Genomic DNA, 72,089 nt, shown 5'->3' on the forward strand with positions numbered 1-72,089 from the left:
AGGCAGTCAGTTTAGGTTTAAGGATTAGTGAGTGGGTGGTGTCCTGTAGCACCTGATGAAGGCACATTATTGAATACCTGTTTACACGAGCCTAGCATTCCTTTAAGACCACTCCACATCACCTCTGTGTCACAATGGTCATAGATGCTGCACAAGATCAAAGGAGGGCAGTCCGAGGGCCGGGGTGATGCCGTTTTCCCTGACCAACTGATTAGGGGACTTTCGATGGAAAGGTGGAGGTGTACAACACGTACTCCCTGCCCCGAGGATATGTTTCTTTGAGCAGATAAGGCCCCTATCTGAGAACCGAAGCTGAGGAATGCGCGGCCGAAGGCCAGGACGCTTTTCAGATGACGCAGGTCTTTCAAAAATGGCGGCACAAAGGACCCGTGCCCGGCAGGCAGAGAGTCGGCAGCGGAACACTCGCGGGACAAACATTTGTATTTGGAAGGGCAGGGCCTTCGGTATGGCAGCAGCTGTGTGTTTGTACAGGCCTCTGGCTGCATTTCAATTGCAAATACATGCCCCTGCAGGGAAGAGATAAAATACTGGCGCCTTCAATTTAAAGATTTGACATGCTTGCTCCCTAACCCTGGCCTTTATCACGGCTACGTTTAATCGATGTGACCCGCGAAACTACAAGGGTTAACTCAAATAGCCACTTACGGTCATAAACATTCATAGGGTCACTAGAAAATATCCTCTCGAGAGGGGGAGAAGAAACGCAGAGAGTAGAAACATTTAAGCGCACAGGCTGCATTTTGGAGAAACTGATTTTAGAGAGAATTACTGAACTTTCCCAGCAAAAGATTAATATTGAACAACACTAGAAATGTTTGTCTTTGAGATCTACGTTTTCACCAATAGTGAAAGTTTATAGTGAGCGCTCTGTGAAATGTATGCAGGAGGTAGGTAAAAAGTAATATAGAAACCTGAAAACCCCTGGCCAGTGACAGTTTAATGATTTGTGGGGCCCCAGGGAATATATGTTTTGATCATGATGCCCCTTGTTTTGAACAACTTTCGATTTACCCCTTTTCCACTCATTTAAGCACATTGACGCTGCACAATATTGATTTATATATTAAATCTTCAGAATAGGAGCATGCATAAACAGCCAAACGTTCAAGCTCCCTGGAGTCCACCAGATAAGTAGTACCAAAAGAGCAAGCATTTAAACGTCGATTTCATTTTGCAATGGGATCTGGATTTTTTTTACTTGCAACAACATTTTATTTGGAAGTCGGTGTCTAACCAGCTTGTTACTCCCATTTTAGGAAAACATGCTAAGGGTAATTTGCTAAATGTGTCGTGGAATTGTGCATGATATTATCATGAGACACATGCACATGGAACTTTTAATTGTGGCTCTAGTTGCCAAATATTTCTAATCACAAATGCACAGCCTTCACTATTGGCAATCTTACTACAACTGTGAAAATCAAAGCTCTGGGAGGTAGGTTGAAATTCAAGCGGTGGTTCATGTAGGCGGGTCCTTGGTCGTGGAGGGCTCTGTAGGCATGGGTCAGAAGCTTGAATTTGCATCTTTTCTGGGTGGAGAGCCAGTGGAGGTCTTTCAGGTGCTGGGTGATGTGGGTCCTCTTAGGTAGGTTGAGGATCAGTCTGACTGCTGCGTTCTGGATCGTCTGTAGTATTTTGAGGAGTTCAGTGATGGTGCCTGGATAGCTAGTGTTGCCGTAGTCCAGCTGGTGATGAGGGCCTGCATCACCCTTTCCTGGTGTTGATGGGGAGCCACCTGAAGACTTTTCAGAGCATGCGGGGAGTGTGGAAGCATGCTGATGAAACAGTGTTGTCTTGATGTATCATGGAGAGTTCACTTTCCAGGATGATGTCGCGGTTACACGCGTGGTATTGTGGCTTGGGGGTGGGTTTGACCTCCGATGGCCACCAGGAGTTGTTCCAGAGGGACGTGTGTTTGCCAAAGGTCAGTACTTTAGCATTGTCCATACAGAGCTTCAGACAGTTGTTCTTCATCCAGGCTGAGACATTCTTTATACAATTATGGAAGTTGGTTTTTATCATGGTGGGGTTTGCTGAGAGCGAGAGGACGAGATGGGTGTCATCGGTATATGAGATAATCTTGATGCTGTGGTTTCTGACGATGTCTGTGAGAGGTGTCATGTAGATGTTGAAGAGGGTTGGACTGATGGATGAGCCTTGTGGGATACCGCAGCTGGTGCGCTTGAGTTGAGAGGTAAAGTGAGAGAGACGGAATCTCTGGGTGCACCCTGTGAGAATGGATACCATTCATCTGAGCACATTGTCTGTGATTTGATATGGTGCAGTAGATCGATGAGAGTGTGGTGGGAGACGGTGTCAAAGGCTGCGGAGAGGTCAAGCAGGATCAGGGCGGCTGAGTCTCGTCTGTCGGGTAGGTTGTGGATATCGTCTGTTGCAGCAATCAGGGCTGTCTCTGTGCTGTGATTGGCTCTGAATCCTGATTGTGAAGGGTCCAGCAGGTTGTTTCTCTCCAGGTGTTGGGTGAGTTGGAGGTTGATGGCTTTTTCCAGGACTCTGGCGGGGAACGGGAGCAGTGAGATGGGAAGGTACTTCTGGAGCTTGCTGGCATCTGTAGAGGGTATCTTGAGGAGGGGTCCAACCTCTGCGTATTTCCAAGCATCAGGAAAGGTGGCTGTGGTGATGGAGGCATTGAGGATGGTGGTGAGCTGGTGGCTGATCTCGTCACTTCTGAGGTTGAAAAGTTGGTGGGAGCATAGGTCAGTGGGTGCACAAGAGTGGATGGAGATCATTTGGGTAGTTGTGATTGGTGTACAGATTTGTTCCCATGTGGTGAGCTGGTGGTCGGTGGCAGTGGTTTATGGGATGCTGAGGAGGACGGTGTGTTGGGGATCGAAGTTTCTGTAGATGGTTAGTATCTTGTTATGGTAGTGGTCAGCGAGGGTGTCGCAAAGTTCCAGTGAGGAGGGGGTCAAGTTTTTGGTGGCTGGTGGGCAGGTGTACTCTCAGATGATGGTGATTAGTTCCTTGGTTTAGTTAGTGTTGGTCTTGATCCTGTGTGTCAGGGCCTCCTTTTTCATGACTTTGAGCTGGTGGTGGTAGTTGGTGAGGGCCGATTTGAAGATGGCTTGGTCAGTGTTGTTCCTGCTGGTTCACCATCTTCTTTCCAGTTGTTTACATCTGCGTTTAGATGCGCTAAGTTCAGGGGTATAGCAGCTTCCTCGTTTGGTGGATCTGTGCATTTTGGCTGCTTTGGTGGGGCGACTAGGTTGGCAGCGCTAGTGATCCAGGCGTTAAAATTCCCTACTGCCAGGTTCAGGTTGGTGGTGAAGTTGGGCTGGCTGATGTTGAGGGCATCAGTCATTTGGTGCTGAGTGACCTTGGTCCAGCTGCAGAAGGGGGAGATGTGGCAGTTAGGGGTGGCCCAGGGAGGTCTGGTGATGGTGAAGTGTACAATAGAGTGGTCCGACCAGGTGAGTTCTGTGGTGTGACTGTATCTGCTTCTGTTACTGGATGTGAAATTAGGGTCCAGCATGTGTCCTGCTTTGTGCGTGGGGTCTGCGACTAGCTGCTTGAGGCCAATGTTGTCCAATTGTTTCAGGAGGTCAGTGGAGTTGGTGTCAGTGGGGTCGTCCAGGTGGAAATTGAGGTCTCCCAGGAAGACATAGTGTTCAAATTCGATAGCAAGCCGACTGATGACTTTGGCAATAGCATCACTGAGGCCGGTTTGTTGTCCTTGGGTTCTGTTAATGAGGGTACCTTTGATGGTGGTTTTGTTGTCTGTGCAAAGCTGTAAGTTCATGTGTTCCATGATGTGCATGGTCTTGTCATTGGTGATGGTGGTGCAGATGATCAATTCTTTGTGTGCAATGGTGATTGCACCTCCATGTCTGTTGGCGCGGTTGCTTAGTTTCGTCTTGTAGTCAATGAGTGTTGTGATAGCGATGTCCGGGACGGAAGCAGGGTTGAACCAGAACTCTGTAATGAAGGTTACTTCGGGGTTGAGGGTAGAGATGGTACCCCTCTTTGCGTACACCAAAGGCAGTAATCTCCGCACACTCTTGGCCAACCCCAAACAACAAATGGCAGAACAGGTTCACGTAGGCACCAAGAGATGTAATAGTTGCATTCACTGCAACAACATTACGGTTGGAGATACATTGACACACACATTATCTGGCAAAAAGATCAAATTAAGACACTCTTGTGACTGTAATTCTGCCAATATAATTTATTGTATAAAATGCCCATGTGGGAAGGCTTATATTGGCAAAACGTCACGCAAATTGAGAGTGAGAATCACGGAACACAAGAGTAGGATTCGGACTAGGAACACAACATCTAGTCTAGAGATTCATTGGGAGGAAGCTACACATTCCATTTCTCAACTCAGGGTACAAGTAGTTGAGCAAATTCAAAGTAAACCAGGAATGGATGTCAATAAATTGTTATTGCAACGTGAACTGTATTGGATTCAAACCTTATGCACCATGCAACCAACTGGGCTGAATGATCGGTTTGATATGAGCTGCTTTTTATAAATTGGACTTACATTGTTAATTATGTTGATGTGACAGTTTTCTATTTGCCCCAACAGTCATATAGCATCTTGGATTCTCACTTGGACAAGTCACATGTTATGTATTTGCATTGCTATATTATGTTCATGTGTATAGTCAAGCACATTGATGTGATACCATGTTGCTCTGTAACATGTACTTTCGGGGTTCTTGGGTTCCTGACATTCATATCTTGACTTATCCTGTGTTCACTTTTTTCACTTTACTCATGCAGTAATGGACACACATTACATGTTTTTCGCCATTTCCATCATCATTAGATATTTGTGCCAGTGCGCTCTATAACTCTTTTAAGGCCACATGTGTTTCATTGATAGATTGTTATGCATCACCCACATCGTTTTATAACACACGTGTTTTTCATTTTTGTTTTGGCTATTTGTCATCTCTTAGGAAGTAGTACCATCAATCACCTATTCACCGCTATTTAAATCATCAGTTAGGGATTCATTAGGCTACGTTTAAACAATCAATGCCTTTTTCACATTAGTCGGTAGTATTCTATTATATTCGTTGTTACTTCATTGAACCTACTCTAAGATGGCGCTCCTTGCACATTGCCACAGTCCCTCATTGATGTTCATGCCACACAATATCTAACGCGAGGCTAAAACGGGATCGCGTATACTTGTTTGCACCATGACCCCGACAGAGAGAGACGTCTTCGCGTAACGGGCACTTCTGGGCTCACACGAGTAAGTTCACATTTTCTGGTGCACAGAACTATTAATCCATTTGTTAGATTACACCCCAGCAGCCAGGTTAGTAACGCAACATTTATTTTCACAGACTTGGATAATTGGATAACGGAACACCACAGTTTACATTTAATCAGTAGGAGTAAAGAGGTGACCGACGATATATTCCCCGTGGGTGAGTGTTGACAATGGTATGGGTTTGATGCAACTCTGCATAGCACCACAACCGCATAATTATCTGACTAAGGGGATGGTGTAATTATTTTTGCAGATTTTCACTACAATCCATAGTATTGAAGCAGCAGGCAATTATTGGATAGTGTCCATCATCACACACATTCAGGTAGGTGGTGTTTTGACTTGTGGGAATTGGTGTAGTACATGCTTGTTTAGTATTATTGGCCACAGGTCGTTTAAGTGAGTTTTTATTGGTTTTTTCGCAGTTGGCAGAACGTGGTCCGCACCAGATAGTTCAGTTTCAAACTAGTGTGCTAGCACACATTCACATTTTTACACATTATTGAGCACCATGGGAAGTGGGCCCTGGGGAAACTTTTTATTAGTTGTATGCTCTTCTATAATCACCTGGTTACTATTGTATAGCTTTATGGATTTCACTCTTTTTTAGTACATTATGAGGTTGATCCACTGCACCTACACTCGTGACATGTTGCTTGTTTTTAACATTAGTAACACCGTACTTGCACTTTTGTGTATCCAAGACCCATGCATGGTGTGCCTTCATGTATAGTCATTCTGATTGATAGCATTGACATTTAAGTATACATTTTGAGAAATTGTTTTGCTTCCACAGATTGCCCCTGAAGAAGGGACATCACTGTCCCAAAATGCATCGGGCATTTCCAAGATGGTTACTGTTAAGAAAATATTGATTTATGTATAGATTGTTACGCTTTGTGTATTATTATATGGATTCATGTATTAATGGACCTACAGTTGATTCTTGTTCATGTGATTTAAAGTGTTTATGATAAATCATTTGTGTAAAATTAACTGTATAACTGAAACAGGAATTAATGTGATGATTTATAATATCATTTCTTTGAAAAACATAGTATGTATATGATTCATTTGTTTACGCATTAAGTGGACTAATAGAGCCCGTGAGGACTACTCATGCACAGTGCGCAGCGTTTACTACCAGTATTGGCAGTATCATAATGTTCCTGCTGGTTCACCATCTTCTTTCCAGTTGTTTACATCTGCGTTTAGATGCGCTAAGTTCAGGAGTATAGCAGCTTCCTCGTTTGGTGGATCGGTGCATTTTGGCTGCTTTGGTGGGGCGACTAGGTTGGCAGCGCTAGTGATCCAGGCGTTAAAATTCCCTACTGCCAGGTTCAGGTTGGTGGTGAAGTTGGGCTGGCTGATGTTGAGGGCATCAGTCATTTGGTGCTGAGTGACCTTGGTCCAGCTGCAGAAGGGGGAGATGTGGCAGTTAGGGGTGGCCCAGAGAGGTCTGGTGATGGTGAAGTGTACAATGGAGTGGTCCGACCAGGTGAGTTCTGTGGTGTGACTGTATCTGCTTCTGTTACTGGATGTGAAATTAGGGTCCAGCATGTGTCCTGCTTTGTGCGTGGGGTCTGCGACTAGCTGCTTGAGGCCAATGTTCTCCAATTGTTTCAGGAGGTCAGTGGAGTTGGTGTCAGTGGGGTCGTCCAGGTGGAAATTGAGGTCTCCCAGGAAGACATAGGGGTCCATTAGGATGTCGGGCGGTGGCACCACCGTGGCGGTGGCGGGGCGGAAAAACAGCTTTTTCCGCCCGCGAGCAGCGGAACTCACGTCCGCCACATTAGGATAGGTAAACACAGGTCATTTCCCGTCCGCCGCGGAGCGCCGCGCTCTGCCATCAAGGGGCGCCCGCCACCGCGGCGGCTGCAGCCAATCGAGACCCTCCGCCGCGCCCGATGACGTCCGCACCGCTCGACAAATTAGGATGGCCCAAACAAGCAGACGCACGGCAGCGGAGACACCGCACAGCTGAAGCAGGCGGAAAGTCGACAGCGGAGAACGAACGCCGAGACCCGACATGAACCCCATGGACCCAGCCCTCCACATGCATCCGGTCATGTACCTGCTGCAACACTATCGCCAGATGGCCCGCCGCGGACGCCGCCGCAGGTACGCCACTACACATATGCACCACACAACACACATGCCGACACAGGGCCCAAGCACAACACTGGCATCCTGCTGGGGGGCACAACACATCCACATGGGCACCCACACATCACCCACCTCACAACAAGGCACCCCACGGCATCCGGAACACACAACGTCCGCCAACCTGCAGCAACGTCACGGTCATGGACACGTCACCGCCGCGGTCAACACATGCGCACTATGCAGAAGGCAGGGCCACACCAAGGCATGGGCAGGTCCCAAACATCACAGTGACACACTACCCCGAACAACACTGCACCCCACCCGAGCTAGTCACAGGCCAGGTGCCTATCCCGTGCACCCCCATGCACACCAACAAGCACTGTAACAACAAGCACACCACACACACACTGCAACACACAACCAGGGACACAGGCACTGCAGGATTGGCTGACAACGAACACACAACACCAGTGCACTCCCCACAGCCCACACAATTGCATACAATCATCCACACAGGGCAAGACAAAACAAACAACAGGCATACAACTCCAGGCTGACACATGTGTGTCGCACCCCATACAGGGGCACACATACATACACTACAAACTGACGCCCTCCACACTGCACACCTCTGCCACACCCAACACCACACATGCCATGTAAGCCATGCCACCAGGACTAAGGGCCAACACAAGACGACCATACACATACACGCCTGGGCACACAGAAAGGAAAACACACACACCTCATGACATCATAGACATCTACAAAACCACTGCACAGCTGCACACCCTGTGCTGCCAGTGTCCCCCAAGGTGACCTGTGAACAGTGTATGCAGCAATAGCAATTCACCAACTCGAAAACTGCATGGCCTGTAAAATATCCATCACAGAGTACAACATCAGCAGGGCCAGAATGGACTGAAGACCCAGTCCCCCCTGTCTAAAAATCATATGGCCACAAAGAGCCTTGCAATGGTGAATTACAAAATAGAGCATGATACTCAGTCAAGCAAATGCAAACAAGAAAAGGACTTTAATCAGCAAGGAGACTGAGAAAACACACCAGAAGTAACTGTATTTATTCACATATTGCACAGATGTAGCTACACAACATTAGCAGACAACAGCAAGTCACAAAATCATGTACAAATGGCACAGACTATGCACTGGTCAAACACAATCAGGAGGTGCAGAGTCCCTGGCAGGGGAGAGTACAGCACATCAGAGCAACAGGCCCAGAGTCCTTGGCAGGGGAGTACAGCACATCAGAGCAACAGGCCCAGAGTCCTTGGCAGGGCAGGGGAGTACAGCACATCAGAGCAACAGGCCCAGAGTCCTTGGCAGGGGAGTACAGCACATCAGAGCAACAGGCCCAGAGTCCTTGGCAGGGCAGGGGAGAGTACAGCACATCAGAGCAACAGGCCCAGAGTCCTTGGCAGGGCAGGGGAGTACAGCACATCAGAGCAACAGGCCCAGAGTCCTTGGCAGGGCAGGGGAGAGTACAGCACATCAGAGCAACAGGCCCAGAGTCCTTGGCAGGGCAGGGGAGTACAGCACATCAGAGCAACAGGCCCAGAGTCCCTGGCAGGGCAGGGGAGAGTACAGCACATCAGAGCAACAGGCCCAGAGTCCTTGGCAGGGGAGTACAGCACATCAGAGCAACAGGCCCAGAGTCCCTGGCAGGGCAGGGGAGAGTACAGCACACCAGAGCAACAGGCCCAGAGTCCTTGGCAGGGCAGGGGAGTACAGCACATCAGAGCAACAGGCCCAGAGTCCCTGGCAGGGCAGGGGAGAGTACAGCACATCAGAGCAACAGGCCCAGAGTCCTTGGCAGGGCAGGGGAGAGTACAGCACATCAGAGCAACAGGCCCAGAGTCCTTGGCAGGGGAGTACAGCACATCAGAGCAACAGGCCCAGAGTCCCTGGCAGGGCAGGGGAGAGTACAGAACATCAGAGCAACAGGCCCAGAGTCCTTGGCAGGGCAGGGGAGTACAGCACATCAGAGCAACAGGCCCAGAGTCCCTGGCAGGGCAGGGGAGAGTACAGCACATCAGAGCAACAGGCCCAGAGTCCTTGGCAGGGCAGGGGAGAGTACTGCACATCAGAGCAACAGGCCCAGAGTCCTTGGCAGGGGAGTACAGCACATCAGAGCAACAGGCTCAGAGTCCCGGGCAGGGGAGAGTACAGCACATCAGAGCAACAGGCCCAGAGTCCTTGGCAGGGCAGGGGAGAGTACAGCACATCAGAGCAACAGGCCCAGAGTCCTTGGCAGGGGAGTACAGCACATCAGAGCAACAGGCCCAGAGTCCCTGGCAGGGCAGGGGAGAGTACAGCACATCAGAGCAACAGGCCCAGAGTCCTTGGCAGGGCAGGGGAGAGTACAGCACATCAGAGCAACAGGCCCAGAGTCCTTGGCAGGGCAGGGGAGTACAGCACATCAGAGCAACAGGCCCAGAGTCCCTGGCAGGGCAGGGGAGAGTACAGCACATCAGAGCAACAGGGCCAGCAACACACCCAGATCGCTAACAATGGTCTAGACTAGCACACCTCTGTGTGGCACAGGCGTATGAGGGTGTTGACAACTCACTCCTGGCTGCCATGTGGAGTGGGACCTGGCTGTGTGTCAGGGACTGCAGGTCCTCTTGACTGGTGTGACAGAGGGACATGTGATGTGGCTATAACAGAGGGCCTGCAAGGTGGAGGGCTGTGCGGACCAGGTGGCACCGTGGCACGTGGAGGTGGAGTCATGCACGCCCTTGACACAGTGTGGGTGGGAGAGGTTGGAGGGGTGCCCTTCCACTTCTTCGGAATATGAAATTGCTTCCCTGTCATGGGGTTGATGGGAAGTGGCGTTGACACCACCGGCACAAACCCCAACTGTCCCACATCAGGGGCAGACACTGGCACTCCCTCAGGAGAAGTGCTTGATCCTTCAGTACGCTTGGGCTGGCTACGCCTCCGGACCACCTTACCCTCTCTGGAAGGTGTACCCTCCACAGTGACCACCTTCCCACTTACCCCAGGGGTGGTGTCTACAGTGCCCTCCTGTCCCTTCTTGCCAGGGATGGCCACAACACTGCCCTCCTCTACCTGAGTCACTGGCCTGGACACAACACTGCCCTCCTTTGCCACAATGACTGGGCTGGTCACAACAGGGGTCTCCTCTGCCACAATGACTGGGCTGGTCACAACAGGGCTTCCCTCCACCTGCCTCGATGTACTTTGTTCAGGGGTTGATGTGGTGGGTGGTTGTGTCCCTGTGGTCTCCCCAGGTGTAGCCATGACATCCCACACATCCTCTGTGGGCATAGCTGAGTCAATTTCTGGTGATGGCTCTGCAGCATGTGAGTCTGATGTCTGACACAATGCTCTTCTGGCCTTGCTCTTCTGTGACTTCACCTTGTCTGTGCATATTGGGGGGGCCTGCTCTTCTTTGGGGATGGAGTCTGTGGACGGGATTGTTTGCCTTGGGTCTGACCTGTGCTCCTAGTGTTGTACCGTTTAGTTGATGTATGTCCCAAGTGGTCACTGTCATCTGATGTGGCAACTGACTGGGTGGACGTCACAGGCACCTGAGCTGCAAAGGGAGCATGTGCTTGTTGGAGGGCTGACATGACTGTACCTGACAATGACAGCAGTGTACGATGTAGGCCACCCACGTCAGAGTGTATGCCCTCCATGAATGCCAGAACCTGGCCTAATTTGTTATCGTGTGCACTGAAGGCATTGAGCAGGGCAGTCTGGCCCACGCAAAGTTGCCGCAGGAGCTCTACGCACTCTGCACTGAGGGCAGCAGGGGGGACAGGTGCAGGTGCAGCGGTGCCATGTGTGAATGTCACACGTCCCCTCTTAGTGACACGGATACGGCCAGCCCCAGAGGAAGTGGATGGGAGGGTGGGCAGTGGTCGCTGGTTGTCAGATGCTGCAGCAGACTCCCCATCTCCTGTGGCTGCTAACAGGGACGCATCCCCCCTGCCCTCAGATGAAGTGGTACTCTGTGTCTCAGCCACAGATTCCTCATGCATACTCCTGTCACCCTCAGTAGCGCTGGTGTGGTCAGTGTCACTTGGCTCCGTCTCACTTTGCTCTGCTGCCCCTGTCGTGCTGGTCTCGCCACCACTTTCAGGATCATGTTCCGCCGTGGTGTCTTGCGAATCTGCATTTGTGACAGAAACATGGTTGTATAAGTGTCATCATCTGGTCACACGATATCAGATCAATGCAGCACATGAGAGGCCTAGAGCTACATGGTAACCACCACACCCTCCAATCAGTGTGCAGCTACACACCATATAGACCACAACAGTGCCTGTCATGCGGACAAACAGGCAGGAGTGGAGCAATGTCGATGACACACAGCACTACACCCTGCCCATGGATGGTGTTCCCCCAGCCAACATTGACCTGCCCCATGGACATGATGTAGCCACAACACACATCACCACTTACAGCCCAAAAGGGATCCAGAGGGGAATACACACACCTGTATTGTCTACACATGCCACATTGTCAAATAGGCCATTACAATCACCATGTGCCAATCTGGGTTCACATTGTCGTCAGATGTGTGGGCCACTACCATGAAGGTGCATGCAAAGTAGACAGACATGGTGTCACACTCATTAAGTGGACACAGCTGTACGGCAGAATATGGACTCTACCCACCATCACAAAGAAGAGTGACCATGTGGACACCAAAAATCTGTCAAGGACTGAAAACTGCATGCAGGAGCAGCACAGTAAGGCCATGGTGGCCCAATGCCTCATACAGACACACATCACAGTTGCCACTCACATCACATATCACTGCATGGCAGCACACGCACATCACATGTGTCACCGCTGCCACAGGCACTGTACACATGCATCCACTCCGAGACAAACTCTCCCTCCCCGGATACTCACCATCTCTGTCTTGCTGCTGAAGCCCCTTCAGACGTGCATCCAGGTCTGGATTGGTCACTGCCAGTATGCGTCCCATCAGCGGAGTCATGGTGCGCCGTGCCACACGCCCTGGGCGTGGTACCATCCCCAAGGTCATCTCTGCCACTTGCTTAGCCAGCCGGCTGATGTTGTCCCGCCTCTTGTGACAGTGTGCGTGTCGTCTGTTTGATACCCCCAGGGCTCGCACCTTTGCTGCTATGGCCCTCCAGACAGCCTTACGTTGGTGTACCTTGAGCTTCAGGTATGAGAGTAAAGAAGGCCAAATGAACAATTACACAATGTCATATGTCTGCATCTATCAGTACAGCAGCCAGACACTGAATCGGGACTCACAGTGACCTCCCTCCCTCCAGAACTGGGGGTACCCTCACAAGGCCACTCTGCATGGCAGAAACATTAGTGAATGCATGCACACATTGAGGTTCGTAGTCTCCAAGATAATCACACTAAAGAATGATGCTTCAACACAAATGCATCGACAGCACTGTGTAAATCAGAAATTGTACAGGGCATTGATGGGGCATATCCACTAATCAGTGTGAAGCAACTGTAGCATGTAAGTTGGCTGATGGTCAACGTTTGGCTGTGCAGCCACTGAACCTACTCTGTGGGTCACACTGACTATGACTACAGGGGCACCCTGAAATTTCATCACAAGCGTACACTGTCCTGGCATCTACAGGGCAAACAACCGTTGGTTATGTCTGCCCGAAAAAGTAGCAAATCCCACTCACACATACAAGTATAGGCCTAGGACAGAGTCACAATGCAAAACACACACTCCCACCACCTGGAAACATCTTGTCTGTCAGTGTTTGTCAGCACCCCACATCCAAAAGCACATACCGCAGCATCATGACTACACGTCTGACATCACCCTGCCCTTCTGCTCCCTTCATGTTGACTTACCACGACATTGGGGCCGCCAAACAGGCGTGGGTACTGTGCCAGCACCTCGTTCACAAGGACATCCAGCTCCTCACTGGTGAATGGACTGGCACGGATCTTATCTGTTCTTGACATCCCTGTGGATATGGCAGACCTGTGGCGGAAGTGAGTTGTGAGGTGTACCAGGCAGCAGGCTCTGTGAGCAGCAGGAGAGGGTCCCAGGCAGCAGCAGGTGAGGGTCCCAGGCAGCAGCAGGTGAGGGTCCCAGGCAGCAGCAGGAGAGGGTCCCAGGCAGCAGCAGGAGAGGGTCCCAGGCAGCAGCAGGTGAGGGTCCCAGGCAGCAGCAGGTGAGGGTCCCAGGCAGCAGCAGGAGAGGGTCCCAGGCAGCAGCAGGTGAGGGTCCCAGGCAGCAGCAGGAGAGGGTCCCAGGCAGCAGCAGGTGAGGGTCCCAGGCAGCAGCAGGAGAGGGTCCCAGGCAGCAGCAGGTGAGGGTCCCAGGCAGCAGCAGGTGAGGGTCCCAGGCAGCAGCAGGTGAGGGTCCCAGGCAGCAGGCTCTGCGAGCAGTGGGAATGTGTGGCTCACTCCCACAGATTTATAGACCCCTGGGGTCGGTAGGAAGCTAATAGGCTGCTACAATTGGTTGTCTGGGTCTGCCTTATTCAAAAGCATCCAATGACCGCCTCCGCGGCGGCGGAGCACAGCTTCCGCAATTTTCAAATCTGCATCATGTCACCGCGACCACCCATGCCATTGGCTGTATGCAATGCTCCACGGCGGTGATGCACCGTGGGTGCCCGGGGTGCGCTACCGCGATGGTGCATCATTCAAAAGCATCCAATGACCGCCTCCGCGGCGGCGGAGCACAGCTTCCGCAATTTTCAAACCCGCATCATGCCACCGCGACCACCCATGCCATTGGCTGTATGCAATGCTCCACGGCGGTGACGCACCGCGGGTGCCCGGGGTGCGCTACCGCGATGGTGCATCATTCAAAAGCATCCAATGACCGCCTCCGCGGCGGCGGAGCACAGCTTCCGCAATTTTCAAATCTGCATCATGCCACCGCGACCACCCATGCCATTGGCTGTATGCAATGCTCCACGGCGGTGACGCACCGCGGGTGCCCAGGGTGCGCTACCGCGATGGTGCATCATTCAAAAGCATCCAATGACCGCCTCCGCGGCGGCGGAGCACAGCTTCCGCAATTTTCAAATCTGCATCATGCCACCGCGACCACCCATGCCATTAGCTGTATGCAATGCTCCACGGCGGTGATGCACCGCCGGGGACCGGCGGTAGGTACCGCGACTCATGCGGCGGAGCATAGCCACCGGCATGTACACAAGTCCATGTGCCAATGGCTACCTTGGCTGGGTAGATGGTGGTGCTGGGGTCACACCGCCGGGGACCGGCGGTAGGTACCGCAACTCATGCGGCGGAGCATAGCCACCGGCATGTACACAAGTCCATGTGCCAATGGCTACCTTGGCTGGGTAGATGGTGGTGCTGGGGTCACACCGCCGGGGACCGGCGGTAGGTACCGCCATTTTCGTACACATTGCTGTGTATGTCAATCCTGGACAATGTATAAGCACCCTGCAGCTACATGGTGTAGGGCACATCATTGTACACACGATGCCACACAGCCATGTCATCCACAGGAGGACGCACGTTCAGTGTGAGCCACTTTGGCCTGTGTTTCTGCCATTTTAGTAAGGGTTTGGATGGGTGATGATGATTGACAGACGTCAGGTGCTCTACATAGATGTCGTGACGTTTAATGTGTTGTTGGTCAGTGCAGACTTTGACAGGGCTGGTGCCACTGCATTGTATCGTACCTGACTTGTGCATTCACAACTGATCATGCACACAACCAGAAGTGTCCCTGCTACTGTGATCATTGTGTTAATGACTGTTTGCAGAATGTACATGATGCATTGAGGTGTGGCAGGTACAGCAGATGGGTATGACAGACATGTTAAGTCACATTACATTTGCGGCTCTTGTTGCACCATGTCTGCGCATGTCAAATGTTCAACCATTATATCCGCATTCACATTCCCCGATGTGTTACTGTCACTTGGGTATTGTCACTGGAGAGGCCTGCCCTCTGTGTGTAGCTATTGGCCAGCCATGTAACCAGATGTACCATGCATCTCTCTGGCCCTTGTTGTTTTTCCATTACATCATTGATGCTTTGTGCTATGGCCATCTCATGATGCTTGCATTGACCTATTCATTTTAATCCTAAACTAGGAGGAGGCCGAATCTCCTACGTCAGTTGATTGTGCTTGAGGACCTGGAGAATGAGGCAATCATCAGGAAATTCAGGCTGGACAGACCGACATTGAAGATCGTGTGTGATCTATTGGAGCCCCACCTGCAGCCTGGCCGTCACTATCCTACGGCATTCACACCCACCTACAAGGTAATGGCAGCACTACACTTCTTTGCGACTGGTTCCTTCCAAGAGACCGTGGCTAACGCTGAGGGGATGTCGCAGCCCATGTTCAGCATGGTGCTGAGGGATGTACTTGAGGCCATGATGATATATCGCAATCGCTACATACATTTCCCCAGGGGACGTGAATTGGCTCCTGTTAAGGGGGACTTCTATCCACTTGGGCGCATCCCACATGTAGTCGGTGCCATAGATTGCACCCATGTGGCTCTGGTGGCACCGCAGGCGACGGAGCACATTTATCGGAACCGCAAACACTACCACTCCATGAATGTGCAGGTGGTGTGCCTTGCGGACATGACAATATCACATGTGTGTGCAAAGTATCCCGGTTCGGCCCATGACCCCTACATTATGAGGAACAGCATGGTGCCACGGATGATGGAGAATCTGCATCCCGAACGTGCCTGGATTGTGGGTGAGTTACACTACTGCTATCACGTGCTGTGTGTCACTGGCTTTACTGTGGCCGTACAACATTGCAATGGGTGTTTATCATTCACAGGTGACTCTGCGTAACCCAGTAGGCCATGGCTGTTGAGCCCACTCCGGAATCCCCAGACACCAGCAGACATCCGCTACAATGAGGCCCATGGCAGGACATGACGGGTAATTGAACGGACTTTCGGCCTGCTGAAGTCAAGGTTCCGGTGCCTTGACAGGACTGGAGGCGCACTCGCATACTCGCCTGGGAAGGTGTGCAAGATCGTTGTGGCGTGCTGTATGCTGCACAACCTGGCCATCCACAAGGGGGTCCCCCTGCTCCTGGACGATGGTGAGGAACCAAGGCCACAACCTGCTCAGGGACCTGAATCCAGTGATGAGGACAGTGGAGAGGAGGAAGGAGTCGACCAACGCCAGCAGCTAATCCAAAGCTACTTCACTTGAAGGTGTGTGAGGAGTTACAACGTCTACATAGTCTGGTGTGATAGCTTTTGTTGTGAATGGATATGCGCAGATGTTCCCAATAGCCACATGTTCTGTCACCTATGTATGGTATTGTTGGCATGGACGTTACGTACGGAGATGTATTCTGGACCGTATTTGTGCGTATCAGCTAGACAATGTGTAGTGTACCTGTGATAATTTGGATATTTGTGGAGCAGTGATCTGTGTGTGTTGGCACAATGAGACCAGTGACTGTAGTTCTGTTGTGTCTCCCTAGGTGCTCCAGAGTGTTCCTGCCCTGCATACTGTACATCATGTTTACACATCATGGACATTATCATCAATGTTAATACTGCACTAAAGAATTCAATACACAAAATCTGGAGTGTCAGGTATTTTATTTTCGGGGTGAACATGTGAATTGTGCGGGAATATTTACAGGAAGGTGGGGAATGAGCAGTGAGTTTACAGTCATGGTCGCAGAGATGCAAGAGTAGACACCACATGGATGTGGTGACCCAGTCCAACAGACATGTGCCATTGCCAAGGCAATGTGGGGAAAGACAGTCCAAACAGTGAATGCAGTTGGGGAGAGGGTTGTCTTCACGGCTGGCTCCGTGACTGGCGTGTGGCAGGTGCTTTGCCTCCAGAGACTCCCAGGCTCTTCTTCGGATGCCCCCTAGATCTTTTTGGCGGGGGGGGGGTCTGCTGAATGGCCAGCGGCGTCAGAGGACTTGCCCCTCTCGCTTGGCGCAGGGGAGGATGGTGGACTGTCATCATGCTGCACAACAGGAGGGGACGGAGGTGGTGGTTGGGACACAGGCCTGTCCCTCTGCAACGCCACTTGCTGGCCCATGAGGTCCACCATCTGTCCCAGGCGGTTATCGATGGACCTCATCAGCAGGATGAGCTCCCTCAATAGTTCATCCGACCGGCCACTTTGTCCCTGGACCTCTTGGTAGGCATCCACAACTCTGGTGAAGTGGTCCAGGGATGGTGTCCACTCCTCTCGAGGTCTGGTGTTTACCCTGGCCTTCCCATCTGCTCTGCTGCCATGGACCTCTTCCCTCGCCACTGGTGCGCCACGCACTGGCTCCCTGCCCTCCACAGGTGTTGATGTGGGCTGTTCATCCCTAGGGACAGGGAGGGTGCTGCAGGTGGAACTGGTGGTAGTGGTGGTGTTGGTGGCAGTGGCTGCGGTGGTGGTTGCGGTGGAGGCAGAGGCCCTGACAGCAGGGGTCTGCTGCCTTGTTGTTGCAGAAGAGGTGGTGGTGGGGTGGATGGGGGCCTGGGACCTCTGGGTCTGTGGCACACCAGATTGGCCGGCCTGGAGCTCATCATCCGAAGTGTCCTGGGAGTCCGCATCTGTGAGTCCATGTGCCGGAGGTGGAGACTGGCTCTGCTGGTCGTAGGTGTTGTCCCCAGCAGTGAGTTCTTCTTCACCTGTGGAGTAGATGGGGAGTGGTCAGTGTTTGTGTCATCTGCGTATCATCATCTGTCTGTACACTAGTGCAATATGCTGTCATCAGTTGTACAAATCATGGCAACACCGTGTTACATTACATAGTGCAGAGTTACATCATGGAGTCATAAAGGTTGAATGTCTATGCATTGCGTCCAATAGTTATTTGATTGCTACACACACACTTCATGAAGAATTACGGTAGTTACATACCTGTAAGGTGAGTGTGCAGGGTGCATTGGCTGACACTTGCTCCTGGGTGGGGGAGGCCTCCATGCTGCTGGGCTGTGGGACAGGGGGGCATGCTGGGAGTAGTGAGACAGGCCTCCCTCCCTGCCTCCCACAAACACCCTCCAAGTGAAGATGGCTACCAACCTGTAGGTTTGTTTGTTAAACAGTGCAATGACTGACACTTGCTCCTGGGTGGGGGAGGCCTCCATGCTGCTGGGCTGTGGGACAGGGGGGCATGCTGGGAGTAGTGAGACAGGCCTCCCTCCCTGCCTCCCACAAACACCCTCCAAGTGAAGATGGCTACCAACCTGTAGGTTTGTTTATTAAACAGTGCAATGGCTGACACTTGCTCCTGGGTAGGGGAGGCCTCCATGCTGCTGGGCTGTGGGACAGGGGGGCATGCTGGGAGTAGTGAGACAGGCCTCCCTCCCTGCCTCCCACAAACACCCTCCAAGTGAAGATGGCTACCAACCTGTAGGTTTGTTTGTTAAACAGTGCAATGGCTGACACTTGCTCCTGGGTGGGGGAGGCCTCCATGCTGCTGGGCTGTGGGACAGGGGGCATGCTGGGAGTAGTGAGACAGGCCTCCCTCCCTGCCTCCCACAAACACCCTCCAAGTGAAGATGGCTACCAACCTGTAGGTTTGTTTGTTAAACAGTGCAATGGCTGACACTTGCTCCTGGGTGGGGGAGGCCTCCATGCTGCTGGGCTGTGGGACAGGGGGGCATGCTGGGAGTAGTGAGACAGGCCTCCCTCCCTGCCTCCCACAAACACCCTCCAAGTGAAGATGGCTACCAACCTGTAGGTTTGTTTGTTAAACAGTGCAATGGCTGACACTTGCTCCTGGGTGGGGGAGGCCTCCATGCTGCTGGGCTGTGGGACAGGGGGGCATGCTGGGAGTAGTGAGACAGGCCTCCCTCCCTGCCTCCCACAAACACCCTCCAAGTGAAGATGGCTACCAACCTGTAGGTTTGTTTGTTAAACAGTGCAATGGCTGACACTTGCTCCTGGGTGGGGGAGGCCTTCATGCTGCTGGGCTGTGGGACAGGGGGGCACGCTGGGAGTAGTGAGACAGGCCTCCCTCCCTGCCTCCCACAAACACCCTCCAAGTGAAGATGGCTACCAACCTGTAGGTTTGTTTGTTAAACAGTGCAATGGCTGACACTTGCTCCTGGGTGGGGGAGGCCTCCATGCTGCTGGGCTGTGGGACAGGGGGGCATGCTGGGAGTAGTGAGACAGGCCTCCCTCCCTGCCTCCCACAAACACCCTCCAAGTGAAGATGGCTACCAACATGTAGGTTTGTTTGTTAAACAGTGCAATGGCTGACACTTGCCCCTGGGTGGGGGAGGCCTCCATGCTGCTGGGCTGTGGGACAGGGGCTATGGTGGGAGTTGTTGTACTGGCATTCCGGCCCCATACAGGCCTCCTCAGCAGAATGGCTGGCTACATGTTGGTTAGGGATGGACAGTGTATTGGTGGTTGGGTATTGCAAGGAGGTAAAACTCGATGTGGTGTTAAAGATTTGTCTGTACTTACCAGCCTCCGCTCCCCCGGCTACTCCTGTGAGACTCTCAGGTAGCAGGATGGTAAGCACCTTCTCCTCCCATGGTGTGAATGTCTTCTGTGGGATGGGAGGGCCACTGCCAGTCACGTTTGCCAGAGTCCAGTTCTTGCTCTTCTTCTCCTTGACAACCCTCTTGAGATCATGCCACCGCTTCATGATCTCCTTCTGGGATCTTGGGGTGGCCCCAACTGCATTCACCCTTTGGACAATCCTTTCCCACATTTGTGTCCTGGTGGCTAATGGTGTCTGTTGGACTAGGTTACCAAATAGTTGTGGCTCTACTCTCACAATCTCGTTGACCATGACTGTCAACTCACTCTCGGTGAATTTTGGCATTTTTTGTGATGTCATGGTGTGTGGGGGTTCAGGTGTTTTTGGGTGCAGGGGTGTGTGGGTGCAGGGGTGTGGTGATGAGGTGTGTTCTGTGCTGGGGGTTTGTTTGTGATGGTGTGATGGTGGTGTTGATGGTGGTGGTGGGTGGGTGGGTGTGGTGTGCTATTTTGCCTCTCCTCTCAGATGTGGTGTGTGGCCTTCTGTTCTGGAAAGATGCAAAGGATTGTGGTGAGTGGAGGGGGTGGCTTTGTACTCAGCTGTGTGGGTGTGTCCAATTGGATTGTGGTTATCAGGTGTGTTGTGGGTGTGGTTATGTTGTTTTGTATATTTGTTTGTCATTTCTGTATCTGTGTGTGTGTGTTGTATCTATTGGGGGCAGGGCTACATTGTTTATGCAGTATTTTGCATCACTGCGGTGCTTTCACATCGACCGCCATGTATTTCATGTTCGTCCGCTGCGGTGACTTTGCTGCAGCTTGTCCGCCATTTCTCCCATTCAATCCTGGCTGCGACCGCGGCGGTCGGTGCCTGCGGTTCCGGCCGCGCCACCCTCGGGGATATCGTAATTTCCCATGCGGTGTCTCCGCATTCCCAGTGGGCGGTTTTGTCTTTTCCGCTGCGGTCGGTCTGTAGTGGCGGTCTATCCTAATTTGACCGCCGGTTTATCCACCTCCATGGCGGACGGTTGTTTTCCGCCTCCATGGCGGGCGGGGTGGTTTTCCGCCCGCTATCCTAATGGACCCCATAGTGTTCAAATTCGATAGCAAGCCGACTGATGACTTTGGCAATAGCATCACTGAGGCCGGTTTGTTGTCCTTGGGTTCTGTTAATGAGGGTACCTTTGATGGTGGTTTTGTTGTCTGTGCAAAGCTGTAAGTTCATGTGTTCCATGATCTGCATGGTCTTGTCATTGGTGATGGTGGTGCAGATGATCGATTCTTTGTGTGCAATGGTGATTGCACCTCCATGTCTGTTGGCGCGGTTGCTTAGTTTCGACTTGTAGCCAATGAGTGTTGTGATAGCGATGTCCGGGACGGAAGCAGGGTTGAACCAGAACTCTGTAATGAAGGTTACTTCGGGGTTGAGGGTAGAGATGGTACACCAGACTTCAGTTGCATGTTTGCAGAGCAACCTGGTCAAGTGCTATTCACTTGGGGCTGTGCAGCAACCTCAATAAGTAGTCCTGGGAGGTGGGATGGGCTGGCTGGGAGGCAGTAGGGCGATGAGCAGGAACCTGCTGGGGCTGGAGACCTGAAGGGAAAATGGCGAGTAGGGGCAGGGCTACTGGCCGAAATAGGACAGCGAGGAAGCTACACTATGTCAACCCACAAAACAGTGAAAACAGCAAACAGTAACCCAATCCCAGGCACTAAAAGAATGGAATACCTGAAACACCGAAGCAAGTTGAAACAAAGTCCTTGGCAGCAGAACGGAACTTGTGACTACGAGTAATGGGACACAGTCACTCTGTCAGGGACAGCCAGGCAGCTGAAGCAGCGGTGGAGCCGCTAACATGACCCAGGGGTCAAGGGCTGTATCATTTTGAGGGCAACCTTCTTAATTAGGTGATATTTATTGCACCCAATAAATTCATATCCTGTAGTGTCGGAATATATCAAATGTGATTAATATTGCTTTCTTTTCCAGTCTGACCATAATCACGGCATTTGTGTGGTGATTTTGCTTCTTTTTTAGTATTTGATAAAGCAGGTATATAGTTCCAGGAAGGAAAGGAGAGCCAGTTCTACAAAGCCTTTTCGCTATTGCAAACCCTATGATTTGCAAAATCACAGGGTTTGTGACTACAAAAGAGCTTTTCTTAATGTTCAAAAGACGTTTTATGAGTCAGAAAATTAGAAAAGGGCTTTTACGATCCTTTCCCAATAGCAATTAGGAGCAAGCATGAAAGGGACAGCTCTCTAATTTTGATTTAGAGAAAAATATTTCACATGTTTATGACTGCAATTGTAGTGTTAGATTGATGAATTACTGCACCCCCTTATCGCCCTGCCCCATCGAGGCGAATTGGTAACTGATTGGCAAAGGGGACGGTGTCCTTTCCCTCTGTGAATCATGTTGGCATTCGGAGGGAGGTGCGGGTAGTGCTCTAGATGACCACTGCATATTCCCTCTAATATTTTCCCAAATGGTCAACTTATTTTTAAGCAGCTCTGACTGGTTCCTTAAAGCAACACAGGCTGCTTAGAAAAAAAGATTCGTGTTTTGGAACGCAAACACAGGGATGATGATCTGATGTTCCTTGTAGGATACCATACCTGTGTGTGTAGCCAAAAACAGAAGGTTCCACATGTCGATCTGCCCAAATAATATTCGTTAGGCAGTGCATTCATCTATCCCCTGTGACTAGAGAAATCATAACACAACTGATTAGTGAATGAATCGCATCACAAAATGAAAGACAGACTAGACTGCATATGGTCAGTGTGTAATTTGCGACCACTATTTGTGACCTGTCTTCTAGTACAGCTAGCTTTCAGTGCTTTAACAGGATCATCTCACATTGGAACTGGCAAGTTGAGTGATTCAAACTCTTGTTGCTGTTTTCCCCTGTGATATGTAGGTCAGGAGTCTGACTCTTAGAGACTCTGGCTTTCATCTTTCTGAGGCTGGTAAACTAAGTGCCAGTTATGCAGTTGGGTATTAGTTATGCATGTTTAGCATAGTGCTAACAAATGGCAAAAGTGTGCTTTAAGTGCAATTTAAAAAAAAAACATTTTTATTAGCTGGATTATGCAGCATTGCACCATTGCAGTGCTGTAAATTTGCACTAAAAGACCAGTACAGATACTATATTTGCTTTCATCAACTCTGCCACATATCTTAAGGGCATCTTGACATGAGACAGTAGTGATCAAACCAACACCCTCAAGCCTATAAAGCTGGCATTACCAGAGCCTTGGGAGTGGTACCTTGGGTTGGGAAAACTGATTCATAATGTATTCAAAATGGATCTAAAAAAACCCTGACAATTAATGAGATCTAAGCCTAGAGTGCCTTTTCCCAAACCCAATCCCTGGTATTTCTCTTGTCCGAGCTAAAGTTACATTAAGACATTGCTGTCTCAAGTACAGAAAAGTAGTAAAGTAGGCCAGATACAATACCTAGGGAAACAAACCAAGGATGTGTAGTCCAATCTTGGGACAGAAGGAAGTAGGGTAAAATTCTTACACAGAACTGGAAACAATGAGATTGGATTGAAGTCTTTCCCTAGGATAAGACAGAACCAACAGGAATAAAGTCTTCCAGAAGGACAGGGGACAGGACAAAAGGAACAGTAAAGGGGTCTCGTCCAAAACACCATAAATTAAAACCCTGCAATTGGAGACAAGAAAAGTAAACATAATATGAGTGGGTGAAGAGAAAGTCCGCTTAATGGAGATCCTTGAAGAATCTGAAGGAGCTGATGGAGATGGTGGCCATGAAGGGATAAACCAAAGAACGTCAGGTGGAATATGAACAGGCCAGTATACAGGTGATGAAATATATGAAAGGATTAGTGTGAAAGGCCCAAGGCTAGTGCTGCTCAAACGATAAAAAGGAAGAAACGAAAGGCCTCACTTATGTGGTTTAAGAGGCTTTTTCCTCTTTCTATGCATGCTAGAAAAAGGAAAAACGACGAGCAATAAAGATATTTCTCCTCGTTGTGCCTCCCTTACGCCTCCCCTGGGAAAGCGTATGTTTTTGGCGCTGCCTCAAATGTACGTTTTCTCATAAATATGGGGAACGCCCCCCGCAACACCCATTGCACGCGCCTTTAAAAGGGAACTATATTTATGAGGCAGCATTAAGCCAAAAAAAGTGGCTTATTGCTGCCTTGTAAATATAGAGCAGGCTCCTACACGGCTGAACGTCACAAAAAAAGTGAAATTCCGGCAGCGCAAGAGGCCTCATAAATGAGGCCCAAAAAATTTGCAATGAACTGAGGAGGGTGAACCCATGACAAAATCTGTAAGAAAACTCCATCTTAAAGTTTCAATTAAGTCTGAAAATCCATTTATGAATAGAGTCACGAGTCACACACATATTGAGAAAAGGATGTCCCAGCATCTGCCAAGGAGTCAAGCTTCCCATGGCGAGGTAAAGCACGTTTATACCCAAGGACAGTAGTTTCTAGAACTGGTCACACGTGTAAGGAGTTTCCATACCACAACAGTTAGTTGGAGGGGTTGATGTGCACACGAGAACGCTAGCAGACGACCTTAGAACATTTCCACAGAAGCAGCACTTTTGGAAAAAAATCTTACTTTGGGGGCCGTGGGAGCTTCCTGTTTCAAGGGGACAGAAACATCTGGTTTATACGGTTTAGTGTGCGCTAGAAAGTATAATGTACAAGTTACAATCTTTAGGCATTATGCAAGACAATTCTCATTAGTCTGAGAATCCCTAATATTTGCGAAAAACAGGCTGTGTGCTGGGCACCTTCTATGCTGGGTCTTTCTAAATAACCCGTGCATTTGGGAATGGGCTGTAAATTCCCTTACTATTTTTGAAAATTACCACCACCTGAATCATGTGTGACCCAACATATGTTTTACTTTCGAAGATAGCTGTTACCTCTGTACATTTCCGAGGTTTGGGGAAGAATATTTGCTGTCAGGGGTACCATTAAGAGTGCCAATGAGGGTGGCGAGGAAGTCTGGTGTTTTATTTATTAAATGCGTTTTTATATAGCGCGGACTTTACCCGAAGGTATCAGAGCGCTTCACACAAGGAATAGTAGTGAAACATGAGGAAAAATTACAAGTCAGCATGTTACAAGAGCAAATGTTACGTTACATAAGGCAATAGTGACAATTGTGCATGTATCAAGAGCAAACAAAATACAAGAGGTAGCAAACGATACGTTACAAGAGGAAAACAAGCATTTGCAATGCAATAGGTCTCACATTAATTAAGTTTGAGCTATTGGCATTGCTAAATATTGCAACACCAATTGCAACAAAAGTCTATAAATTGTAGGCCCCAAAAATGTGTATTTATTTTTGTAGCAGTGGTGGCATGCTGCGCTTTAGATGAACGTTTAAAAGTAAAGTGCGCCATACAGCGATTGCTACAATAGTTAATTGTGGAATGCGTTAATAATTGATGTGTGCACTGATGGCTGGTGGTGAGTGTGCCTGGTGTAAGTGTGCACTGCCGGCTGGTGGTATGTGTGCCTGGTGGAAGCATGCACTGACGGCTGGTGGTGTGTGTGCCTGGTGAAAGCGTGCACTGACGGCTGGTGGTGTGTGCCTGGTGAAAGCGTCCACTAACGGCTGGTGGTGTGTGTGTGCCTGGTGAAAGCGTGCACTGTTGTCTGGTGGTGTGTGCCTGGTGGAAGTGTGCACTGACGGCTGGTGGTGTTTGTGCCCGGTGAAAGCGTGCACTGATGGTTGGTGGTGTTTGTGCCCGGTGAAAGCATGCACTGACGACTGAGGGTGTCTGTGTCTGGTTAAAGTGTGCACTGATGGTGTGGTTGTGTGTGTGGTTGTGTATGTGTGTGTGGTTGTGTGTGTGGTTCTGTGTGTGATTGTATGTGTTGTTGTGGTTCTGTGTGGGGTTGTGTGTGGTTGTGGTTGTGTGTTTGTGTGTGTGTGGTTGTGTGTGTGTGTGTGGTTGTGTGTGTGGGGGGTTGTGTGTGTGTGTGGTTGTGTGTGTGGTTGTGTGTGGTTGTGTGTGTGTTTATGTGTGTGGTTGTGTGTGTGGTTGTGTGTGTGTGGTTGTGTAGTGGCACGGGTATAAATAAAGCCCCAGAAAATGTGCGTGGTTGTGTGTGGTTGTGGTTGTGTGTTTGATTGTGGGTGTGTGGTTGTGTGTGTGGTTGTGTGTTTTGTGTTTGTGGTTGTGTGTGTGTGTGGTTGTGTGTGTGCTTGTGTGTGTGGTTGGGTGTGGTTGTGTTTGTGTGTTTGTATGGTTGTGTGTGTGGTTGTGTGTGTGGTTGTGTGTGTGTGTGTGGTTGTGTGTGGTTGTGTTTGTGATTGTGTGTGGTTGTGTGTGGTTGTGTGTGTGTGGTTGTGTGTGGTTGTGTGTGAGTGGTTTTGTGTTTGTGTGGTTGTGTGTGTGGTTGTGTGTTTGTGTGGTTGTGTGTGTGGTTGTGTGTGTGGTTGTGTGTGTGTGATTGTGTGTGGTTGTGTGTGTGGTTGTGTGTGTGGTTGTGTGTGTGTGGTTGTGTAGTGGCACCGGTACAAATAAAGCCCCAGAATAACTGTGTGAGCTCTGGCAGGAGCAGTAAGTTAGGCCATACAAGTGTGGAGCTGTCACTTTAGTCACAGCTTGTCATCCTCGCGCTCATTCCTTGCCAAAAAATCTGCTGCAAACAAAGAAAGTTGTAATACAGTTACAAAACCACCTGCAAGCAGCCATTAAACATGATCTTCTCACATTTCTTTGTCTGCAACTCACAAAGAAATCGTGCTGCTGCAGCGTTAAAAATGTTTTACAACAATGAGCGCGTTCCGTTAGGCATCGGTGAAAAGTCCGCACCAGAGTGAACGTGATGCCCTAATCAACTCTTTAAAACACATCCATTCATGTTGAGTTTGCGCTATATAAAATTAGTAAGAGGGAGTGGCATATCCATGAAGTATGTGTAACAGATATTCTCATGCCAATACATAGGTAATACCACATATCTGAACGCATCAGGCATATGCATTATCAGCTGCATAAACTATGGTGGGGTTCATGCGCTACTTTTCACTAGAACGTGGCAGCTGTAGCAATTTCACTGCACGTATTGTGAAATACATTTCTGTGTGTGATGAAAAGAACAATAGCTTTTACTTTGCAGGGTTAATCGGCGAACGTATCACCCACTCCATGGGAATGTCTGTATTTTCCTTAAATTGCTGCCCTTTTCTTTGACTATTTGTTTTAATTACTTCGTTTAAAAGCCAGCTTTAAGGCAATTGACTCTCCAGAGTTCACGGAGACTTGGCCGAAGCCGCCATCTGCATTTAAAAACACAGACAGTGATGTTTTGGTCCTTCAGTAAACCATCTTTAACATTAAATGAAATAAACGGTCAAACATCTCGGACGACAAAGAATGCAACAAAGAGATGCAACAGAACCGTCCTCAACAGTGTGAAACGCATATATGGATACTTCAGCTTTATTTCACCGTCATGAAAGAAAATAAACAAACACGCGCACGAGGAAATACATTTATTGAAGGTATTCATGTTAAAATTATGTTAACGTTGTTATATTTTTCAACGTGTGCCACTGGTACAAATAAAACAAACACGCGCGCAAAGAAGTGAAAAAGCTTAGGACACTTTAGCTTTATTTCACCGCCATGAAAGAAAAAAAAACACGCGCACGCGAGCAAAAACATTTAATAAAGGTATTCATGTAAAATTGCATAGTGGTAGTCTTTATTATGGCCAGTTTAAACAAATGGACTGAACGAAAAACTGCAATAGTTGGAAAAGGAAACCTTAGTAAAACAAGCTCTTGGCATTGCTGTGGCGGGGGGGGCGGCAGCCTTTGAAGTCTGATGCCGAGGCACAGACAAATGGTGGAGTGAGATGTGCACGCGGGGGGCGGGGGAGTGGCAGATTGACCTACGTGGGCCAGGTATGTGGCTGTTGCACAGGGGCGGCTGGGGAGGGCATAGACACGGTGTGGGAGGAGGGGGCTGGAGACGTGAATATAGGGAGAGAAGAGTATTCCTTTGAAGTCTGATGCGGCGGGCGGAGGAGCGGCAGCCTTTGAAGTCTGATGCGAGGCACAGACAAATGGTGGTGTGACGTGGCTGGTTTGTGCACGTGCATAAATCACGTGAACTGTGGCTAATCCGCCGTTTTGGTAGACCGCTTACTAGAATCTCGACAATCAAGCATTGCTAAAGCAATGCTTTAGATCGAGACCTAAAAAGTGACATGTGTGTATGTTACAAAAGTGTACAAAGTACAAATAGAGATATAATATTGCACTAAATGGCAGATACTCAAAACACAAGAACAGACGCTACGTTACATGAGGCAATGGTGCCAATTGTGCATGTATCAAAAGCAAACAAAATACAAGAGGTAGCAAACGATACATTTCAAGAGGGAAAGTGACGTGTGCATGTTACAATACAAGTAGAAATACAGTACTGCAATAAATGTCAGACTCTCAAACCAGAAGAACACATTGGGAAGGCACTTCCATAGTCATTTAGAACAGAATTTCCTATAAAGGAAGGACTTCCTTCAGATAATAGAGAGGGCGAGTTTCTTTGAAGGAGGAGAGCTTTGAGGTCAGTTTTGAAGACTTGGGAAGCGGTGGTGGTCCGGAGCTGAGGCAGAAGTGAGTTCCAGATTCTCACTGCGTTGCCTGAAAAGGATTGGGTCATTGACCTTTCCTTCTTGAATGTGGGAGGTTCAAGCAATAGATTTTCAGCATTACGTGATGGTCTAGAGCCTCCAGGGAGTTTCAGTTTATTCGCCAAGTAGGGAGACGAGGAGGAGTGCAAGGCTTTGTGGGTGATACAGCAGTCTTGTAGATAGATCTCGCCTCTATGGGAAGCCAACGGAGGGGGAATAAAATGGGTGTGAAGTGGTCACTTCTTTTGGCCCCTTATATGAAACAAGCTGCTCAATTGAGAACAGATTTGAGGGGGAACAGGTGGGATTTGGGGAGGCCAGTAAGAAGAGAGTTGCAGTAGCCCAGTCTGGAGAGAACCAGCAATTGAACCAGGGTTTTAAGGTCATGCTCCGAGACGAAGCGACAAATCCCCCAAAGAAGGCGCAGTTGGTATCGAGCAGACTTTGCAATGGAATTAATGTGGGAGAGTAGATTGAGTTTTGTGTCGAGTATGACACCAAGGGATTTTACGTTGTAGTCTTCGATGGTGTGGTAGAAGCTGCTCTCATCTCAACCTGCATTAATACATAACATAACGTGTATTTGTAAAGCGCACCTTCACTCAAGCCTTGGGTCTCCTTTCCCTGAAATAACAGATGCTTATTGTTAACCAACTCAACGGTACTCATTCGTATCAACCTTGGAAGGATGAAAGGCTTAGTGGACCCGCAGAAATTCTAACCTGTGACCATGAGGTCAAACACAGATCCCGGAAGTGGATGCATTAGTCCACTGAGCCACCAGCCTGGGTACAAACATGTCACTGTAGTATGGATGTCATTTAGCATTGTAGGTTCCAAGGGGCCCAACTGCCTGAACATCATGTATAGATAGGGAGGCATCACTTTTGGTTAATAGCGGCCATGTGCAAGGCTGCTGCCTGGCAGACTAGTGAACACATGCAATTTGTAAATGATCACACCAACCGGGACATAGAAGAATTCTCCACCAAAAGGGAGGGTGTGAATAGCACTGCACTCACAATCATACTCACCCATTAACCAGAATTGAGTTGCCCCATAAGGATGATATGAATGAACACATGGGAAGCAATCTCTCACTCATCACTGCTACTCTCCACACATAAGAGCAGTTACCACAGCGAAAGATTTAGAGCAACAGCACAACACGCAGGCCATACTTACAACCTTCATCCTTTCAACTGCATGTAAGCTTAAGCATTCTATTTTTCACTCCTCTTCTCGCCACTAAATCCCGCAGCAAACTAACATATGACACGATAAGAGCAGTGCTCTAGTTATTGGCCATTTCTGAACTGGGGTGGTGTGGAGTGCAAAAAAACGATGGATTTAGGCCCAGATCTCTGTACTGGGGTGAGTGTATGACATTGTTCTGCATTCTGTCCATCAACTGTTGTTTTTGCAATTGTCACCCCGAGTGGGACGGGTATGCTCAGACGTGAGTCCTGTGCTCTCCAGACCACTGAAGTCAAGCTATCCTGGCTGATGACGGCTGATAGCCAGTAACCGGTCCTAGGATGCAAAAGTCCGGTCCAGGGAAGACATGGCTTGGCAGTTCGGGCTGGACTGTTCCCATGAGGCACAGGGTCAAGGCTGATTTGCATATGGCCATGTCTGAACTGGGGTGGTGTGGAGTGCAAAAAACGATGGATTTAGGCCCAGATCTCTGTACTGGGGTGAATGTATGACATTGTTCTGCATTCTGTCCATCAACTGTTGTTTTTGCAATTGACACGCCGAGTGGGACGGGTATGCTCAGACATGAGTCCTGTGCTCTCCACACCACTGGAGTCAAGCTATCCTGGCTGGTGACGGCTGATAGCCAGAAACTGGTCCTAGGATGCTTGATTCCGGTCCAGGGAAGACATGACTTGGCAGTTCGGGCTGGACTGTTCCCATGAGGCACAGAGTGAAGGCTGATTTGCATATGGCCATGGCTGAACTGGGGTGGTGTGGAGTGCAAAAAAACGATGGATTAAGGCCTAGATCTCTGTACTGGGATGAATGTTTGACATTGTTCTGCATTCTGTCCATCAACTGTTGTTTTTGCAATTGTCACCCTGAGTGGGACAGGTATGCTCAAACGTGAGTCCTCCACACCACTGGAGTCAAGCTATCCTGGTTGATGACGGCTGATAGCCAGAAACCGGTCCTAGGATGCTTGATTCTGGTCCAGGGAAGACATGGCTTGGCAGTTTGGGCTGGACTGTTCCCTTGAGGCTCAGGGTCAAGGCTGATTTGCATAAGGCCATGTCTGAACTGGGGTGGTGTGGAGTGCAAACAAACAATGGATTTAGGCCCAGATCTCTGTACTGGGGTGAATGTATGACATTGTTCTGCATTCTGTCCATCAACTGTTGTTTTTGCAATTGTCCCCCCGAGTGGGACAGGACAGGTATGCTCAGACGTGAGTCCTGTGCTCTCCACATCACTGGAGTCAAGCTATCCTGGCTGATGATGGCTGATAGCCAGAAACCGGTCCTACGATGCTTGATTCCGGTCCAGGTGGTGTGGAGTGCAAAAGAACTATGGATTTAGGCCCAGATCTCTGTACTGGGGTGAATGTCTGTTGTTTTTGCACTAGTTATTGTTAGACCTGGCACCTTGGCGTGAGTTTCCCTTCCACTTTGTGCTGATGTGCCTCAGATGTTTTTGCTGGTGTCCTCTGCTCAGGGCACTGCACAACGGCCAACCCGTGCCGCAGTGCAAGTGCTCCCTATGTAAAGTGTAACTGTGATTGATATTCCTGATTGGTTCATTGGATTTACTGTCAGTCCCCAGTAAAGTGCACCAGGAGTGCCAGGGCTTGTAAATGCCAATACTGCTAGTGGGCCTGCAGCTCTGGTTGCGCCACCCACAGAAGCAGCCTTTTAAAATGTGTCTAGGGTCTGCCATTGCAGAACCTGCGTGCAATCTGGTACTGTCATGCTGGCTGGGCAAGTGCACACAGTTGCCAGCCCCTAAACCTTGCCTTAACTTCATATTAGAAAAGGGGGTGGTGATGGACGGAGCATCTGAATCAATCAAACACTCACACCCAGTCAAAAGATCTGGGTTTAATCCACCACCGTTCTTTAGCCCACTCTGACACCCCAGTTCTGACATAGCTATATGCAAATCAGTCTGACCCTGTGCCTCATGGGAACAGTCCAGCCCGAACTGCCAAGCCATGTCTTCCCTGGACCGGAAACAAGCTTCCGAGGACCGGTTTCTGGCATTCCAGCCGTCTTCAGCCCGGCTTGCTTGAATCCAGTGGCAAAGTGAGCAAGGGACTCACGTCTGAGCATACCCTGCCACACTTATGGCGGCCAAAAGCGGTACAAAAGGGGGTGGTGATGGACGGAGCATCTGAATCAATCAAACACTCACACCCAGTCAAAAGATCTGGGTTTAATCCACCACCGTTCTTTAGCCCACTCTGCCACCCCAGTTCTGACATGGCTATATGCAAATCAGTCTGACCCTGTGCCTCATGGGAACAGTCCAGCCCGAACTGCCAAGCCAGAGTGGGCTACACTTTGTCCATCACCGTCCATCACCACCCCCTCTTGTACCGTTAACTTCATATTAGTCACCCCTATGGTAGGCCCAAGGGCAGGGTGCATTGTAAGTGTAAGGTAGGACATGCTCTGATGTGTGTGGCATGTCCTAATAGTGAATTACAGCCAAATTTGTTTTTCACTATTGTAAGGCTACCTGTTCTCTTAGGCCAAGATGGGCTGCTGGAATTATTACACTCTATAATCCCAGTAGGCTCAGGGAACATGGTAGAAAATAAAGTTTAGTATGCCTGAGCTCAGAATAATAAAATACTTCTTTTAGTATATTTTATTTTAATATCCTGTGTTTGCAAATGCTACTTTTAGAAAGTTAGCATTTGCTTGCCTAAACATTTCAGCCCGCCTCTGCTTGGATGTGTATCTGGCTGTCTGGGATATGTGAGTGACAGGGCTGGGGGATGACAGGTGGTGAATGCAAGGATTACACCTTGGTGGGAGGTGGGAGTGCCCCTGGACTCTGAATAGGGCTGTGCTCTGCCACCACAATGCTGGCTCCGCCCCCTGGGGAGCGACTGATGACTCAGCCGGCACCGGGCCCAGGAAGGGCGAAGCACTGTCAACAAGGTACTCCTGACTGCCCCTGTCCACACAATGCTGGCTCCACCTCCTGTGGAGCGTCTGATGTGCCTGCCCCTCACACTGAAAGCAGAAACCAGAGTACACCCAACAAGTGGTCAGAGACTGAAAGAAGTTATGCAGAGGCCCCCCTGGCCTGTAAGAACAAAGAAAATGTTGTATAAAAGTAGGAGCCCTGCTCCTTGTAAATCAGATCTTGTTTCCCACAAAGAACCTCTGCCCAACTAGAAGGAGAAGAAGAAGCTGGAAGGACTGGCCTGCTGATTGCCTTGCTGAGGAAGGAGAGGAAAAGACTTGCTGAAAAGACTTTGTAAACTTGTTCTAGAAACTGTCTCCAAGGGCTTGACTGAGCTTGCCCCCTGAACTGAACCCCAGGACCAGTGGGTTCAAGGTGACTTCGCCCGTTTATCTTCAAGCCGTGTGTGCCTCCCGCCGGAGCCGAGTCTGCGCCCCCCATCGCCCCCTCCTAGGGCTGTGGCACTCGGGATCTCGCCTGCCCTTTACCCGTGAGAGCCTCGCTCCTTGGAGTCGCTCTCTGCCCCCGGGTCAGGCTGCCTGCTCCTCTGCCCCTGCCTGCCACTGGAGCGCGCTGAAGCGCTCACTCACCCCTCCCGCCGGAATTTCCTCCAGGCCGGTGATCTACGCCGATCCTGCAGGCCGCACTTCAAGACGTACACTGCTGTCCCCGCTCGCTGACCCTGAGACATTGCAAGCCACGCCGCCCCTCTGTAGAGAGACCCCAGTACAGCCAGTACTGAGGCCGTGGGCCGCGCCTGCTTGTGTGCACACCCCCCGCTGGAAGTGGGATCCGAAGTCACCAGCCAGAACCGAGTCGCACTGCCCGTGCACGACTCGGCCGAGGAAGAGAATCAAGACTCCAAGGTACGTCGCAGCACAACGGGCTCGGGGCCGGCAACATTTGTTTTCCCCTTGATTCATTGTGCGCCTTCATCGTGCCCGGTACGCCTATCTGCTACCTGGATCACTGGTGGAGTGCGGCGCCTACCCGGGACAGCGTTCCCCCTTTGTGCTCGCATCTATAGAGACTGGGCGCATTTGAACGGTGCACCTCGTCTCTCATTTTGGGTTGTACGCTTGATATCTGTGCGCTTCGCATTGCCTACGCTAGCCTGGACGTTTCCTTTTCTTTGTCAGAGCTGTACGCCGCATACCCGGCTCATGCCCGATGCGTGAGTATTGGTAGGGTTTGTGGCTTTCTCCCGTTCAGAGGCATAAAAGCGCTACGAAACGCCCAGCGGGTCCAAGGCTTGCCTAAGGTACCTGGAAGCTAAAGAAAAGAGCCTTTTTAAAGGAACTAGAACATTGACAAGAGAAGTGAATCTATATTTTGGAACTTTATCAAGAGAACACTATCCTACTTAAAGTATTGTGGCCTACTAAAATCGTTATACTGGTCTTGTGATAAGTCTTGCCTGCAACATATATATTTTTACATAAAGAAGCAGTATTTTTTATATATCTACAGCCTGGTATCCATTTGTGGGGGGATTGGTATTTTTACTGTGTGTGTGATTACAAATGCTTAACTAAATAACGCCTTGAGAATAGCCTTGGCTGCTCACGCCACGCACCTAGAGGGTGAGCAAGGGTAATTCTAAGGGGTCATCCTTCGCCCTGACTTAGAGGAGAGGGTCCCTGCTTGTCACAAGTGAATACTTGCGCCAACCAGAGACCCCCAATTCTAACAGTTATTATGCCCATCACAAAAACAATTCCAACACGGGCTACACCAGGGCTCCAAATCTCACTAATAGGGAACCCTTGGGTGGCAGCACTGTGTGCCATTTCATATGTGGCACAGAATCAGTGCACCTCCCAAGGCCCTATTTGCCCCTGCAAGAGCATCTACAATATGGCACAAGCAAAGTGGCAAAGGCATGGTGATGCCTCAACGCAAATGAGGGAAATCCCACTAAGGATATATACAGGTGCAAAATGTACACTGGTATGATTCTGGAAGAAAATGGCTTTTTGTAGATGTCCCCCCACTTTCTGCCCACATTTGGACTACTAGATGCTGGGTTCTTTTACTCTGACAGTGCTCTGAAGCCTGCTAACCAGGCTCCAATGCCAGTGATCTTTCACTAAAACTGTTATGTGTGAAAGGTCAATCCCAGTCTTTAGCCCCTTATAAGTCCACAGTATATGGTACCAGGAGTACCCAGCGATGGGTGATAAAGGAGTCCCCAGGACTGCAGCATGGTTTTGTGCCAGCCTGGATAATCCCAGCAAACTATCCACAGCAGGCCTGCCATTGCAGACTGCAGGAGCAGTGCCAACTGCTTGAACTCAGCTATTTCCTCACCATGTGTGGCACAGTCAAATGCACTGCTTTGAGTGTAGCCATGTAATTACAAGCTTATATGTCTCAATAGTGTCTTTACCATTAAAGTACACTATAAGTGACAAGTTGTCCATAGGATAACATGGTACTTGGACCCAGGTTTGCTAACTCCATTATGGTACCACCTAATATGTTGAGTTTGGTGTCAAACAATGTACCTTCTCTCACCTGACACAAATCTGGTGTCCAGGGAAGGCTGGCATGCACCCAGGTGGCACCTTAGAGGTTACCCACCTGGTTGCCCGAGCTTCACTGTGCTCTGCACGAGCCTGTGTTTTCCCACATCTGCTGCCATTAAGACAGGATTTTGACCTCCTACCAGGCAGTCTTATCACTCTCAGGAGTCAGAGACAAAGGATGGGCAGTAAAGAGTTCAAACCTCTCTCCTCCCCAGCAGGCTAGTGGAGTGACACATCAGAGCGGTGAGCTTCAAAGGCTGTACCGCCTCTGATATGCATTTGGGCTGTCCACCTGAGGAGGAAACAACCCTCCCCTTGACCCAGGTGCACTTGCACTCGAGCAAGGTGGGAAATTAGCTATGCAGGAGGTGCACACCAACAGGAAGGCTGGCCAAACCTCTAGGGTGGGCAGCCTGGTCTGTACACCTAAACTTGAATTCTGACAACTTTAGGAGGACAGAAATAGTGGGATCTGGTTAGAAAAGGTAACCTTCACCACCGGATGTGGTCACCTCAGGGGCGGCATGATGCAGGGACTAGCTGCCCATTGGCCGCTAGCCCCCACACCCATAACTCCCCTGAATCTAGGATTTAAGAGACTCACCCTGACTCCAGAACCTCAGATCTGAATAATTTACTTCAAGGAAGGACCAAGAGGAAACCAGTGTCGCCGACAACAAGACTCTGCCCACTGCACCAAAGCAAATGTGTCCCTGTGGCAAAAGACTTGGAACTGAGTGACCACCCCTTGCCCTTGACTAAAACTCGGCACTCCCTGGCAGTGGGGCCCCTGTAGATGCCAGAAGCACCTTCAGTCTCCCTTAGACTAGTGGGACTAGTAAAAACATTCACCAGATCCAAAGAATCGCTGGCCATCAGGCCCTCTGAGGGATAACCTAGATCCAGATGGTCCAGCGCATTGTGGGAGTTTTAGCCTCACCTGTCCAAAGTTTCATGCCGCTAAGTCACTTCCACGGACCCAGTGAAGTTCCAGATGCTTTCTCTGTGATTACCACTACCAAGGCGTGTTGGTCACCAGCCCAGTAAGCGACCCCTTAATTCAATGCTGCATTTAGAGAGCATTCCACAACACTTGCAACCGACTTTGGAAATGACCCCACTCCTGTAACTTTCCATTTCCTTTTCAGCAGCACCGTCCCAGTGGCAACATCAGCTTTACCACCGGTGCCGTTCAACGCCATGGACAATCAGGACATCTCTGCACCCTGACTCCACTGGCTAGATAAGATTGAACTGACTGTTGGGGCCTGGTCCTAGGACCCACACTACTTTTACCTTGTAAGGATACCAGGCAACTTGACCCCTAAGTGACCGATTGTCACTATTTTTGCCATTGACCACAATGATAGAGTCTCACTATATTTTACACCATGATTTTATATTGCTTTGAAAATCTATAACTACGGTTATATGCATGTCATTTAGCTTGTTTCTGGGTCTCAATTAAGATAACAATATTTAAAAATTGGTGGTAGATTTTTATTAAGTCTTGTCAATTACTTATGAACCATAAGGGCAGTGTAAAATGCTTAACACGTTCCTCTAGTAAAGCCTGACTGCCCTTTGCCACTCTACCAGGACTGAGCTAAGAATTTATTAGTGTGAACCATCTTTGGAGTATATTGATAATATTACATGGTAAGGCTACCCAGCCACACCACATAATATTCCACTTTCTTACAGATTCATTTTAAAGAAAGGGCCAGATGTGTCTGTGGCCCCTTCTTGAATACCAATGTGGTCCAGAGCCACAGAAAATAGGAGCATACGCCCTAGTGCCCCATCGCAAAATGGTTGTAACAGAGCACCAGGTGCCTTTCAGAGAATGATTATGGTCCATTACTTAATTTGTGCTGGATTTTGCTGGTGGTTGGCACTGGCACTTATATCTAAACACCAGCACATATTTATCTACTACATGGTGGAGCTGTGTGTCTATTTGTTTTTTTTAACAAGAATTAATTTTTTTACTCTTTAATACACTTTTCAAAAAATGATAACACTAGGACATAGGTACTCCTTTCAATGGCATTTAGCATCAGTGGAAGGAGTTGTGGCCAGTGACAGCTGTAGTGGACTTGTAAGAAATATTATGGCCCTGGCACGTCATTTTGTATAGATTAAGCACTGGAATGGTCGCATGCGATAACAAAAAAGATTTATATGCTGATGTTGTATACAACACATTTATTCAAAAGGAACCTGAAGAGATGACGAAGAAATGGGGGACATGTGTGTTACACAGGGTAGTAGCAGGAGCATTACATTGGAGGCTGAGGGACCTATTACGATGTCGGTCCCACGAGCATCCGACCGACACCGTAGCGGGATGGAATCCGCCTGACTATTAGTCGGCTGTTCCACCTGCCGAATTAGGAAGCGACCGCCCTATGGGCAGTCAGAAACATCCCTATTTCCATTGCAGCTTGAGTGGTGGCCAGAAAAGGGCCACAAAAGGGCCACATCATAAGCTGCAATAGAAAAATTTATGTTTTCAAACATTCATGTACCTTGTGCCAGACACCATGAAGTGCCTGCCACACGGTGCATGGATGTTTAGGGGTGCCCCCCAAGCCCAATAGCGGAGGCCCAGTGGGATGGGGGCCCTGCTAGGGGCCCCCAAAGTCCCTTTCCATCGGCCTTTCTATGGTGGCTGGACTGCCATAGAAAGGCAGATGGAAATGAACATTGTAATCCTTATGGCGGTGCCTGAGCAGGCACCGCCCTATTGTAGGGATTACGGTCCCACCGCTGCCCCAACGGGCTCCTTGAGCCTGTCAGAACAGCAGTAGTCAGTCCCTCCTCAGATGCCTCCAACTGCCGTATCATAATCTGGGGGTCAGATCTCTTCAATGGATGTCGGTGGGCCCACCGACATCGGAATGAGGGTGTGATTCTCCGTGTATACACCTAATGTTGATAATGACGTTTTTTTTAAGTGATAGCAATTTTTTATTTTAAATGCATAGAAGAGATTATTTGCTAGTGGATTTTAGATAACTGGACATAGCTTCAAACAAACTAAGCATTATATTGGAACAAATAAATCGCATAGATGTTTGGAGCACACAACTTGGTGACAGACCGGGTAGTACTATTACATATTTAAATGAGATGCCATCAGATCAAACTGCTTAAAATGTTCTAAAAGCCAAAAAGGTTATCAACACAAAAGTTACTAGACACTTAGGGCCAGGTGTAGGTAATCCCAGATTACCGATTCTTGAATACCGAATCACACCGATTCGGTATTTAAGAACTGGCAATCGGGATGTAGGTATTTTTACCTATTCAATTACCGAATCGGTAAGATTCGGTAATTACCGAATCAATATTTACCGATTCGGTAATTGCCATTGATTCCTATGGCCTTTGAGGCCCACAGGAATCAATGTCAATTACCGAATCGGTAAATACCGATTCGGTAAAATTACCGAATTTACAAGGGGGACAGGGTGTCACTTTGACACCCTGTTGCACCCCTGATTCTGGCTTGTGTGCAATGTGACACACATACATGCTCTTAGGGCATGTATGTGTGCCACATGGCACCGGTGTGCATCTACACAGAAATTCATTATTTACCACCAAGTATTATTTGGTGGTAAATGATGAATTCCTAAGGGCCTGTGGCACTGTTTTCAGTGCCACCTACATCTGGATTTACAGGATCAGTAAATTTACCGATTCGGTATTTTACCAAATCGGTAAATATACCGAATCTGTAACTTTACCGATTCTGTAAAGTTAGGCCCCCTACATCTCAAACTCCAAATACCGGTCGGTAATGGCCGAAATCGGCCATTACCGACCGGTATTTGGCGACCTACATCTGGCCCTTAAATTCTAAAACATTAAGTGACACACCAGCATAGCACAATTCGTAAATCGATTTCTTTTTTTCACCTCAATTAAGGTTCAGTGGACTCAAAATCAACCTATGGGAAACCTTTAGTGTTACAATTCAGGGGAATTGAATGGGCATGGCATATGATACCTGGAAAACTTGTCAAATAAGACTAATGAAGCTAGAGAGAGAAAGGCAGTTAAGAACTCTGGTACTGCAAAACAATAATGCAATCTGGTCATACTGAACAGAAAGGGCTATCAAACCTGTATAGGTAAGCAACATGAAGACAGAGGTAAGGGCACCCACCTATTAGCATTGTTAGTCAACTAGGAGAGAGACTAATAAAGTAGACAGAATCAAATACAGAATTACTGGTAGAGTGGAACTTCCTTTACTGCCTCAGGATCTGAAAGAAGATGTAAACTACCTCATGAGCAACAAGACATTTAGTGGGTGCCTTGAAATATAAAAAGAGTTAGGACTTCCAGGAACGATGTGCTGCCTGCTGAGTTTTACAAAACATACCCGGAATTACTAGCCTCTAGATTGTTGAAGGTTTATAGGGAGGATTTAACTGCTGAAAGATTGTCTGACTCTGTGAGGGATGCGGAGGCAGTTACGCCCACTAAACGTGGAAAAGAAACATTGGGGTGCAACTCATATCATCATTTACCCATTCCTGAGTCTGGTGGCTTACTGGACAAATGTGCCCACTGTAGGGTCCTGTGTTTGACCTCTTGATCACAGGTTCAAATCCCAGTCTGCCCACTCAGCCTTTCATCCTTCTGAGGTTGATAAAATTAGCACCATTGAGTTGGGAAACAATAAACATCCATTATTCAGAGCCAAGATGCCTACGAGTGAATGTGTGCTTTACTAATACACATGTTATGTTATGATAAATATGGATCATAAAATACAGGGAATGGATATATTCATTTATTAAGATCAATATAGCTTTATAGCCCAAATAAATACAACCTCTAATATAAGGCTTCTGGTATTGATGATGGAGAATGTACTACCTCACACTACATACACAATGGCCAATTTGGATGCCCAAAAAGTGTTCAGTGCAGTGGATTGGCTGTATGCACAAAATGCAAGAACATTGCATAGTCATTCTTACTATAAGCTGTTGTGTTGGTGAGGGTCAAGGGAAATGATGTATAGTCATCGAAATGAGAGATACCTAGAGGAATGAGACTGGGCTGTCCTCTGCGTTCTCTGATTTTTGCTATGCACTCAAGCACTTAGCAAAACGTTTGGAAGGGAAGAGAGAAGACACCTGTTATTACTCTGGAAGCTGATGATCTGTGGTTATACATCAAATATCTTAAAATAGTGTTTCCACGAATGTTAGAAGCTAATGAGCAATAAGTGATGCTGAACTGGGCACATTCGGTGTTATTCCAAGCTCCAAATAATGACCCAAAAAGGTAATTTAGCCGCTCATAGGAATCAGGAGTCAGCAGTTTCAATACTTGGAAATTCAAATAAGCCATGACATGGACAAAGGCTTTAATAAGAGTTTACTGCTCCTTCTGCATATATTATGGAGTTTGACTTCTGGCTGACATTACCGATGACTATATTGGACACAATAGCTCTAACTAAAGTTGCAAATCGCTGTGGGTGTTGCTGGGAATCCTATGAAAAAGTCACACGTAGAATATAAGGAATTACATTCATCGTAAGTGAAATTACTTTTGGGAGAGAGGATAACACAAATAGTCCTGGTGACACTTAGGGCCTGATTACGAGTTTGGTGGTGTGGCGCCGGGTCTGCCCTGCCGCCGCACCGCCAAACCTGTGGTCAGGCCTCCTGCCAGATTAAAAAGTGGTTCTTGTGTCTGGTGGGCTTTTTTTAACATCCCACGCCAGTGTCCTGAAAATGGGCACTGCAAAGGAAACTCCAAAAACAGTTCCTGCATGGCATAGACTGAAAATCTCATGCCGTGAAGGAACTGGACACATGCACACAAGGGGGCACATGCACCCCTTGGTGCGGAAGCACAAGGGGCCCCTGCAGGGCCCCCTTTGTTTCCTCTCTGCCTCGATTTTCATGGAGGAAGAACCCCTATCAAAACTGTGGCAGAGAGGAAACTTGTAACATGCTTGGCGTGACCGTGGCGGTCCCGCCAAGCAAATTACGGCCTCCTGACTGTCACAACACTGCTAGGGAATGGAGGTTCCTTGGCAGCTGTGGCAGGGGCTAAGGCGGTCCGACCGCCCATTGTAGTAAGGCGTTTGAAAGACCCACATCGTCGTGACCCCACCAGTCTGGCGGCTCGTGGACTGCCAAACTTGTAATTAGGCCCTTAGGCTCCAGTGAAAGTTGATGATAATTCTGATTGGATCAGAAATATGTTGAAAGGACTGAACACATCTTGGACCTTATTCCAATCATGATTTTAGACTCAGTTTTACTCAAAACAGAACCAGAGACCCACACCATCAAATGCATCAATCAAGGCCTGTTCTGGTGGTACTGTCTCATTGGGGTTTGAGATGCAAATAATGTGGCGTTCTGAACCATGTTTTCTAACAGTACAGTGCAATGGAGCAATCCAGGTATCTTGATCCAGGATCAGGGCAAGGGATTCAATGTACACAACAAATATTACAGGGGATAATGAAAGCCTTGCCTACTATCTCACTTGAATAGTCAACAGGAGTGATGATTGTTTTTTTCAGAGGTGAAAATGTAACCTCTTCCATCCCCAGTCCTGAGCCCCCTAATATCCAGAAGACCCTAGTGAACTATTGTGTTCTTTAGAAAATCTTTGAATATTATTACTTCGGTTTTACTGTTAAGTGGACCTTATTCATTAGGATAGTGAAATCACCCGGTATACAACGTTTACAACGCAACTTTTACAACGCACTACCATTACAATGAAACTTTTACAACGCAACATCCATTACAATGCATACATTTACAACGCAGTCATTACAACGCATGACACTACAACTCACACCACTACAACGCATACCATTACAACGCAGTCATTACAACGTATACCATTACAACGCAAAAATTACCATCCAACACTTACCCTACTGTTGCACCCCCTGGAGTTAGAATAGTAATTTTAACCCCTACACTATCCAAAACTTTCCCTACTGTTGCACCCCCTGGAGTTAGAATAGTAATTTTAACCCCTACACTATCCAACACTTACCTTATATGCAAAGTAATGTAATGCGTTGTAATGGTATGCGTTGTAAATGTAGTATGCGTTGTAGTGGAATGCGTTGTAAAGGTATGTTTTAAGAATTCGTTGTAATGGTATGCGTTGTAAAGGTGTGCGTTGTAATGGATGTTGCGGTGTAAAAAATGCGTTGTAAAGGTATGCGTTGTAAAAGTGTGCGTTGTAACGTCATACATCCAAATCACCCATATAATATGGGGGAGGGGTTAAACGTACAAAATGTGTATACATTTTTTAAAGAAGGCAGTGTTGGTAATATTGAGGTTTCTGAAAGAGGAAATTATCTAGGAAGCTTGGTAAATTCCCATCCTATCTATCACCCCTTTCAAGAGCTATTGGTCCTAGAACCTATAACTTGTACCTGCCCCATATCCTAACATGAATGGTAACACCCTTACCATGGCATGATTGGATATAGCACACGACCAGCTTTAGTCACTCAGTGACTAAGATTGGTTTGCCTGTGCCACAACTAATGGGCTTTTTAGGAGAATAGTAGCACTGATGATGTAATTCAGATATGCCTTACCCCTGGTGGCACTCCTTGCCACCCCTAGACGCCCATCTAACTTGAAACATGGCATCACAGGAAGGTATTCTTCTCTTACTACAATCCAATGATCTGTAAGTTCTTCCCCATCTGCATCTGGCAAGCTGTCTCACCCCTGCTCTTCAGGAAGAAGCTAAGAATGCTCATCTTCAAGCAATATCATATCCTGGAGTAACTTCCTCCCCGAAAGATGGATCCCAGCAGGTAAATCAACTCTGGCCTTGCCTGCCACCCTTTCCTCTGGTGCTCCACCCCTGCGCTCTTCTGCTCTACCCTTACCTTCTAGGTGATCCGTTCTTTTGTAGCTGTGATTGTGCTTTATGAATCCCTCACATATTCATATGCATCCATTTGTTCTACAGTTTTACGTTGAGCGATCATGACCTTAGCGGGTATCAGAGCACGTTAAAGCAGTGCTTAATTTGTAAAAAAAAGAAATGCCAGGGCTCTCATGAGGAGGTCCCTGCAGCTTGCACCACACATTACCCCTGCCATGCTGCCAGTGATAGTAACAACACAACGACTAAACATCACACTCCCACATGTGTGACAATTCGGAGTATTCCAGGCCCGAAACCTGTAAGAATAGCATGGGCGGCAGGTAATAGTCATTTTAGTGTACACTGAATTAATAATTGACTGTTGTGGTCATCTCTAAATTAGCTAGACAGTGCCACCTTGTGGAAGACTGTCACAAGCACCGGTGTTGTCAAGTAAGTGTTTGTGCCGAGCACCGGAAATCACTGGCACAAATTAATCACTGTTGCAAAGAGGAGAAGCTAACCCGCCCAAACAACTGGAGTCTCTGGGCACACTCCCTGGCTCTATTAATGCAACCCTCCCACCCCCACCATGAAAGCTTTTAAATGTGCCTGGAGGTGACAACAAAAATAAAAGCAGATACTAGACCATGTCACACACACATTGTATAATTATCTTTCATGCAATTGAGGCAATACCGAAGCCTACAGGTTAATGTAAAATTTACAAATCTGACTTTGTATGGATATTAAGAGTACTGAGGAAAGTGCTCTCACTACCACCTAACTTAAGCAGGCCCATCAGTTGATAGTTCAGGCACTGGTTTCACCTCATCTAGATTACTGTACAGCTTTGCACCTAGGTCTTCCTCCCAAAACACTGATGAGGCTTCAAAGAGTGCAAGATTAGGCTGCTATTATACTGATAACAGGAGGAAGAATATATGACCCAGCCTTGCTGCGTAAGGCAAATGTGAGACAGCATAAGGATGGATTAATTTTCTTGCAGTCCTTAGGTTCACTTGAAATTTGTTTTGCGGTCCTTAATTTTATAAAAATCAACGGTCCATATTACGAGGAGATATGCATTTTAATGGCTGTTTTCCAGTACTGACGTTGTAGACTGAATTTTCGCACTCGTCAGGATTTTTTTAATGGAATTTTATAATTTAGTTGTTACTTGAAAAATGGTTACTGCACATGATCTCTGCACAAGGTGAAAAAATGTATTTACGTTTTATTATTGTTGTGTGCTTTTATGGCCTTGGGCCGAATACATTTTATTTTTACTTGACTTGACTCGGCCTCTGCCACCATGAAAGAGTTCTATTGGCTTCCAGTAAGCCAGAGAGTGCGTCTTAAAGTCAGCTTCACTCATGCAGGTAAGAGCAGTGGGGTGGTGGGGCCGGGAGAGGGGGGTTTCGTTGGACGATGACGAGGTCAAATTAAATAAATAATTAATTTTCCCTCATCACCGTCTGTCGAAATCCCCCCTCACCCGGCCCCACCTCTCTTACCTGCATGGACCGCAGCTGCTTAAAACAGCCTGCTGGACTCACCCAGCTTTCTATCAAACAGGTCCAATAAGTATTTCTGTGAAGCCGTACTTTAAACCACTCCCTATTTAAAACTGAAAAGTAAGTGCAGTAGAGCTTTCTCAGTTCTGACTCTGAAGCAGTGGAACATCCTCCCTGTTCCCCTGAGGGCTGAAAAACATCCTTGGAAATTCTGAAGTCTGTTGAAAACGTTTGCTTCAGCACACATACCTTCATTTTTCATTTAGCTGAGCACAATGACACCCTTGTAGGCTACTCAGTTTAGCGCTTTAGAAATCTTCATCATGTGTGTATATATCTAGATGTAATATATATATATTTTTTTTCTCTGAAAAAAATGTAGGTTTCAGGGGCGTTAGTTGGATATTTCACTCGTACCAAATCATTGAAATTCCCCCTTATAGTTAGTTCAGCTAACTGTAACTTGCGTGCCCGCAATGCACTGCTGATGACGTCACATATTACATCACTCATGACATGGTCAGTGACATCACTCATGACATCACTCATGACATCTCAAATGACATCACTGATGACATCATCCAGTGAATGTGTGTTTTTCCGAAAATTAAATATGTTTTATATATGTACATCTCAAGGTCGATGGAAGAACAAATGGGTATATAAGTGTCTAAATGGATGAATTTTTTTGTAAAGTTGATTGTATAACGGACTGATTAAGTGTATCTTAGTGAATACATGGGTTAGTGAGTAATGTTTAAATATGTAAATATCTGTAGCAGTCTCTCACTTTGTGTATAAGTGACTGCTTGGGTTGGTGAGTAGCTACATGAGTGTCTATATGGGTTATTACTTGGTTTTTCGAGTATCAGTATGAGTGTCTGAATGTCTGTATGATTCAGTGGAGAGTATTTCTTAGTGAATAGATGCATGGATGAGTGTGTCACTGTTTGTATGTGTTAAAGACAGTATGTGTGCTGAACTGTATGGATGGATGATTGTGTGTATGGGTGTGTTAGTGAGTGAATGACTGTCTCAATAGTGTCTTTATAAGTAACTACATATATTTGAAACTAGTATATGTGAGAATTGGTGTATATAAGTGAGTATATATGAGAGTGAGAGATTGGAAGAGTTCCTGTAAGAATAAGTATGTGTCTCTATAAGTGATTGTTTTAAAGAGTAAGTATGTGTAGGTTTCTGTAGAAGTAAGTGTGGTGGTGTGTGTATAACTGTATATGCAAGTAAATAGATGTGTGATTCATTATTAGCATGAGTGACTATGTGTGTGAGTAACTCTATGGATGATTGGCGGTGTATAACAGGATGTATAGGTGTATGAGTACATATGATGAGTGAGTACATGTATGAGTGACTGTATAGGTCTGTTGGTGAATGAGTGGATGTGTATGTAGATGTTGGAATTACTGAATAGGTGTGTTGTAAATGGTATTGGTATGTCCATTGTTTTGAAAATGTTAGTTACTATTTTTGAGTGTGTGTATCAAAGGTTATATTAGGGTGAGAGGAGGTCTGCCACTATATCACAAGGATGATGTCAACAGTGATGTCATTTGAGATGTCATCAGTGTTGTCATGAGTGATGTCACTGACCATGTCATTAGTGCTGTAATATGTGATGTCATCAGCAGTGCATTGCGGGCGCGCAAGTTATAGTTAGCTGAACAATAACAGGGGAATTTAAATGGTTTTGTACGAGTGAAATATCCAACTAACTATAAAGCCCCTGAAACCTATGGGTTTTTCAGTGAATTTCTACGTTTTTTTAAATGCTAATTCCTAACTATAACGTGCCTGAAACGTATAGTTTTTAAGTGAATTTCAAAGGTTTTTTAAATGCTAGTTTCTACCAATGCCTACAGAGGTACGACATGTGAAGAAAGAAGAATAACACACAGAAAGAAGCAAAATAAATGCAGAAAGAAGCAACAGAAGTCCTCAAAGACTAAGAAAAGTGCAGGAAGAAGGAGGACATGCAGAAAGAAGAAACAGAGGAGCAGAAAGAGGCCTTGTTGCAAAATCATCCTGTACCCTCAACTTTTTCAGATGGGTACTGCTGGTAACTGACTCTGACTAACCAGTCCTAGAGCCAGTGCTATGCTAAAAGACACTTAGAATACAGTTGAAACACCTACATACACTAGGGAACACTATGGGTTGGGGGACCCCTGTGATTAGCATGCCCTCCTCTGCAAGCCCCTAGTATATAATAGGGCAGGGGGATTAAAACTACCTCTTAAAACGCGCCATGGGGCCATTTGCACACTGGTGAAGGGAGGGGGAGCCTGAGGTGACATGGGTGCAAACACGCCCTGTGGCACGTTTTAAGTTGGGGGATTAAGTCCCCTTGAATCCTGAGTGTCCCTGGGGTCAAACTAGCCCACTAGGTACCTCCAGTAAGCGCCTCAGAGCTGCGTTGCACACTGGTGTAAAAAGGGGCACGGCCTGCACTACCTCTTTGCAACGCAGCGCAATGTCACTTACTGGAAGCACATGGTGGACTAGTTGGCCCCCAGGGGCCCTCAGGATTGAAGGGGAATTAAAACCCTAACTTAAAACACGCCACAGGGCGTCTTTGCACATGTCACCTCAGGCCCGTCACCTCCCTTCACCACTGTGTAAACACGCCCTGTGTACGTTCTAAGTTGGGAAATTAAGCCCCATTGAATCCTAAGGGACCTTAGGGTCAAATTAACCCACTAGGTACCTCCAGTATGTGCCACAGAGCTGCGTTGCGGAGAGGTGTAAAAAGGGGTGCGGTCTCTGAACATCTGTCTGCAACGCAGCTCTCTGGCGCATACTGGAGATACCTGGTGGGCTAGTTGGCCCTCTGGAACCCTAAGTATTGAAGGGGAATTAATTCCGCAACTTACAACTCGCCAGGGGGCGCGTTTGCACAATGGTGAAAGAAGGGGCGCGGCCTGAGGTGACATGTGTTCAAACACGCCCTGTGGCGCATTTCAAGTTGTGATATTAATTCCTATTCAATACTGAGGGTCCCTGGGGGCCAACTAGCCCACCCGGTACCTCCAGTATGCGCCAGGGAACTGCGTTGCAGAGAGTTGTTCAGAGGCCATGCCCCTTTTTACAACACTCTGCAACGTAGCTCCATGGGCTCCCGCCCTGTCATTGCAAACAGCAGTGTCCCTAGGGTGGGCACACCGGGACACTGCAGGAGCCGGCCCTGGGGGGTGGCGGTCCCCACCGCCAGTAGGTAATATATACAACGTGGTGAGCAAAAACATTTGTTTGGGGGCGGAGCGAGCTCTATCCAACAGATTTAAAAGCAGGACTTACATTGGGTGGTGCTTTGAAACTTCCTGGACACTGTTTGGCGCTGATGAGGCGACTGGCCGAAAATGCATTCCGCCGTAATTAAAGTGCTTCCCCTGTGTGGCCTCTGCTCTGTCCGGTACTGGTGCTATATATATATATATATATATATGTATATATATATATGTATATATATATATATATATATATATATATATATATATATATATATATATATATATATATATATATATATATATATACATACATATATATATATATATATATATATAGAGAGAGAGAGAGAGAGAGAGAGAGAGAGGACATTGTCTCCACAGCTATCGCTCTGTGCCATAGATTGGATCAAATGGTCTAGACTTCAGAAAATAGTTCATAGGTGTACAATTACTGCCACCAGAGTGGGTCAAACTGGGGCCACTGCTTTCCTTCTCATTATATTGGTCATGCTAGCCATGTAACTTGGGATGGTGGCACATCCCAATGCACTGTCTGCCCCTTAGTTGGCCAACTGTGCCGATCGCTTGAGGTGATGGTAAGATGAAGTGATTAAATAATTATTTATTATTTATTTAAAAAACTTATAAAGCGCGAACTGTCACCTTTGCAGGCATCCTGGCGCTGATGAGGTCTGAGGAGGCGGAAATGAACACAGGGAGTGTGAGCTTTCAGGCCGTTACCTTGGGAAATAGCCAGGTTTTAATCATTTTTCTGAAAGGGAGGAGTTCAGTGATGTGTCTAAGCTCAGCCGGGAGAGTATTCCAAAGTTTAGCAGCAGCCACCTCAAAGGATCTGCCACCAGCTCGGACTTTCCTGAATCTGGGTACCACTACCAGCTTAGCATCAGAAGATCGAATTCGCCTGGTTAGAGAATACCAGGCAAACTTTGATTGCAGAGGGGCTGGGCCAAAACCGTGGAGAGCCCTAAAGACTATGCAGAGGGCCTTGAATTGTATCCTCTGTCTAACCGGCAGCCAATGAAGTTTGCCCAGAGCAGACGGCCCATGAGATCTTCTCGGAAGCCCTAAGGCAAGCTTGACCGCAGCGGATTGGACCCTTTGGAGACTGTCCAGCAGGAACCCAGGGGAACCGAGCAGAAGGGAATTACAATAGTCCAACCTGCTGAGGATAGTACACCTTACCACTTGGGCACGGGCATGAATGGGGAGGAGTGGCAGGACTTTCCTCAGAGATCGAAGGATGGCTAAGCAGCAGGCAGACGTCTTTTGCACATGCGTCTCCATACTGAGCCTTTGGTCCATCATAACCCCAAGATTGCGGACTGATTCCACCGGCCGTACTATGGACCCAGTTTCCGGGGGCCAAAAGTTGTTTGGGAATGGCCGGGAGATCTTGGTTCCGGCGCTAAAGAGCACCTCCGTCTTTCCTGCATTAAACTGGAGGGAGTTGTCCTTTAGCCACCGAGACGTAACACGCAGGCAATTGTGGAGCACTTCCACAGATGTTGATTCCTCCCCTTCTAGGGAGAGGGTCATCTGCGTGTCGTCAGCATAGTTGACAATCCTGATATTAAAGCTTTTAATAAGAGAGATTAAAGGTCTGAGATACAGATTAAAAAGAATCGGGCTAATTGCAGAGCCCTGGGGAACCCCATGTGATATTAAAGAGAAGGCTGACTGAAAAGGTGGCATGGACACTGCCTGCTGCCTATCCTGCAGGAATGATTGGAACCACTGCAAAGCTGTTCCTCTCACTCCTGCCTCAAACAGCCGCCTCAGCAGAATCTTATGGTTCACCGTATCAAAGGCGGCAGACATATCAAGCAAGATCAAAAATGATGCCTGCCTTCTGTCTGCCCGCCTTTGAAGCTCGTCCATAGCGGTGATAAGAGCTGTTTCGGTTCCATGGGCAGGCCGGAAACCGAATTGATCCCCATCTAGTAGTTGATGACATTCCAGATGGTTAGAAAGAGTGTTACTAACCAAACGCTCGACGATCTTGGCCGGGAAGGGTAACAGGGAAATGGGCCTATAATTTTTTGAGCAGTTTGGGTCCAGGGAGGGCTTTTTTAACAAAGGAGAGACTAACGCCCGCTTCCATTGAGCTGGAACAGTACCAGTCACCAGAGACTGGTTACAAATGAGGTGGAGTGAGGGAAATAATTCCTCCTCGAATTCCTTCCAGATTTTAGGTGGTACAGGATCCAAAGGAGACCCAGATGAAATCCCTCTGGCAAGCTTCGTGAAGGCCTCGTACGTAAGGGGTGGAAACTCACGTAGCAGATCTTTTGTGGCCATGACTGGGCCAGTCGCCCATGCCGCGGGAGGCCCAGATCTTATGTCAGAGGGCGGGATACAATCTGGAGTATTCAGGTCCTTAAGAATAAGGTCAATTTTGTCTTTGAAAAATACAGCAAATAAAACTAATGCCCTCTGAAACCCATAGCAATTATTGGCCACAAATGCAATTCAAGCCAACTTCAATGTTAGTGCTATAGATGCGCAAAACCCCATATGCCAGAAACAGGATGCACCAGGATATATTGCCCCTGGCTAGTTGGCATTGGCACTGAAGTACCAGTCATCTTCTTTCATGCACAGAGGTGCTTTCGCATCAACAAAGCTCAGGGCCGATTAGTCCAACTTCACATTATATTTTTTTTAACTGTAAGACCAGCCTTTTCTTATATGTTGTTTCTTGAATCTCTGTCTGCATGTAGCCTGTATATTGCTCAATGATTTATGACAAAGAAGCAACATGAGAGAGAGGGTGGTGGTAGCATCGCTCAGAGAACCCGAATTCATATAATATTTTGTTTTCTAAACTGGCTTTTTGCATGTGTTTTTCAAGGTGTAATCTTGAAATGGATTCCCTCTCCTGTTTTTTCAATAAAGTTGGCACAGATGCTTTTCCTATATACCTCGGTTGCTTCCCATGTCCTCCCAATTGATGTTATTTCACTCTTTTGTAAACTGGTATTCTGGGGCGTCATCCCCCAACCCAGTTTCTCTCTTTTCACTTTGTACCCTCACATATTTTGTCTGTACCCCTTTCCTTCACCCATTTCTTAACTGAGTTTACCTCCCTCTTTATGTTCCCCTGTTTTTTTGGTGAGGGGGGCTTCCTTACCCTCTTAATTCATGACGTACAGAAAGGCTATCTTCCTACACCATTCCCATACTATTTCGCATAACACAGGTATCTGCAACCCTTGGAGTGCATTGGGCTAGATCCTTCCAGGCGGCCTTCTCTCATCCCAGAACCTCTATGTACCTGTGAAGTGAAGGAACTTCAAGAGGGCCTTTGCGACATTGTATATCGGTGGGTTTCAGCCATTACGAGTTAACACTTGCCACATTCCTAACACATACCACTAATACTCTGTGGCAGGCCACAAAACAGATTATCCAAAGTTAAAGGGAAGAAAAAGTAGTGAAAAGTGCCCATAGAGAAGCAGTGACTGTTCCAAGTCTTCAATGCTCGTTTCCAAAGGCAAATCTCCCCATGCAATGTTTCCTGCTCTAACCCTCCAACATAATAACGGAGGATGATATGAGTCAATATAGGATGCAGGAAGCACACAACTCTAAAAAAGTTAAATGATGCGTTTTTTGCAGTATCCTCATAAATCATGTGGCTTTCTGCACACATTATCTTTTGGTCCTTCACATTCCAGATGGAATTATTCACATAAGCCCTGATTATGAGTCTGCTGCTCTACGGACTGCCAGACTCACGGTGGCGCAGCAGTGGAGGTCCAGCCACCGCCGCACTGGCGGTCTGACTGCCCCATTACGATTTGGGTGGTCGGTTGCACCTCTGCAGACACCAGGGACCACTGGGGGTAGCACTGTGGTCTTGAGGCTACAATAAGCTTTGCAGGAAGGCTGTGGTCACGCCAAGCATATTATGAATTTCCTCTCCACCATGGTATTTATGGTGGTTCCTCCTCCATGAAAACCGTGACAGAGAGGAAACAAAGAGGGCCCTACAGGGCCCTCTATTGCCACTGAGCCATGGGGTGCATGCAGGGGGCACATGTTGTCCCCCTCCCCCCTGTGTACATGCACCCCAGTACCTGCAAGGCATGGACTGCACCAGTCCATGCCATGCAAGTACTGCCTTTGGCATTTCCATCGAGGTACCTATTTCATAGGCACTGCCATGGAAACGCCAAAGAACCACCCACAAGTGACTGAAAAAGTAATGAAACTGGTGAGTGGTGCACCCATGGGTTTGGCGGTCCTGAAGCAGGGCAGTGGTGTGGCGGCCCGCTCCAGGGCTGCCAAACTCATAATCGGGTCCATAATCTCTATTGAGTTTGGAAAACTTTCCTCTGGTGTTCTCCAGACTTACCCTTTGAATTTCTCCACATTGCTTTCCCTGTGGAGTTCTTCCAGTATTCCCAGTGGAGTTCTGCATACATTCCATATGGATTTTCCACACATTCCCTGCTGAGTCAAAGGCAACAGGACAGCTCAGTTAGTTAAATGCATGCTGCTGAGAATCCAGAAACCTGAAGGTCACAAAGTTGAGCCCTTCCCTAAGCTGATTTAGCCTTCCATTCTTCTGAGGTTAGTGAATAGAGTGCTAATAAATTGTAACACTTGTGTGTAAATGGCCTAGAAACAGTAGAAGTCCAGTATGAAGTCCTATATAAACAAGCACTGGCGTTGCCAATAGGTTTCGCATTTGGAAAGTTGGAGCTATTGGTTTTGTAAATGACATTTTATATTTATATATTGTTATTGACAGTGCCAATAACGATATATAAATTTAAAATGTCATTTACAAAACCAATAGTACTGTCCCGCAGTCCCGCAACTGCGAGAGGGTGGGGTTACACCCGAGGTACCTGGGGGCTTCACTGGGCGGGCATGCGTAGAATCCAATATGGTAACGGAGTACGACTGTGCCAGGGGAAGCATGTGCAACCCCTAGCTCTAGTGAGAAACAGATGCAAACATAGATAGAAATGAGGAAGTCGCAGTACTATTTCTGTGTGGGTGGGAGTGCATAGGCAGTTTAAGAGAGATTACTAACTGCAAACTGATACGTATTGTAGCGATAGGAGTTTACATTGTCATGCTGCGGGCGGGGGAGAGCTCCTGGCAAATGGCCTCGCAATGCTGGCAAATGGCCGGAGGGAAGCCGGATGGGGGCGGGAGAGCCTGGTGGGGGGGCGGGAATGCGAACGAGGGGAGGAGAAGTGTGGCAGGCGGATTAGGGAGATGCGCGTGCTTGTGTGGTCACGTGACTCACATGCACTGTGAAAAAAACGCAGTGGTTTGACGAGTCGATGGAGCACTTGAATTCTCGCCTATTACATTCGCAAGCGAATGATAATAGGCGAAACCTAAAAAGTACTAATAATGCTTTTATTTTCCACTTAATCCTTGTGGAGTTCTCCTTACAGGACCCTTGCAGTTTTCCACACCCCATGGAGTTCTGCACACATTCCACCTGGAGTTCTACACCCCCTACCTTTTGAGGCAGTGTGAAACTCTGTGAACCTTCTATTCTCTATGGAACTCTCCATACATTTTCTGTGGTGTTATCAAGAAACCAGACAACATTTTCCCTTGCATTGCCGGTGGCGTATATATGTTCTGTCGAGTTTGCTACATTGTACCTGTAGAGTACTCCATACAGACCCTTTGGAATTGTCGGAACATTCTCCATCGAGTTCTACTCGCATTTTCTTCCGAGCTCTCGCCACGGAATCTGTTCTCCACAGAGTTTCTTTGAATTCTGTGAATATTCCATGTCGAGGTCCCACACTGTATAGCTGTCCATGTATCTCTTTGAAGATCTTAGAACATATTCTAGGTTTCTTTGGACTCAAGAGGCACTTCAACATGTAGAGTCAAGGAAATGGCCTTGAAGATTTAATGGGCGAAGCACCCGAAACTGAGGTGTGAGATATCACCATGTCCTGAGGACATTAGGGTCTTCAGTGTGGAGCTCACAGGTCCACAGTTAGGGCCATAAACATCACCCAGGACCGTAAACATCACCTCCTGTCCCGAAGGGCTAGACAGGAAATGTGAGGAGCTTGGCATTCAAGGCTATGCTAGAAAAAGAGCTGCATGGGTGGAGAAAGGAGCTGCGTTGGTGGAGACAGGCTTATGTAAAAGTAAAGGAACCGGTGTGCTAGCAAGACAACCTATAAACCAAGACACAGTGTTTTAAATGGATATCTAGAAGTGCAGGTACTCACTGCTTAGAGTACCCCTTTGTTCCTGAGAAGTGCCGGTACTCTGCTATGAAATGTATAGCACAGCGCTGAGAAGTGCCAGTACTCTCCTATTAAATGTATAGCAACAGTGCTGAGAAGTACTGGTACTCTCCTATTAAATGTATAGCAACAGTGCTGAGAAGTGCCCTTATGCTCCCACTCAAATCAAAGAAGTGTAGGTACTGAGTACCGGCCATTACAGGCCCATTTAAAGCACGGCCAATACATATAGAGCAGTACCTCGTTTAGTGTGAGCCTTTGCCCATGTGCTGCAGACACAACATGCATTTTGTGCAGCACTGTGTACTTGGTCCCAGTAGAGAGCCCTGATGGAAACAGAAGTGAGTTTAAAAAAAACTACAAAGAAAAAGCTGTTTAACTGTGAAAACACACTAAGACATGGTTATACTAGTTTCTATGTCATTCTTGTAACACCGAAAAAGGATTGCTCATAGGAACAAAATGCAATAAACTGGAAAAGGTAGGTCAGTCATGACACAGCGTCAGGCAGGATTTCAGGCATGTGAGCACATGCCCAGGGATTGAAGAAAAGGTTTTCAGTATTCTGTGTTTGGGTTTTTCAAAAATATTGTGTCTACTGCCAAGCACCAGCCAAATCAGGGCCGACTTTGGCGCTGGTGGCGCCCTGTGCAACAATGTCTGTTGGCACTGTTATAAAGTTAGCACACTAGTAGCTGGGAGTGGGAGGAGCTAGGGGGGCGAGAGGAAGAGGAGGAGTGAACACAGGAAAGGGTCAGTTAGAGTAGGGACAAGGTAGGAGTGAGATACATAGAATAAAGCTCCTGTGAATACCATACTTAATTGTTGTGTTTATTGTAGCTGGATGCTACAACTGGCGACGAGGGGTGGGATTGAGCAAACCCCACTGTGCAGAGCCTCGAACGCCCTGTCCCTAGCAGCTGTCGCGCTGCAAACGCACTGCACACTGGAAGCGTGTGTCCAGAGTGCAAGCCTAAAAGAAAGCAGGAATCGGGAGCCCACTCCGACCCTGTGGAGTGCCCCAGAGGTGTGGACGACGCCCACGACGTGCCGCCAGTAAGCGCTGCTGCGAGCGATAAGATCTGTGTCCAAGCGAGATTGGACGTCGGAAAACCTCACGCCCGATGCGTGAGGTTTAGGAGGCCATCGGCGGAAGAACGCGGGAACTGCGGAGGCAAGTCGGGAGCCCACCCCGATCTCACCTGATGTCCATGGTGTTGGTGGAGAAGTAAATCCTGGCGTGGACTGCCCCAAAAGCCGACCGCCGGTGAGTGCTGAGTGCCCCCGAGTGAATGAGCCTGGAGAGCCAGCCTCGTGTGTGCCTGCAAGGACGGCGGCCATCTTGAAGTCAGGCGCTGGAGTGAAGATAGTAAGGACAACCCTATACAAGGCAACGGCGGCCATTTTGAAGTCAGGCGCTGGAGCAAATAAGCATTGGCACAGTAAACAAGCATTGGCGTCTACGAGAAACAAGCATTGGCAAAATAAACAAGCATTGGCGACTGAAAGAAACAAGCATTGGTAAAGCAAACAAGCATTGGCGACTACAAGAAAACAAGCATTGGCAAAATAAACAAGCATTGGCGACTACAAGAAAACAAGCATTGGCAAAATAAAACAAGCATTGGCAACTGAAAGAAACAAGCGGTGGCATAGCAAATAAGCATTGGCAAAGACAAGTGAGATCGTTGCAGAATGTCCGAAGAAGATGCTCAACCTCCACCCAGTGGATCGCTGTTGCGAGCACCCGCTCCTATCAAGGTAACAACGGAAGGGAGCATGGGCCCCAAATGGCAAGAGTGGCTGGAAGAGTTTGAAGATTATGTTGAAGGTTCAGACATCACTGATGAGAAAAAGAAACTGATTGCTCTGCGCAACCTGGCGGGGCGAGAAATAGTCAAGATACTCAAAGACCTGCCCGCTGCTGACGTCGATACTTATGTTAAAGCGTGTGAGGTCCTGAACAAGAAGTTTCTTCACAAGAGAAATGTGGACTATGAACGACACACATTTCACTCTGCCAGGCAAGGGAAGGATGAGCCCATGAGTGCCTTCATGGTGCGTCTGCGGAGACTAGCCAAGTACTGTGAATTCGATTCTTTCTCTACTGACGCTGCCATCAAATCCCAGATAATAGACGGATGTCATTCGGATCAACTAAGGAGACGACTACTGAGGAAACCGCATGGATTGGATGAAATAGAGGAGATGACACGAGCGTATGATCAGGCGGAGAAGTACGCCGCCGTCATGGAAACGGAACATAAAGGGAGTCATGAACAGGCGCGACGCGTGCACGCCAGAAGTGACAGTCGAAGAAGCTCCAGAGATAAACAAGGGAGATCACACACATCCTCCCGTCAAGAGCAATCAGGCTATCAACGTCGAGAACCATGGAGGAAGGAGAGACGACAAGAAAGAGTGAGAAAGTGCTACCGATGCGGGTATGATTACCCTCATGTGGACAGCTGCCCGGCCATGGGCCAGAGATGTCGAAAGTGTGGTCGCACTAACCACTTTGAAGCGATGTGCGGGGACTACAACAAAGAGAAGCGAAGTGGCCCCTCAGGTACCACACGATATGACACACGAAGCAGAGCTACAAGAGTGTCGCGGTCCGACACTCGAAGACACCATGCGCGAGCTGTCCAAGATCAGACGGAGCGGTCCCCTGTATCGTCACATTCGAGCAGAGAGTCACGTCGGTCTCGGTGGGAAAGGAGGTCACCTTCCAGAGAATCCAGACCTTCGTCCCGTGACTCTGTTTACACCATTGAATATCTGAATTTGGCAGCAGACCCGGACCAGCTTAAGAGATACCCTCGGCTGGACATCAAAGTTGGAAATCACGAATCAAAGTTTGTATTAGACTCTGGTGCCTCCTTGAATTACATTCCAGTGACTGAATATGAAAGGATGAATCCACGACCTCCCCTGATATTCGCACCTGTAAGAGTCTTCACGTGGATGGCTAAGAAGCCTCTTCCCTGCCTAGGGAAATTCTCGACGACACTTACACACGACAACACAACCATTTCAGCAGTCATCCATGTTATCAAGGGCCCTGAAGCAGACTGTCTCTTGAGCCTACCAACTGCTGAACGACTCCACCTGGTGGAAATTCTCTTCAGAGTGAGCGACATCCGAGACGTGACTCGCCTGTTTCCCAAGTTGTTTCAAGGCCTGGGCAAATTGAAAAACTGTCAAGTGCGATTGCACATCAACGAACAAGTCAGGCCTGTCGCCCAACACCCTAGGCGAGTACCATTTCACCTACAGGCCGCTGTTGAAGAAGAGCTCCAAGATTTGATGACTGCGGACATCATTGAACGCACTGATGGCCCGACCCCATGGGTTTCACCGGTCGTCATTGTTCCCAAAAAGGGCACGGCCAACAAAGTCAGACTCTGTGTGGACATGCGCTTGCCCAACACTGCGATAGAACGAGAGCGGCACCCGGGGCCACACTTGAGCGACATGATCGCAGCACTCAACGGAGCCACTGTGTTTTCCAAATTGGATTTAAATAAAGGTTACCATCAATTGGAATTGGAAGCAGGGTCCAGATATATCACTACTTTTGCAACTCACCTGGGATTGTTCAGATATAAAAGACTGAGTTTCGGTGTGTCCTCGGCGGCCGAGATATTTCAGGAAATGATCCGACAGGTCATTCAAAATATTCCAAACACGCTCAACTATAGCGATGACATCCTTGTCTATGGTTCTGATGTCAGAGAGCACGACATTGCGCTCAATCGTGTCTGCCATGCCCTATTGGCAGCCAATTTGACTTTGAACAAGGAGAAATGCGAGTTTCACCAGAACACGCTGAAGTTTTTCGGTCACATCTTTTCTGGTGCTGGCATGAAACCTGATCCCGACAAAATCATGACATTGAACAACACCAAGAGTCCCCGGGATGTTGGCGACCTCAGGTCGTTCCTGGGAATGGCCAGTTATTGTGCTCGCTACATTAAAGACTACGCTACAATCAGCCACCCCCTCCGCATGCTAACCAAGCAGGGTCAGCCGTTTGAATGGACTCCCCAATGTGAGCAGGCATTCAAAGAAATAAAGAAGGCGGTGGAATCAGCGAATCACTTGTCATATTTCAACCCAAAGCGGAAAAACGAAATAACTGTAGACGCAAGTCCAGTAGGTCTGGGAGCGATCCTGGCACAATATGAAAATGACACAGATCAACGCCGCATCATTGCCTACGCGAGTCGTAGTCTGACTGAGCCGGAACGAGCCTACTCCCAACCTGAAAAGGAAAGCTTGGCCGTGGTATGGGCCTGTGAACACTTTCATGTCTTTATTTACGGAAAGCATTTCACCCTGATCACAGATCATCAAGCCCTCATCACCATCTACGGAAATCCAAGATCCAAGATGCCACCGAGGATCGAAAGGTGGGGCCTACGATTACAAGAATATACCTTCACTATACTTCACAAACCTGGGAAATCTGAAAATCCTGCGGACTACATGTCCCGGCATCCTCTCCCATCATCAGCTTCCCGAACTTCCATTGCGGAAGAGTACATTCATTTTGTAACGGATCAAGCTCTTCCCCCAGCTATCCCTCTGGAGACTATTCGGGAGATGACGGCACAGGATGTCATCTTGCAGAGAGTCCTTCACAAAATCCGCAACAATAGATGGAGGCATGATCCTCAAGACGATGAAGCTGATTCTTTGACTCAACGTGAACTACAAGCCTTCCGGCATGTGAGTGGTGAACTTTCTGTCACGACTGATGGCATATTGTTGCGTGATCAGAGGATTGTAATCCCTACACAACTGAGACAGGGAGTGGTTGCTCTTGCACATGAAGGACATCGAGGAATAGTGTCGACCAAACGAGCACTAAGGGAACGAGTGTGGTTTCCGTTCCTTGATCAACTAGTGGAAGTCACCTTAAAAGATTGCCATCTCTGCCAACTCACCAGCAAGGGTGACCCTCCAGCTCCTTTACATATGACCAGCCTGCCCAGTGGTGTGTGGCAAGAAATCGCCATAGACTTTTATGGACCCCTGTCATCGGGCAAATATGTGCTGGCCATCATTGATGAGTATTCCAGGTATCCCTTTGCCTGTTTTGTGTCATCTACGAACACTGCCAGTACCCTCAAGGTCCTCGATGAAGTCTTTGCAGCGTGGGGAGTTCCCAAGATCGTTAAATCAGACAACGGACCTCCTTTCAACGGAAATGACTTTGCTGCTTTTGCGAAACACCTTGACTTTCATCACCGCAGGATCACGCCTCTCTGGCCACAGGCGAATGGGACAATTGAGAGGTTCATGGCCACCCTCAAAAAGACCTTCCAGCATGCTACCGTGGAAGGGAAAGACTTACAAACAGCACTCAATGAAGTTCTTCGAGCTTATCGTACAACTCCTCATGCTACGACTGGCAAATGCCCGGCGACTCTCATGCTGGGACGTCCCATGAGGAATCGCATTCCCACGTGGGATGGAGCCCTGGAAGTATCATCATCTGAGAAGGACTCGCGGGAAATGAGAGCCACTGATGACCGCAACAAAAGAAAAATGAAGGCCTATGCCGACAACCGGAGGAGAGCACGGTCATTATCATTAAATGAAGGGGACAGTGTCATCGTCAAGCAAGATATGCAAAAAAAGACTGACTGTACATTCAAGGATGAACCACTGGTGGTCACCAGAAGGCAAGGGACTATGGTAACTGCGGAGTCCGAGCAGCGGCGAGTTACGAGAAACATCTCGCACTTCAAGAAATTGCCAACTGATACCTCAAGAACCATGGTGAGTGACACACATAATCCCCTAGTTGAAGAACCACAGTCAAATGGTCGTGAGAACATTGCTCCGATCCCTGAGACATTGAATACTGATGGTCTGAGGACCAGGTCGCCAAGACCTCAGCGTGACATACGTCCACCCAAGAGACTGATTGAGGAGATGGACTAAGAAGTCAGTATGCTCTGTTTGTTTTGTTACAAAGGGGGGAGATGTTATAAAGTTAGCACACTAGTAGCTGGGAGTGGGAGGAGCTAGGGGGGCGAGAGGAAGAGGAGGAGTGAACACAGGAAAGGGTCAGTTAGAGTAGGGACAAGGTAGGAGTGAGATACATAGAATAAAGCTCCTGTGAATACCATACTTAATTGTTGTGTTTATTGTAGCTGGATGCTACAGGCACCACCCCATGACCACCTCTGCCACGGACTCCCTCACTAGCACCCTTTAACAGTGCCCCTCAAGTCTCCATAACACCTGTCTCTCAGCTTCATTTAGTTTTATAGCGCCACCCGTACCAGTGTAAGGTGTCAGAGCACTTTATACCACACATGCATTGCACAGAACGAATCATGTGTGTAAATCAGCGTATAGGAAATGTTACATCAGACAGGACTACAAGGTGTAGTGTAGGAGTGACATGTAATCGATACTTATAGACAATATAGTTTGAGTCCTTATTCTGGAAAAGCACAAATTCAGAATTTAAAACGTAACATCATTGTTATGGGTTCTATTCAATAATAAGAATTGTTTTCTACCCAAATTAATCCTTTTCACAAGAGTAGGATGATGAAAGACTGGGCAAAAAAACATATAGCTCCAACATGTGCCTTGCAGTTTGCATCCAGCTCTTTGATGACAGTTAATAGCTCAAAGTTCTATATTAGGATTTTGACTTATAAACGACAAGTAACAAAAGTAGCTGTCTTACAGAAGCAGTAACCCAATGACATATTTACATTATATGCAGTTTTTTATCTGCATGGAACACGTTCTTTGCAGCAGGCTTTTTAACCTCTCTGCACTACTTTAGGATGAGTCAAAACGTCCACTAGACAAACCTCTGGTCTCTTTCCAGGAAGATGATTACTCACCATAGTTAACTTGATATTTTAATGGATGCCTGAAAACTGCTCAAGGCCAGGACCCCTGCAGCAAGTGCTTCTAAAATGATACTTGCAAAAATTACGCCCCCCCACCCAAAGTCAGCTCCCGGTGCGATGGCACCAATCGCACCGCCCTAGAGCCGGCACTGAGTCAAATCAGGGTTTGAAACACACACCTTGTGATGAGACTCTCGAAGATTAAAACATGGGTCGAATGAAGGGGATGCAAGGGAGAAGAAAGACATTTTAATGATATTCATACAGCCAGTCAGAATACGTGAACATAGACAAAGGAAATAATGGGAAAGTGAGGATGTGCCCATATACATTATGTTCAGGGCCACTGGAATTATGCGATTGTGCAGCCGCAGAAATTTTCATATAATTATGGATTTGATCCATAATCCATCACCCAAAAAATTGGGTATATTTACAAGCCTCTAGTGCCACTGGAGCATCACTTTTTTGACATTCCGGTGGCACTCTATGAAAGCTCATATTTACAAGAAGGCGCTAAGCTACTTTGTGTGGCTTAACACAGCCTTGTAAATGTGGCCCTCTGCAATTCAGTTTGCAATGGCAAAGGGGTGTGCAGTGGGTGTTGCTGTGGGTGTTCCCAGCAACACCCATGGCATTTTGACACTGCTCCAAATTTACAAGGATCTGTAAATCTGAGACAGCACCAAAAACTAACTCCTTTCAAAAGGAGGTGTTAACGTGGTGTAATGAGGAGAAATACTTTTATTTATCCTCGTATTTTGCTCTTTCTATGTGTGCTGCGTTCTACAGCACACATGAAAGGAGCAACACGCATTTGTAATGCAATAGGTCTCGCATTATGAAAGTTCGAGCTATTGGTCTTGTAAATGACAATTTTTTTATTTATGTGTTGGTTTTGAAAATAGCTAAATTAATAGCTTTGTCATTTACAATGCCAATAGTTATAACTTTCGCAAATGTGACACCTATAGCATTTGTAATGCACCATGTTTTGTATTTACGTGTCTTAGATGTATTGATATTACAAATAACCACGGCTTTTAATTTTTTAAAATAATTAATACTTAAATAAAAGTGATTGTAATTTATAATGGCAATAGCTTAAACTTTTGTAAATAACTTTTGTGAAGATTATGTTCAGTGCATTTTATTGTGATGAAAATCCAAGAACAGAAGTGAAATATTAACATCTTTTTGTGACATTTGTAATAAAGCTTGAAACATTGAGAGAGCATAATTGAACCAGTTGTTGTTGAATGGTTGCACAGATTGATGCTGTGGTGGCGCTGAGTGAGGTTGTGGTGGCGCCGAGTGATAATGTGGTCGTGCTGAGTGATGCTGTGGTGGTGCTGAGTGATGCTGTGGTGGTGCTGAGTGGTGGTGTGGTGGTGCTGAGTGATGCTGTGGTGGTGCTGAGTGGTGCTGTTGTGGTGCTGAGTGATAATGTGGTGTTGCTGAGTGATAATGTGGTGGTGCTGAGTGGTGCTGTGGTGGTGCTGAGTGATAATGTGGTGTTGCTGAGTGATAATGTGGTGGTGCTGAGTAATAATGTGGTGGTGCTGAGTGATAATGTGGTGGTGCTGAGTGATACTGGGGTGGTGCTGAGTGATACTAGGGTGGTGCTGAGTGATGCTGGGGTGGTACTGAGTGATGAGGGTGTGTGGGGTGTGAGGGGTGAGGGTGAGTGAGGGTTGTGAGGGTGAGTGTGGGTGAGGGGTGTGAGGGTGTGTAAGGGTGGGTGAGGGTGAGGGGGTGTGTGAGGTGAGGGGTGTGCGGGTGTGAGGGTGTGGGGGAGTGGGGGAGTGTGGGGGTGTGAGGGTGTGGGGGTGTGAGGGTGAGCGGGTGTGAGGGGGTGTGAGGGGGTGAGGGAGGGTGAGGGGATGTGAGGGTGAGGGGGTGTGAGGGTGAGGGTGTGTTAGGGTGAGGGGTTGTGAGGATGAGGGGGTGAGAGGGTGTGTGAGGATGAGAGGGTGTGTGAGGGTAAGAGGGTGTGTGAGGGTGAGAGGGTAAGTGAGAGTGAGGGGGTAAATGAGGGTGAGAGGGTGGGTGAGGGTGAGTGGGTGAGAGGGGTGTGAGGGTGAGTGAGGGTAAGGGGGTGAGGGGATGTGAGGGTGAGGAGGTGTGAGGGTGAGGGGGTGTGAGGGTGAAGATGAGGGGGTGAGAGGGTGTGTGAGGGTGAGAGGGTGTATGAGGGTGAGAGAGTGTGTGAGGGTGAGAGGGTAAGAGGGTGTATGAGGGTGAGAGGGTGTGTGAGGGTGAGAGGGTAAGTGAGGGTGAGAGGGTGGGTGAGGGGTGAGAGGTTGTGTGAGGGTGAGTGGGTGTGTGAGGGGTGAGAGGTTGTGTGAGGGTGAGAGGGGGGTTGTTACTTTCCATTTTTGGAGGTGTTAGTCTATTAAATCGAGATTTAAGACTTTTTATTTGTATTGGGCCCTGTGGCCATATTTTATATCAATTTTCCTTTTCAACGCACGTTCATTCAAGCAGGAAAAAATGACCACCAAGGGAGGGTAGTTCATTTATTAATTATGTATTTATTTATTTATGACTCTTGTGTCACAGAAGCCTTAAATCCCCAGCAACGAAACCAATGAACGGATGGGGAGGAGTTTTAACATTAATCCTCCCCTGAGCAGGTGCTCTGCACCCCAGTGGATAGAGTTTCCAATCGGTGGAAGACTTCAGTTTGCAGAACGCAACTTTTCATAATACCCAGTTCATGCAAGTGCCTAGAGGTTTGCAGTGTTAATAATACAGCACCTCTCAACATCGTCCATTTAACACAAGCTCCTAGTGGCCGTTCAGGTTGCAGTGTCAATAACTCGGCGCTTCTCACAGCACCCAGCTCAAGCAAGCGCCTAGAGGTCCTTCAGCTTGTTTTGCTGATAACTCTGCATATGGAATGGCCGCTAGGCGCTTGTATGAACACGGTTCTGGTGAGACGTGCTGATGTATTAGCACCACAGTCTCGTGGTACTGTAGGCGCGTTTGTGATAATTGTGTGATGCTGAGAAGTAATTATTAGCGCTGCATAGTGAATGGCCTCCAGGCGCCTGTATGAACAGGGTGCTGGTGAGAAGGGCTGATTTATTAGCAGTGCAGTCTCAACCCGCCGTAGGCATTAGTATGGTAAGCGTATGAAGTACCGAATTATTAGGACTGCATATCGTAAGACCTCTTAGCGCTCGTGTGAAACACGAGCTACGAGAGGCACCGATTAATTAGCCCTGAAACTGAATGTGCGCTACGGGCAGGGGTGAATTGTGAGTAGGTGATAGGTAGAGACGTGTTTACCAGGCAGAAGCACTGAATGATAGGGAATCTGAAAGGCCTCTAGGAATCTGTAAAAAAAATCGGTTGTGGTGACGAGAGGTGCTCAGTTACCAGCAATTCAAACAGAATGAACTCCAGGCGCTTGTTTGAACTGGGCGCTGTGCGATAAATCAGATTGTTACCAAGATAATTTGAACATGCTTCCTAGCTCACACAAGGATGACAGGCTGAGGGAACACAACAGTAGCCAAGCCTGTGGCCACGGGGCCACACACGTCCCTGCACTGGGGCAGCAAGTAGTCCGGTCATCTGCCCGACCCAAAGGAATGTGCCTGTGGAGCAGAGGTCTTCATCTGTGAGCTGGAGGGGTGACCAAGGGGGGTGAGGGTGTGGCAAAGAGGAGGGTCAGGCGGGTGGTAGGGTTGGGGTTTCTAATGGCACGGCTTTCGCAGTCACTTAACACCTCTCTCTAAACAAAGAAATGAGGCAGGGGAGCCCAGGTACAAAAGCCTTCAAGGCAGCGCTGGGAGGGGGGCTGGTAATGAGGAATGAAAAAAGCGTTGTTTTATATGTAACCTACGCGCACACCTACACATTTGAAGGATACGGTCTGGCACTCAATAAATATTGTTACTTTCCATTTTTGGAGGTGTTAGTCTATTAAATCGAGAGGGGTGAATTGTGTGTAGGTGAAAGGTAGAGACGTGTTTACCAGGCAGAAGCACTGAATGATAGAGAATCTGAAAGGCCTCTAGTAACCTGTAAAACAAGCTCTTGGCATTGCTGTGGGGACGAGGAAGGAGAAATGCGAGTCACGGCCGCCAGGCCGTGAAGTGTGAAGCAGTGGGCGGGAAAGAAGATCCCTTTGAAGCTGCTGGGCAGAAATGCGAGCTCACGGCCTGGGGGCCGTGAAGTGTGAACCAGTGGGCGGGGAGGCAGGAGCAAATGGTAAGGGGAGCCTTTGAAGAGCAAGGCAGGGGGATAGAAGCGCGGTCACGAGCACGTGCACTTCTACAAATCCGCATCGTAAAAAGTCAGCTTTGTGGTTTGGCTGCAATAGGTCTGTCTGCGAGACCTAAAAAACCATTAATGTTTGATTTTGTGAAGGATGGTGTCCCTTCCTGCACAAACACAGTCACCCCTGCAACACAGGCACCCTTGCACTATAGTGCAATGGTACCTGCGTTGGCACTAGGCAGCTTTCGGCCCCTGGGTGAGAACAGGGATGCACCATATATTCTTGTTAATACAGTGCATCCCTGTGTTTTGAAAATGATGCAGACCGGCGCAGCAAAATTGCTTTTGCCACTGTGCTGTGCCATTTTCATGTAAAGAGTAAATGGAATTTTATCGTGTTACCATGTATATTGTTTTATTGTATTTTTATTCTTTACTTCAATGGCATTCAGTGTTTTTTTAAGTTGTTCAAAGTCAAAGTAAGTATGCCCCATTGTTTCTAGCTTGAACGGTCCAAATGTTACTAAAACATAGCAACACAAGTTGCAGAGCCGTAGACAACCCTTTGCAAAGGTTGTCTTGTCACCTTTCTAGTGGTTATTACTATACCTGGGTATTACAATGGTACTAATGAGGTCCAACCTATGCCCAGACAGTGTTAGCAAGTGTAAAAATGACAAAATAATGAAGTAATAATATTGTATTGTATTTTTAGCGCTTACTACCCCTGACTAGGCGTTGAAACGATTTTGCTGCGTGTAGCACCCTACTCCGGAACCCATAAGGTATTAGTGGTGAATAGTATAGTGAAATATGAAGGTAATTTAAGTGGTGGATATGTTAGTTAGTTATTTGGATTGAGAAGGATATTGGAGGGATAGAAGAGCATTTATATAGCGCTTGCTACCCCTGATAAGGTGTTGAAGTGTTTTTTTCTGTAAAGTAGCCCGCTACTCCGGAACACATAAATGATTAGTAGTGAATTAGTATAGTGAAAATATAAAAGGCATTTGAGTGGTGAATATGTTTGTCACTTATTTGGATTGAGAAGAATCTCAAAATGTGCTTCCTTACGCCACATAATGTACCTTTTTTTTGCCACATAATTTAGTCAAACCTGTTACATAATGTGTTCCTCTGCTGCTAAGGGGTCCTGATTATGTTCATAAAGTATATCATCTGAAGCAAAGAACAATACACAGTGTACGGATGGAACAGTTGCCAGTGAATGAAAACAAGCGTGCTACCCTACACCCATGTCCGCCATGTCTGAGGACTGCAGAAAGGAAGAATGGGAAAGTTTAGAGGGTGGTACATGGATGCAAATACATGTCAAGGGAAACAAGCTGAATAACATTTAAGTTGTGATAAAATGGCCATCTGGAGAAATAAAAACACACAATTCTCTTTACAAAATCCTACATGACTAAAAAGCACCAATGATAAGGATTCCCATCAGGGGTAACAAGTGCTATATGAATGCAAATCTTTCTTCCCCTTTTATCCATCCGCTATCCTTCTCACCCCAAGTAACAGACTAATATCCACCACTGAAATTACCTCATATTTCACCATATTAATTCACCACTAATCCTTTATAGGCTCCCTGAATAGCATGCGTCAACAAGCGAGCGATAAATAAATACAAACCTTTGTCCTACTCTATCCTTCTGCTATCATTCCAAAGCAAAATAACTGACTAACCGATCCACCATTTAAAATGTACTTGCATGTTTCACTATACTAATTCAACACTAATCCTCTGTGGGTCCCGGAGTAGCGTGCTACCCGCCGAAAAAGCGCTTCGACGCCTCGTCAGGGGTAGTAAGCGCTATATAAATGCAATTACAATACAATACAATTCCAGAAGGTCCTTTTGCCCGGTGCTGTCTTATTTTTTAGAACTTTTAGTGACGTCACTAACTGGAAGCCCCCGTTTGCAATAGAAAGTGAAGATGTCCACAGGGCGCCCTGCCAGGTGGAAATGAAAGAGCTGCAATAGGGGCTTGGCTCCTTGGTGCCCAGATATATTCTCAGTCGTCAGTTTTCTGTAAGAAACGCTCTATAATAAGTGACCGCGCTCTCTCCTTCACATTGTCCATCGAAAACGCTGCACGTGACCAGAACAAAACGACATCTTTCCAAGGACTCTGGCTAATCCTGCATTGCTTTGAGACTCATGGCAGGTCTTTCGGTTCACATTTGCTCAGAAAAACAGTGGAAACCGAGCAAAAGTCCGCTTATTTCCGTGAGCGCTTTCTCCAGTTTCGAGGATTCCAGCAGCTAGAAGAATGCCTTTGTTTGGTTTCCATGGAAACCGGGCCCTTTAAAAACTTGTTCATCACTTTCTGCCTCGGGGGATGGGAGATCAGAAAGCTTCCTAAATCCAGTCTCTATTGTGAGACAAAAAGAACCTACATCCCCTCACACACACACAACATGCACCCACCCCATCCCCCATGTATGCAAAGAACAGCACTTTTCCTTTTTTATTAGTCATGGCTGATCAGGGCTTTGAGGATGCAGCCACACAAAGGTCACTTTTCCAAGGCGGGAGGCAGGCACCACCCTCTGCTGTTAAGCCCCTTCCTCCCCTCCCCCAAGGCCAATATGCTGTTCTCATTGAGAAACCTGCTGGCACCATTCATCGAGTTGCATTTACAACCAAATGGGCTCCGAGGCTGCAGCGCACTGCTTAAAGGGGAAATTCGGAGTCATGTGCCGGCTCTCCATTCATTAAATTAATGTGCCAGATTGTATTTCTCGGCCTGGCGTCCGAGGCGTACAGGAATCAGGCCCTGCCCACTGAGCACAAACAAAACACGGGGGACCCGCTGGCTCTGATAGCTGTTGGATTTAGAAACACCCACTGCGCGCGATGCAGGCAATGAAACCGAGCTTATGCACGTGCACAAGGCCGCATCAGAAACCAAAATCAGCCCTGGCAAAGATCTTGAAATCAGCTCCACACTGCAGGAGGCCACAACCAGAATGGGGTCATTGGACAAGAATGCGTTATTTATTTATTTATGCGTGTTTATACGGCGCCTACTTTTACCTTAAGGTGTCAGAGCGCTTTACAATAGAAACAGTTACATTTCATAAGAACTTCAGACACGGCTTTAAGTGGGCAGGGTCCCGCCGGTGCTCAGCACCTGCAGTTCTAAAAACCAGGTACTGATACGGGTCACTATCGGGTTCTCCGTTTTTGCCGTCAGCCTGAAGGTGAAAAAAACTCTTAACCCTGCAGCAGCACCAACCTTCACTGCCTTTAAGGTAGCCTCAAAGAGACTCGTTATAGTTCTTTCACAGTCTCGTCATTTCAGAACAGAAGTATTTTCAATATTATATACATTGAAGCTTTTTTTAATCTTATGCAACTAACAGCCATTGACAAAGTCAGTAGTGCTGGCTTGCTCTAGGTGTAATGTATTATATATCTGGATGCAAAGGCAGAAAAAGCAAAATACTAGTTGGGTGACACACTATGCTAAACAGATTTTTAGCTTGAATGTTTTTAATCCACGCCCTTAATTACATTGGCCACGCCCCTTTGAGACCCGCACCCCTCCAGTTTTTTCATCCCACTTAAAGCCCTGACTTCAGAGTATACAAATTACATATAAGATACAAAACAGATACATGCGTATAAACACAAAAAGAAAATGTTACAATGGTGTGTGCGAAAGATATGCAAGTAAAACTAACAGTATAGAATATCGACCGACTGGTAAATTCGGCATCCAATCAGCCAATACTGCTCTGTAAATAGAATACCGCCCCACCCCTCCAAATTGCCACTGTGGTAGAGTGTCCCGTCTTGCCCGGTATCTGTAGTTCTTTTAGGCATTCTAAAATGGGTTATTGTAGCACACCAATAGTGCATTTTTTTGTTGCAATTTTATATAGGGCAAAATCGACCCAACCCAAAGTTGTTAGAGTGCTTTACAATAGCAGCAGTTACATTACACAAGGCCACATTATTTTTTTAGACACAGGGAGAGTGTGATTGGCCCAGAATCTCAGAATCTTGAGCTGACCCCCAACTCAAACCTGGTTCCCCAGCTCCAAAGTCATCAGCTCTTGTTGGAGCCTCAAAGCTCACTCCAAGTGGTGAATGATTTTCCATGGCATGGATGAGAAGGGTGTTGGATGCAGTGTCAACTAAAATGTAGTTTCCATTTGCGTGATGCCCAGTAAGTAGGGCTGCCACACGGCCTGTTTTTTTACCATTCTGATGAGTATTTTACTATTTTGGCTGGCACAAAAAAATAGGAGAATCATCTAAAGCCAGTATCAGTTCTTACTTTAAACAGTAATTGTAAGGAGAAAGTGCTTTGAAAGTGTTCTGGAGCTGCCTTAGTGTTTCTTGACTCAAAATTGAAGTAAACAAAGACCATGTTAAAAACGATTACAGATTATTTTATATAAAGTTCTATTTATGTATCACGTCCGGGCCTTTGCAGAATCTTAAAACAGGTGCAACTGGACGGAATTTTTCTCTGGGAAAGGTGGCAGCCCTCCCAGTGAGTATGCGTGGAACTTGCCACAGAGGCATGCAGCAGCGCTCTACACGTGATGCTTTATACAAGAAAGAGTGAAAGGGGTGGCTTTGCTGACAGTGTATATAAACCTGTGTCTTTTGATTTAATCTATGGCACATTTCAAGTCACAAATGTGCAAGCCAATGTTGACCAAAATTTGAGCATACATTCTTCCATAGGACACAAAATGGTGTACATCTTCAAAGCCTGCCAAGACTGATAGCGCCTACAAGTGACTAACTGGTTTTGTGCATTCAGTGTGGGAAAGACGGGCATATATGAATGTCCTAGGCGAGTATGTTGAGATGTTGGCCTGTGAGAAGCTGCTGAGTCGGTTGTGCAGGCAGAGCTGGGCTTAGGCCATGAATCCGCAGAGGATAGTGGCAGGGTGTAATTGCTTCTGAAGGTTTTTAGCCTGGCAAGGTCTCCCCACGACATGAAGCATGACTCTAAGCGAGCCAAGGCTCTGACAAGACAGCACTAAGTTGGCTCCTACTTCCAGCAGGACGATTCTCCAGGTTGTTCCTCAACCCGAACTGTCTCTTCTGCTGAGAACACATCTGGAAATGGAGAGGAACGGAGGGGTTGCTCCAGCCTAGATTCCTCAGACTTCTAGCAAGGCAGTATGTGGGTCACGCATGCTAGATCAGTACTAAAGAGCTACCCTCCGAGTTGGGTGAATACAGGCAGCGACGGTCGTCACAGTAAAGCGGGATGGGGCAGGGCGCGGCCGGGGGGGGGAGGGGAGTAGAGAGACGACAGAATAGGTATGATTTATTTATTTAATTATACCTATTCTGTCGTCACCCTCCCCTCCACCGCTTACCACGGTTACCTGTGCCAGCCGCCAATGAAAACAGGTCAAGCCCAACTCTGCATTGCCACTCTCTGTGTACTTGCAGGCAGCTTAGAATGCTTTACATCTCTTGGCAACGGGAGAAAAGGCTTGTCAGAATGTGAAAAGACTTCTGAGGATCAAATGACTTTTATTTCCTTACAGCAAATCACCAGACCCTACTTCCGAAATACCTACTATCTGTACTAAGCAGCAGGAGAGAAAACCTCTGTGGTAATATTTGGGATGATGCATACACCTCTCTGGGTAATATTTAGGAGACTTAAGAGACCCCACTCCCTCTCAGGAGAATAGTTAAACATGAAATTTATGTAGCGAGAGAGAGAGAGTGATATGGCCAGTTATGGGAGGAGTGCATGATTCCAATTCCAAGCCCAATGGCTCAGGTCACAGCTTTTGCATTACTTTCAATCAATGAGACCAATGAAGACTGGAGCATGCCCCACAGAAAACATTTTGGGAATGTTTGAGATATATATATATATATATATATATATATATATATATATATATATATATCTCAAACATTCCCAAAATGTTTTCTGTGGGGCATGCTCCAGTAGGTAGTTATAGTTAGGATCGTTTCCCATAGGAAATCCGCAACATTCTATTGGGAATAACTTTGGCGCCGAATGAGGGATCCGCCTGTAATTTTCCTTAACTTTGCTCCGCTCCTTCCCTGAAAGTTTCGGGGGGATCCGTCAAGCGGGGGCCGAGATAAAAGGGAGGTCCCAAACGTGTTTTCCCCATGTTAATTTCCATAGGGCGGTTGGACTCACTTTTAGCCCGAACGGCTGAATGGATTTCCACCAAACTTGGCAAAATTGTAGGGACTGGTACCCCGATGTGCCTTTGCTATGTCTCAAGATATATGCTCCAGTGGTTTTTTACGAAAATTAATTTTGAAAAAATATATATTGGGCTACATTGGGCTATATATATGTTAGAGCCCAAATGTAGCCCAATGTAGCCCAATGTAGCCCTAAGATGGCCACCAGAGACAAAAAAAACAAATGTAGCCCAAATATCAGCCAGATGTAGCCCAACTATAGCCCAATGACAGAATGTCCCATAGTGTTCTAAAGAACAACTAGAATGCTAACAGTCTTACTTATGACAAAAGTATGGCACACCTGAAGTCATCTTGATTGGAATAAAGTGGTAACACTTAATACATTTAATTTGAAAAGGAACAAAATGAGGGGTTTCATTTTGCCATAGAAATTATATATATATGCTTTGCAATCAACTAACTAAGGGACATGATAGAGAAAAAATAGTAGCCCACTGGGGTTGCACTATGACAAAATATCTGAGCCAGGGCACATTCGCCCACTTGGGCAATACTGAACAATTAGAGACACTGGTTTATTAAATTTATAATAATTATGTTCACATTTTCAAATGTTGAGTTACTCACAGAATCTTTGTGATACATGTGATGTACATGATATTTGTGTTTAAAAACATACTCAAAT

The sequence above is a fragment of the Lissotriton helveticus genome, chromosome 9 (genome assembly GCF_964261635.1).
Source record: "Lissotriton helveticus chromosome 9, aLisHel1.1, whole genome shotgun sequence".
In the NCBI taxonomy this organism is placed as follows: domain Eukaryota; kingdom Metazoa; phylum Chordata; class Amphibia; order Caudata; family Salamandridae; genus Lissotriton; species Lissotriton helveticus.